This window comes from Thunnus albacares, chromosome 6 (genome assembly GCF_914725855.1).
Source record: "Thunnus albacares chromosome 6, fThuAlb1.1, whole genome shotgun sequence".
Classification (NCBI taxonomy): domain Eukaryota; kingdom Metazoa; phylum Chordata; class Actinopteri; order Scombriformes; family Scombridae; genus Thunnus; species Thunnus albacares.
The window spans coordinates 3,866,381-3,932,561 of NC_058111.1; the positions used below are offsets into that span (position 1 = coordinate 3,866,381).

Genomic DNA, 66,181 nt, shown 5'->3' on the forward strand with positions numbered 1-66,181 from the left:
AGGAAACTGACGTCCCTATTTCAGTTCTGCTTACAAAACTCTGATGGGTTTGGTTATTTTTCTGATGTGGAAACAATGTGTAAACTCAAATCTCTACCAACCAGGCCAAAAACAGAACACTGAAGTGTCTGCAGAATAGATGCATACAGTAATGTTCTCAGTAAAAGTAAAAAACCTAATAATGTTGGTTTGTGTTTAAAATGTGGTTGACTGTAACACAACTGTCTTAATCTTGAGCCTCAGTTTCTACTCTAAGAGTCAGTTTAAATTAGCTAACATGCAAGAAGCAAGCAACTGTAACAAGCTAATGTTAGCTTCTGCTAGATATAATCTTGTCTGGTAATGTTGGCCAGCAGCAGTGTTGGGCAGTAACATTACAGTAATGTCATTATTATTTCAGTAACAGTAGTGATTACAATTTGAAATCAGTAATTTCATTACAGTCACTAATCCCAGTAACACTCTGTTATTTTTACACTTGGTGGTCGGTGTACTTGCTGGAGGAGAAGAGCAGAAATGTTGTCTTATTCACATGTTGTGTGTTCTTAGCTGCCTTGCTAATGTTAGTGTTGTGGGAAATCTTCAGATGAGCCAATAAATCTTCAGGTCACCCAAAACTTAGTATTAAACTCAAAACTTATAAGAGAAAGACTTAAAGAAATATATTGGAAGCTGGTAGAATTCAATGTGAATAGGTTTACTCTGCATAAAGAGCAAGGCCTTGATCCCAGGATAAAGAACCTAATGCAAGATCATAAAACATCATATTATATACTTTTCACAACCCCTCCTAATGTGGAGCTTATTTTCTAGACTCCTCCTTGTTTGACCTTGACACTTTGGTAATAATCCAAGCATGATTCAGCTACAGAAAACAAAGGTGTCTCACACTTTTCTAATGTATGAATCAGTTATATTTAGCCTCTTCCACATTTCTCATGATACACATGACCTAATATGACATTGCTGATTCTCCCCTTCTGTATTCCCACAGAAACTATCTGCTATAGATGTTAATGTTTTCTTTGCACAATTACTGGCCTATTCATGGAAGGACAGTTTTCCACCACATTAACCACAGGTACGCCTACATTCAGGAGTCACCTGACGCCAGTTTAGTTCAGTTTGAGGGTGTGTGAATGGTGCAGCTGAGGTCAGGACTTCTGTAGTGCTGTGTGCAGTCACTGAGGCTACGCTAACGCTAGCTCTTGGATGGTCAGTAAATCCTTCCAAACTGTTTCCTGTCTGCTTGTTAAACCAGAAACCGTCTCATTTTCTATTTCTACATGTGTTAAATGGAAAAGATGCTTTTGCTGCTGAGTGATAAATTAATGCAATTACTTTTGCAATTTGTAATATGCAATCAGTAATTGATTACAATCTTCAAGTAACTTGCCCAACACCAACCAGAGAGTTAGCTGAGCGGACATTATGGCGACATGATGATCAGTTCAGACAGAAGTTCTTGTTGTTCATTTCAGCTGTAAGACAATCAGGATTTCCAACATGGCTGCCAGAAGGTGTGTTACGTCACCTGAAAATCCTTCTGTTCTTTTCAGTGTATCCCTCCCCCCTCCCCCATCCTCAGTGTATCTCCCCCGGAGTGGGCGGAGCCTCCTAACGAGATCACTGCCAGCTAATCAACAGGGAGGATTCCCATTGGCCGGGAGCCCAGGGGCTAGCCCATGGCGGGATGTTGGCAGGACAACAACACTGATTGACACTGTCAGGTCATTGCCACACATAATGGGATTATAGAGAGAGGGAATGAAGGGACGGGTAGAGAGAGGGAGCGAGAGAGGCTCTCTCAGAGCAGAGAGAGAGAGAGTGAATAGCGTTAGTGTCACTGTGTGTCGGTTCCACAGACGCTATGTGGTCATTGTTCAGTGTTAGCAACATGTTGGCTACGTTCATGTCGCTGCAGAAGAGTGACAGTCCTGAATGTTTCTCACTGCGGTGATAAGACAGCATGCTGACCTGTAATAAGTTCTGCCATTTTATATTAAACACCCTGCACACATGATTACGCAAACTTGGCGAGAGAGTCGAGAATGTGTTTGGTTTGGGAGCAAAAAAGCATAACCCCTCTTGTGTCAGACCTTAATAGAGTTTTTAAACCTGTGACCTCAAGGCCAGGGTTCCTACAAAGTGTAGTCCGACCACTTCAAAAGGTAAAAGTGTTTGTATCTGTTCTGAATGGCCACCCTTGAAGGCGGTGAGCCGTCATAGAGAGGGACAAGACCCAATGAATAGTACGAGTGGGTATAAAGGTCTAGACAGTCTGTCCTCTCAGTGCTGCACTCAGTTGCGACAGGGACAGTCACAGCAAAAAATGGATAAAAAGAGCTTGAGAAACAAGTTCAAATATTGCATACTGCCTGACCTCCACACATCTAACCGAGCACTGCGTGGAGTGGGAGTGAATGTCTGGAGTTTCAGACACTGTTCAACAACCTGACAGACATTTTGTTTGAAACATATTGAGGCCCTTCATGTCCTCTAGTGGGTTTTTATATCTTTTATATCTTATTAATGAAACACTACTTGTTAAAATCAACTCCAAAACACACTAGATGGTGTGAAATTAGCTTTGAGACCTCGACCTTAAGTTTTCTCTTTCACTTCAACAGATGTATTTTGGAGTCATTAGAGAAACTGTAGTTTGAGGCCCTGCCACACTTGCTTTAACATTTAGCCGCATTAGTTTGGTAACTGTAACACACCGTCTCTCTATATGTTCACAGAAAATACATCAAATATAGTCTCCTGTGTAACTATGTGTTCAGACAGAATGCAAAGTGAGTTTTAGAGGCAGCACAATTAGATACAAAGTCAGTAGAAAGATGCGATTAGCAGCGTTGCCAACTTAGCAACTTTCTCGCTAGATCTGGCAACTTTTAAAACCCCCTTTTTTTTTTCAAAAAGGCAGCAAGAGACAAATCTAGTGACTTTTTAAGCAGACCATAACTCTTCTCCTTGGAGGGAGTTGCAAATATTTTTCTGTGTGTACTAATCAGCGTTGCCAGATAAGCCAGAGGCTTAAAATGATCATATTTTGAGGAAAATTATCATAAATGAGTCATAATCAAGAGAACAAATAGGCGTAAATGTGTTATTTCTGAAAACATGTAACAAAATGTAAATAATTGCTGACATAGTTATGATGTGTGGAAGGGGGTAGTCTTTCAGAACTCACTCAAATAAAAATGTTCCAACACTGAAAACAAAAGCATAGCTGTTCAATATATAATAGTAAACAATAGTATACATGGAGATGAAATAAATAACATGCTTACCTTATCAGCTCAAGTTCCAGTCATCAAATAGGCTCCTGTATGTGTCCATCAGTCTGATGAGCCGACTTTGAAAACTCTTCACTCATTTTCTTCTTTTCATGCAGCAGTAAACTATCTCTTGTGCAAACTCTCGCTGGAGAACGACAGCCGTGCTCGTGAGTAACGTGCACCTGTGCCAGGAAATGAATTAAAACAAGATAGCCTAGACTAATTACAACTGCTAATACTAAGTGTCACAAAATGATCAAATTATCGTACATTATGAGATTATTATTGACATTATTGATCGTACATCGCACAGAGGGCTTGAGTTGAAAATGTTTCAACTGTATTTTACTCTTCAGCTTCATGAATTTGCTTCATTAAGTGATGAAAAAGACAAGAAATAACAGAAAGAACTGGAGTCTCTGGTGAATTCTGAGTTCAGTCAGAGGTTGAGCTATCACACAAACACACACACACAGACACACACACACACACACACACACACACAGATATGCTCTGTGCATCTGCTGATAGCTAACATACAGTTGGTAAATTGGCTGTTTGGAGCAAATAAACACGCTGTCCAGTGGTCAAATTTGTGCAAATGATGCATGGCGTTAACTCTTTAGCTGTAGCTTCTTTACAATAAAAGTATTACTGTTCAACAGTTGATATATGATATAATATCATAGGTACTGTCAGTGTGTGACGCCTGTCCAGAGGCTTTCCTGATAATGTATTAATAATATAATATTCATTAACACATCCAGCCCAGCGACCATCACTGCCAGTTTACAATGGTGAAACCAGCAACCAACAGTTATTGGTTTAGATAATCAACTAAACCTAAAGTGGCAATCTGTGATCCAAGAGTGAGCATGGAAACTTGGGGTGTGCCCGAATACAAATAAATTATTCGGCACAGCACAAATAGTGGGTTTAATATGAATATTTGTTTCATACAAATATTTTTTAAAATTATTTGTTTTTGGGAAGAAAAACATGCCAAATACCAGCACACACGTCAGGTATATCACTATCTCAGTGTCTCTCCTCTGCTCCGCTGTGACGTCTATCAGCAGGTCTCAACGAGGGGAGTCACATCCACCTGCTACATGATGCACATTTCCTAATTTGGACATTACTCCCGGAGAGTTGTGTGTGTTCCCCAGAGATAAAGATGAGCTACTGACACAAGTGAAGTGCTCCCATGGGACTCTCCATGACCTGTTGTTCCCCTTCTCCTTTCCACAAAGTTAGGTTGTAAAAAATAGGCAATAAATGAAAAGTGCAAAGCAATAATCGCCTTTGAAGTTCCTCCCTACATGTTACACGCTGTGCTGTCTCTGTGTTATGGGTGTATAAATAGGTAGAGGTCTGTCTGCAATGAGGCAATGAGTAAAGTTTTAGTTCAGTAGTCGTCTATGATCTGGGAGACTCCAGTTTGAGACTTATTACTTACTTATATACTTATTGTAACACTTTAATTTTCTACAATTAGAGGCATAATAAAGACAAAAACAAAAACAGGATTTTTAAGCCTCTTTCCACTTTTATTTGAATACAAATACAAATAATGTTGCTGTCTCAACAAATACAGATACAAATACAAATACTGGGCCCTCTTCACATCCCTAATGGAAACACACAACCAACAGCTAAATAAAAGTTATCAATATTTTCTGACGCTGTTAAAGGGTTTGTTTACATCATAACTGTTTGTAAACACAGCAGGAAAGCAACCTTATATATATATATTTTTTCCATCTCTAACTGTCCCCTCCTGGTTTGCCCTGCTGCTGCTGCTGCTGCTGCTGCTGTTTGGGGATGTGACCCTGCGAGGAGGACAGCAGACAGGGCTAGTCAGCACAGACAACAGACAACACACACACACACACACACAGACTGAGCAGCCAGCAGGACTTGTGTCTGAGTGCTACCAGACTGACTGTCATGTCAGCGCCTACAGCTCTGCCATGAATCAGCAACACAGAGAGACAGGAGGCTAGCAGCAGGATAAAGAGATACATAAAAGGACAGAGAGGTAAAGACAAAAGAGAGAAATGGAGATAAAAGAGGGACAAAAAAAAAGAGACATACAGTAAATACAGAGATGGCATCAGTGACTTTGTTTTTGTCATTTATCTTAAAAGGACAAGGTTGGCGTTTTTTTTAATATTTTTGTTATTGTCAACAAATCTTGTGCAGAGCCAAAACAACAATGAACAGATCTACTAACACACAATATTGTGTGCTAGTTGTATCCAAAGCCTGATATATCTTATTCCTCTATGTGCCACAGACCTCCGCTGTTGTCCAAAAACTATATATACAGAGGAATAAGATATATCAGGATATATAAAACTATATATACAGAGGAATAAGATATATCAGGCTTCGGATACACACACAATACTTGTTAGTAGATCAGCTTATTGTTGGTTTTGGATCCAAACATGAGATTAGAAAACCTCCAGCCTCATCCTTTAACTGTTGCAGCAGTTTTCCATTTCCAACATGCAAAATTAATCTAGAGCTGATTCTAGTTTCCTCCATTGTTACAGTCAGAGAAGACAAGGACACAAAGGTGACAACATGTATGACTGCCTCTTGATGCTAGCTCAAAGAAAACTCAGATCTATGGAAGTAACGACTTCAGTAGAATACAGTGAACTTTTCTCCAGACACATGTTGACGAAACACTTTTTCCAGCAATTTCACATCCTCTAACTTCAGCGCTTGTCAGATTGACGAATAGCGTCTGAGGTCCCCTCCATCCACACTTTCCTAGTGTTGAGGAGGGCCTGCATGCGATAAAAGACAATCCCACAATCATGCCCGTTTTACACAGCGACCGGCCAGGTGTGCAGAGATATAAAAGCACTGAGAACTTACAGATGGACTTTGCTCACATCATAGTTATTACGGCTGCTCGACACTTAAATAGATGTCGTTTTTGGGGGCATTTACATAAACAATATGTCTAGATATCTCTGTAGGGTCTTAGCCAGGATTTGAGATATACTGAGGTCAACCAAGTTACCTGCATTACAGCAGATCTTAGTGCTGTTCATGCAGGAGGTTTTGCTCGCCTAACGATAACCTAACGCCTGCAGGCTTTATTTTGTTATTTTGTTTATTTGTTTATTTCATAAAAAAAACCCCTCCTTTTATACATCATTATTGAAGAGGCATTTGTTCATCACCATCAAAGAGGCATTTGTTCATTATTATTGAAGAGGCATCTGTTTATTAAGGAGATATTTTCCATCGTGAAGAAACTCATGAGGTTGTTTCTCCAAGTAAATATTTCTTTCTTGCATTTTTTTATGTGGTTGGGAACTGGTTCTCGGGCTTCTTCCCGATCAGCTGAGGTCTGGAGAATCAGTACCACCACATGTCTTTTTTGGACAAGAAGTTTATTGCCTGAGAGTTTATTGAGTTTTATTGCCTTGTTATTTATTTATTTTTTTTGGTTAGAAAAATGACTAACTAAGACCTAAGAGGTTGTGCGTATTGATCATTTCCAGACACTTTCTTAAAAAGTGACTTTGGGTTTAAAACTTTATTGTAAATGCTACCTGTGGGAGCCAAGTTTATGTATGTTTAGTTCAGTAAATAAGTGGAGTCTATATTTTGTTAAACAGTCCATGTAAAGTGAGATTACCTATAAGTCATTGAATAAGTTAATTAATAGTAATTTGTTAAAGTTCAGCTGATAATCATTTGATTTAATTGATGTTGATGTAAGCATGATATTTTGTGAAGGCAACATTATCCTGTCTATTGTGTTAGGGTCAAATTTGACCCGTTTTCAAGTTTAGATGTGTGAAACATACTTCTAATTTTTTCTGATCAAAACAAGGCTTCATTACATCCTCTACCTACAGAATATGATAAAACATATTTTGATCTTTTTTCTTTTTTTTAAATGCCTTAAAAAAAAAGTTATATCTGTTGTGTAACGGGTCAAATTGGACCCAGTTGTAATTATGGGTTGTTTATGCAGAGAAATACATATTAAATGATGCCAAACCATCATGAATAACAAAAAATACAACAAAACAAAAATAATAGTGATAAAATCCTATAAAAAAATAGCTTAATGATATTATGTAATAATATCAAAATTATGTTTCATGAGAAAGCGCATTGACTTGAATTCAATTGCAGAGTGGCACGCAGCAAATATGATCCCAAGCACAAACATATAAAAAAAATATAAACAAGTTATTTTGGGAATCGTTTTGTTTTTCATTAGCCTCTCATGGTCTTATAATGTATTTGCCTGTTCTGTTCATCATAAGCAATAAAATACATACATTTGCCTATTTTAAACTAAAAACGATTTGTTCATTGTAAGTTAAATGTGGTCTAAGGTACATAAAATATCAAAGTAAGTACATATATTGTGGTTATGGTTGAATAACAAGTCACTTAGCAGATAAAACATGTTTCTGGATGATAATTAGGTTTTTTTTTCAGTGCTTGTTAATGAATTCAAAAACGGGTCAAATTTGACCCGCTGTTAGAAAAGGGTTTACACCTTTAGTAAACCCTTTTCTAACACATTAGAAGGATTATTTAAGCTTTCTGTTAAAACAGTGAAGTGGGTTACTGTCACTTTTTGAGGCTCAAGTAAGGACCGAGCCACACGGTTTTCTTACAGTGTGGCTGGTTGAAGCTCAACGAGGGCCTTGGCCTAACCCGTAGTACAGTTTGCTGATTAGGAGAACTTGGCTTTGAATACTTCTGTAAGAAGATACTACAAACTGTGAATAAATACTTGTTTTATCCTTTTTTACATCAGAGTCCTGTGGAAGTTTTTCCTCCTCAAGCTAACGAGTTAGGCCAAGGCCCTCGTTGAGCTTCAACCAGCGACAAATTACCTAAAATGTGTGAATGGCAGCAAAGAAAACAGATACCTGAAAACAAGGAAGACAGTGAAGTGTAAATTAATTGTATTAATGAAATACGGCACCTGTTGGCTACGGCCCTGATGGTTGTGGATCTATGACATCACCTATTGGTTTCTGATGGGATGTTTTGGACTGTGGAGTTTGGGTTTGATCACTTGCAGCACATCTTTGTCAGATGTGTGGCTGTAGATTCTTAGTCTTGTTACACCTCTCCTTCTGACATGAATAATTGAAGTCAGCACTCCCAGGATGTGGGTGTGAACAGGGCTTGGGCGCTTTAAAGAAAAGAGAGAGTGACTGAAAGACTGAAAGGATCTCAAAAAAGGAAGTGAACGGTGGAGGAAAGGGAGAAATAAAAAATCAGAGAAGCAGAAGGAGAGAGAGAAGAGGAGGAAAGGGGAGATGTGTGGAGGAGAGGATGACAGAGGAGGAGGAGAAAAGATGAGGAGGGGAAAGGAGGTACAACGAACCTCAAACCTAATTACACAGATTAATGTGGCGTGGAGAGAGCAGTTACCCAAACTGACTAAAAAGAGAGAAAGAAAGAGAGAGAGAGAGAGAGAGACTTCAAATGTTAACAGATGACTCTCCAACTCTCTCTCTCTCACTCTCTGTTTCCTATCTTTCACCCTCTCTCACTCATTCTCAGTAGATGGGATGTGTCAGCACATTACTGTCTCTCTCTCTCTCTTTCTCTCTCTCTCTCTCTCATCTATCTCTCTTTTTCCCCCAACTCTCAGTCCCGCTCTGTCATTACCTCACTCTCTCTGTCTCTCACTCTCAGTCCAATTCAGTGAGCTTCATCGAAATAAAGTACAGTTCAGTGTGTAAAGTGGTTGAACAAAATAACACCTCATGGAAAAAAGACTTTGGAACAGTCCTGAATGGACAGATTCACAGAGTGACTTTCAATCTGCAGAGATATGAAAATTATGAATATCGTTTCTTATACAAATCATTGTAGTGCCTGGAAGTGACAGCTTGTAGGCTTATAGACTAACATATCACTGTCAACACTCTTTTATTTCTTATTTTGTTTTTTCTGCCTTCATTCTATAGTTAGTTGTTCTCGTTGTCAACATAATCCATGAATACCCAAACCATCAATACGCTAGTCTGTCACTTTCCAACATCCATGTTCTTTCTTTGGCTCTCAGGCTGAAGCCTATTGGGTTCTGCTAAACTGATGCTAAACTGACACGTAGCTGTTCGTGGGCTTGTGTGTGTGTGTGTGTGTGTGTGTGTGTGTGTGTGTGTGTGTGTGTGTGTTAATACGTGGCCGCCATGCCACCCGTATAACCACAGGTGTGCCCGGATGTGCCAGTATTAATTACCATTAGATCCTGACTGATCCTGTCGGCTTATCAGGAGATTTAAGCAAATCATTGAAGCTACACTGCTGTATCTCCGTCTACGTAAATGCGCACAGCGTCTCTCTCTCAAGATGGGGAGACGCACTTTTTGTTTCTTTTCGTATGTTATGTGTTTAATAGTCAGCCCCCCCCCGCACCTCCAATTGAGATCATGTTCTCATGGGTTCACCCACCAAATTATGTGCCATTTATGAACCACATAGTCAAGAATGGAAATGGTATGGGTAGTTTTCTTGATAGAATAGAGTGTAAGGATGTAGTTTTCTGTAAAATGTGCAGATTTGGTTTTTCGTGAGCGGACCAGTACTGAAGCAACAATGGCTGCAGGCTATAATGCACCAGGGATATGTTACATTTACACCTTTGCTGTCTGGGTTTATGTTTAGTTGCCATTTTGTGCAATGAGATGTTTGTCTGTACTGTTGTGTACAGCCTGTATAGACCGATGTTCTGTTGGTTGTAGGCAGTGTTTTTCTGTTGTTGCCTTTGTGATGCAGAACATTGCAAAGTAAACTGGTGGCTTGTTTTTCAGTTTGTCTACATATGTTCTTTTTTCTTCTTCTAACTTTTCATAAGTCAGTTTTTCTGGGAAAAGATGGTTCACCTACTCTTTAGTATTGGCCCACCCAAAATACAATTCCTGCCTATGCCACTGCTTTAACCCTCCTGTTGTCCTCGGGTCAAATTTGACCCGTTTTCAAATGTTTTTATATCACAAATATGGATTTCTTTCATCTAATTGCCTGAAAATCACATGGATGGTTCCATACCAGACACTTTGCAAGTAAAAGTAATCACTACTTTCATTGAATTTTAGGTGTTTTATTAAAATTTATAGCATCTGTGGAATTTTGTCCTCCGGAGTCAAAATTGACCCAGAAGGACAAAAGTTGCATGGTCGATGGGAAGACAACAGGAGGGTTAAGGACTTAAAGCTGGATTTATAGTTGTGCATTAAAGAGGATGTAACACGCACATTTCCAGGTCTTTTTATTCTACTTGAATATCTTTGGACATGCACGAACGATTTGACGTCATCATGAGGAGGAAGTAGAGACACGTTTGCAAACTGAGTGTATAGAGCAGGTTGAAACCCTGGCTTTTGACTTGCAGGAAGCATTTTTGCATATGTTCACCTCAAGTTAGCACAATTAGTCCCCTTTAAATCAAAATTGATGACAGGACCTTAAATTTGTAAAATCAGGCCACAAATATATATAGTTCCATTTTTACCAAAGAACCAATAAACGTAAATACCAGAAGAGTTCACTAAAGCAAACCAACATCTCTGTTTATCTCCTTATGACGTTCCAGCCTCCAACTTTTCATTCTTCATTTTTTATTTTTTTTAAAGTTATTAACTCACCTCTGTGTGTGTGTGTGTGTGTGTGTGTGTGTGTGTGTGTGTGTGTGTGTGTTGTGTCATTGTCACCCTGAGCGGTCCAAACTATTCATTGGAACTAAAGACCGCCACAAAACAAAAGTATGAGTCATCACTCTCTCACACACACACACACACACGCACACACACACACACACACACACACACACACACACACACACACACACACATACACACAGCCTTTAATTCATGTGAATGGGGGGTTTGTGGGATATTTGGGGTGGGGGGGTGGGGTGGGGGGTGACGCTGACATGCATCAGAGCACAACCACTGAAAGGAGACCAGCTCCTCCTCTAACTCCTCCTCTTTCCTCTACCCTGATCCCTCTTTTTCCCCTCATCTTCTTCCCCCTCTTCCTCTTTGTTGCTTTTTTATTGTTACTTTAACTCATCCACCTCTTTCTTCTTTTGCTCTCTATTGCTGTTCTTGTCTAATTTTTCTCTTCTTTTAGCTCTCACTTCTCTTTTCTTCCTCTTCTTCTTCACCCTCCTCCCACCTGTTGTGTTCCCCTCATCTTCCTCTCCTCTTCCCCCCCCTCCTCTGCAGCTCTTCTGCCATCCTTCCACCACTTGTTACCCATCTTCTTTCTCCTCCAGCCCCTTCCTCTCCTTCCTCTCCTTCCTCCTCTTTCTTCTTCTCTTCTCTCTTCTCGTCTGCTGTATGTTTGTACCTTTCCCTCTTCTTCCTGTCTCTCTGTCTGTCTCCTCTCTCCCTCTTCCTCTACAGCTCTTCCTCTCCTCCCATCACCTCCTTTTTCTCTCCCTTTGTCTTCTCCTCCTCCTCTCCAGCTCCCCCTTTCTTCTCTCACTCCCACACCCATACTTTTCTATCCTCCATCTCCCCTCTTTTCACCCCTTCCCCCCCCTCCCCTCTAATGCACACAGTTTTCATGCCCTTTTATTTCCCTTCAAGCCTGATTTATTCCCTCTCTGTCACACACACACATTTTTTTTTTGGTCAATCACTTTCACACATTTTCCCCTCTTCTTCAGTTCCTTACATTCCTTCCCTCCTCTTGTTGCCATTTTCTTCCTCCTCCTCCTCCTCCTCCCATCTCTGTCTCTCTCTCTGTTATTCCACCAGTCAACATTGATTAGATATCTAAGTTAATCCCGGCTAAACTCCTCCACTAATAGCCCACTGGCCTCAGCCAATCACATAGCTTCTTGCTGCCGGGGGAGGATCTAAACTGCGTCCCGATTGGCCTACAGAACTGCATGCCGCCGCACGTGCACACCACACGTCCGAAAATAAGCGAGCGGGGATGAGCGAGCGGGAAATGAATTTGACAGGTAGCACTGAGAGCCTGCCATGACACACACACACACACACACACTCACACACACACACACTTACACACACACACATACCCCTCCTCTAACCCTCTAACCCTTGACATATACATAAGCTTACTCACAAGTACACACACACGCTTACTCATGTGTGTAGCTTAACATGAAGAAGTACGCACAGGCTATATGTTGTGAATGTACTGTATACACACACACACACACACACACACACACACACTGATTCAGGGAAATGCATTCAGTGTTGAAGTTCAAATGCACATAAAGTTAATATAAAAATGATGTAACAACAAAAATAAGCAAATTAAAGTTTTAAAATTGAAAATTAAATTTAAAAACTCATTATTCGGTTTCTGGTTTTTATTTGATTTCTTTGAGCTTCAACACTTCATGGGGGGATAGTCTGTTTGTCTGGAGGTTGTGAGACTGTGTCCTCCACACACCAGCCTGTTTTCAAGAAATTTAAGGTTTATATTCTACTTAAGTTCAACAGGGAGGAAATTACCAAAATTTTCAGCAGCCAGGCAGCCGACGGCCGAATGAGAGAAATGAGCGGAATAAGAGCTCAGAGGAGAAGTAGAGGGGATTTCTTCTGCTTTGAGATAAGAGCATTTATGGCTTCATAGAGGACAGAGATATGAGGGTTTGGTTCAGTATTCAGTCTTAAATATTGTACAGCAGAATCTAAAAGTTATAATCCGTAACTATTCTGGCTTCATATTAAAGCTCAGGTTATCAGGTGGCTGATTGGCTGCGCAGAGTGTCTGACTTTGACATAAGAGAGCAAGATATTTCTTTACCAAGCAGGTAACCATGACAACAATCATTCCTTAGTCTTATTGATGACAGGTCAAAAAACGCTCAAAGTTTTTATAACAGTCATATATATTGTAGTATGTATGTATTTCCTCCGTCTGAAACAGGCCGTTTTAGCTCCTGTCTCTTTAAGCCCCGCCCCCTGATGTGCCCTCTCTATTCTGATTGGTCAGCTTCAGGAAGCTGTCCCTTCGCACACTTCTGGGGGTTCCAGACAAACCCCTAGAAACAGCAATGGGCTGTGAAGCCAATTTGACATATCGGCCAAACCATGTGATTATGTCACGTGACGCTATTGGGCCTAAAAAGACTTTTTCCCATAGACTTACATTGTTAAAGAGACGTCCGTAAATCAGTGGATACATTTTTTTGAGCATCACAACCCCCATGAAATGACTCGTCTCACTGTCAGAATGTGATCCGTTCAGTTTGATCACATTTCGAAAGTCTAAAAGAGCTGCACGATTGAATTATTTTATCCCCAGTCAAGTTAGCCGTAGGGCTAACCGGACGTAGCTGGCTCGGCCAGCGGAAAGTCACTAGTGCGCATGCTCTATGGGCCCAATGATCCTGGAAGATCCGAGTAATTTTATACCCGGAAGTCAAACTTTTTTGGCTTCATGTGCCACTGAGCAACTTTCATAGGAATGAGCGGGGCTCTGCCTCTGACACTGTATCCAGTTCTCTTTATACATCCATGGTTCCAGAGGCTACACCAACAAACAGTGATAGTCAGAAATCGCCTATTTTTCCTGCTCTTTTCTTGAAATATAAACTTAAAAATATAAACTCTGATCTGAAATATGAGAGTGGACAATGCGAACAACCCACAAACGGAGCGTTCACAGCAGGTTGAAGCCCTGACTCTGGACTTGCAGGTACCATTTCTACATAAGTTCACCTCAAATTTTGGAACCATAACATCATAACAGTATAAAAAAATAGCAGAAATTACAAAAAAGCACATGTCCCCTTTAAGTAAAGTGATTTTGTTTCCTAAATACTGACAATCAGCATTAGTATTATCTGGACTTTCACAGGGTGTTTGTCATGCCTGCTAACACACACACATGCTCAGTGCTCACACACTTTCACACAAAACTCACAAGGTGTTTGGCCTAATGCGTGGTGATGTGTGGGAGGGAAAAAGTGTGTGTGTGTGTGTGTGTGTGTGTGTGTGTGTGTGTGTGTGTCCTGGTCATTCACAGCTGCCCGCTCAGTGCAGAGCTAAGATAAGACACACAGATGACTTCACTGTCAAATCCCCCTCAAATCCTCCTGCCTCTGCATGTGTGTGTAGGTACATCCATGTCTCCTTTCACATACCAACGTCCTTTCTCTCCATCATTCTCATTTTTTGTCCTCTCTTTAATTAAACCCTTTGTGGCTTCTCCTCTCATTTCTGTCTGAAAATCTTCACGTCTTCCCTTATATTTTTTAGAAAGAAATATTATTTTATCCGATATTTGGACATGTCCAGGGGACGGCTGTGGCTCAGGAGGTAGAGCGGGTCGTCCAGTAATCGGAAGATCGGCGGTTCGATTCTCGGCTCCTCCAGTCCACATGCTGATGGGCAAGATACTTAACCCCAAATTACTCCTGATGGCCATCAGTGTATGAATGGTTAGTTTCCTCTGATGGGCAGGTTGCATAGTAGCCCCTGTACCCATTCAGCGTATGAATGTGTGTGAATGGGTGAGTGTGATCTGTAGTGTAAAAAAGTGCTTTGAGTGGTGGGAAGACTAGAGAGGTGCTATACAAGTACAGTCCATTCACCATATATATGACTGAACTGAACTGAATTAACAAGTCCTACAAACACCATTTAATCTCCCCAACACAATTTACCAGTGTTACTATCTCGACATCACTTACCTTACATCATTTACTATCCCAAACCAATTACTCTTACCAGCACCATTTACCATCCCCAGCATCATTTAAGTGCCCTTATAACTCAACACCATTCATTATCCCCAACAGCATTTACCAGACCGATTGATCCAACACCATTAACGGGGACTTCAACGTCGAAAAACTTCTCTTACTTTGCCAATGAGGTGTCTATAATGTCTATAATCTTTGTTGCCATTTTGAGTAAAGAATATGAAGAAGAAGTGAAATCCTCCTACGTAGCTTCTGGCTGACCAATCAGAACAGAGAGGGCTCATCAGGAGGCGGGGCCTTAAAGAGACAGGAGCTAAAAACGGCCTGTTTCAGACAGAGGCTGAACTGAGGGGCTGCAGAAAGGGCTAATATAAGATAAATAAGGAGGTTTGAACTGTTGATAGTAGAGCCCCAGAATATAAAAATATAGACCCATAAATGTGCAGAATATGTCACCTTTAAACTCTCCCAGCATCATTTACCAGTCTCACTGATCCCAACTCGACCTGTCAACTAACAAAATCTCGCATCCCTGTTGTCGTTTAACATTTCAAAGATCACATTCAGCCTCATTTACTATTCCTAAGACCATTTGCTTTACTTACCACCACTGACCATTTTTTAATGCCATTTTCCAATCTCAACACTATTCACCATCCCTAACACCATTTACAGTCCCTGCTGAGGCAGCACATCCACCATCTATAATACTGTTTTGCATGCCTATCAAATAACTATTCCTAACCATTTATTACACTCCAATGGCCCATTCATTCCTCCATTACCAAGCCTATCACCATTTGCTATCCCTAACACTTTCCATGTCTTTCTTTCTTTCTTTCCATCTGACGGCTGTATCTATCTCTTTTTCCTCTGTCTGTCTGACAACCTAATGACTGTTATTTATTACCCAGCAGCCCCTGCTTTAGCCAGGCACACACCAAAGCTGGTTGCTCTGTCCTCAGGCAAACTCTCTCTCTCTCTCTCATTTCATTACTCTCACTATCGATGCCTCTCTCTCTCTCTCTCTCTCTCTTTATATGCGCTGTCTGGCACTTTCCCTGTCTCATTTCTTCTTCTTCTTCTGTCTTGCCTTCTGTTTGTTGTTTTTTCCCTGTCGCTCTCCATCCTCTGTTTGTTTTTTCCTCTAACCATGTCGCTGTTTATACACACAAACAAACACGCACAAACACACACACACACACACACACACACACATGCTGCTGTCACCAGAGGCAGAGGACTCTCTCTAGACACCTCTCTGTCTGGTGACATCCAGACGACATTGGACTGTGTGTGTGTGTGTGTGTGTGCATCTGAGTTTGCAGTTGTGCATGTATGAGTGTGTGTTTGTCCTTGTGTGTGTGTTTTATATCTTTATAGACAGATAGATATAGATAGATATCTGTGCACATGTCACTTCCTCCGTGCAGCAGCAGAAAAAAATAAAGGATGTTTTCACTAATCAGACTAAAGATTGAAAGGATGGAGTGATAAGAAAGGATGGAGGCAGCGGTGGAGGAGACGGGAAGGGAGGAGAGCGAGACAAGTTGTGAACGAGTTTATGAAAGGAGGATGGCGGGAATAAATGAGGAGGTGTAGATGGAGGGAGGCGAGAGGAGCAGAGGATGAAGATGAAAAAAGAGGAAAAGAGAGCAAGACTTAAGAGGGAATTAAAGATGAAACCATGTTGGCATGTTTGTCAACTTTGCCCCACAGCTATGTGTGTGTGTGTGTGTGTGTGTGTGTGTGTGTGTGCATGCGCGTGTGTGTATATGTGCAATTACAGCCACTTACAGCTGTGGAGCCTAATTAGCCTTCAACAGCACCCTCATTAGTCTGGTTTCTACTACAGGGGCCAAGTGGGATACTCTGGTTTCCACTAGCAGGTCAAAAAAAAAAAAAAAAAAAAGTCCTTGAAGTGTTCAGAAAAAATGAAAATTTAAACATCTACGGTTTCCATGACAACCGAGGGGAAACTCCATCTGCTGATGAAGATCGTGTGATACAGCAAAAAAAAACTCCAGTGCAGCTACTAAACAGACCTTCACGGTGAGATCGATTTGTAACCGTAAACTTTGTCTATCACCTGAATCATCAGTAAAGCATGCAGAGTAAAGCACTTTTAGCTTCAAACACCAGCGATTAGACCCATCGGCTGGAACGAGCAACGAACTTCAACATCACTATCTGCTAAATCCTCAAATTCTGTTTGCAGCTCAAACAGTTATTGGTCAGTTCTTCAGGTTCTGGATCAACTAATAAGTCATTTCAAGCTTCAAGGAATCTTAAAGCTCAACAGAAGTATTGACTTTATGTTGTGATGATCCTTGTTGCCCAGTCTGACCTTTGCAGCAGCTGCAATCAGTTCAATGAGTGTTGGAGGTTTGTTCAAACTGCAGAAACAACCTGTTGAATCCTGCGACGACAATAATGAACACAAATGTAACTGATCATTGCAAATACTTGCACCAGCTTGCAGGTTTTCCTGATTCCTACAACACTTCATCACTGTGTATCAACAAGTCCTACCAGTTTAAATCTCAACAAGCCCAGTTCTTCCGCTTGTTGTCAGTGCTTAAAGGGTAATTCCGGTTTATTTAAACCTGGTGTTGCGGCTCTACGGGTCATGCTAACTTCACCAGCTCTGTTATAGAGACTCAAGAGAAACGAGGACTCGTCGCCGTGATGACCGTTCCAGGCGCCTCGTTTCTGTGTTCGCCTTCCCGTCTGACTTTGAGACAAACAATTACAATGATTCATGTAAAAATCATGTTTATTGGAAAGCTGTGAGCTACAGCAGCAGCTTGTTGTGCAGAAAGTTAGAATGACACATAGAGTCACAATGCCCACATTTATGGGGAAATGAATTATCCTTTAACTGCCTGGGTAACAACTACCTGACGAGGCTTAATTCATTCCCTAAAAATGTCAACTTCCTGGCTGGTTATCTCTAATCTAAACAGACCGTCACACACTGATTATCTCAGAAAAAAATGTTACATATTGTACTGAGTTCTTGTTACAAGCATTCAGACAACCTGCTCTCAAATTTAACAATAATAATCACTGGTTTCAACTGGTTTATTTGATTTACAACTGGGTGTCAGACCCTCGGCGTGTGTGTGTGGTATATATGATTACATTTAAGAAACACAATGAGTATATATATATGTGTGTGTGTGTGTGCAGGTAGGTGTTCCTGGTCTTAAAGCCTCATTAGGTGAGCATATGGAGCGATCCGCCGACAGTCCAGCGGTGATGTGGAGCAGAAACGAGACTGACTCAGCACTGCTGCTGCTGAATTACAGCGAGAGGGTTTTTTTTTTTTTTTTTTAGTTCTTTTTAATATGATGGAGCCGACTTTGACTTGGCTTCAGATATCGGCCGGCAGAGGATTTTATGTTGTCTTTAAGAAAAAAAGGTAGAATGTCTTTAATTAGTTCTTCTTTGTCCTCTGAGTGTGAACAACCTGTTGGTTTTTTTTTTTTTTTTTTAACTGTGGGGTCAAAATGTAAAACGATCAGCTCATTAATTCTTGAAATATTCATGTTTAGAGACATCGGTAGTGTGTGGTTTAACATCAATAAATCATTACCACTGTAATGGTGTAATTACTGCGAACAAGAACACTGTCCGCCTCCAGTCTGACACTGAATCAATATTAAAGAAACATTTCATCTCTACTGTCATTTTTTAAACCAGTTCTTCAGTCAGTTGGTCGTTTAGAGAGGATGCTGCTGAGATAATCAGTCAAGTTGGTGACGTCTTACTGAACGAAAACGTGTTTCCTGGTCATTTTTGGTAAAATAAGACACACAAGCACAGAGGATGTAAACATTTTAGGTATGAAAATGTCTTCTGTCCTCCTCATCTCCTATCTGCTTCCCTTCATCCATCATCCCTCCTGTCCCTACCCCCTCTTCTTCCTCCTCCTCTTCTTCTTCTTACTTCCTTCTCCTGATTTCCTCTCCTCCGCTGAGATGGGGGTAAAAGGAGAGCAGAGGAAACAAGAGGGAGAAGGAGAAAAGGAGGCTGCTGGCTGTCATGTCAGATCGTCTTCAAAATCAGACTTCAGACTCAGCGACACGCTGAGTGACACATCTCTGTCCCGCTCCGTCTCTCTCTCTCTCTCTCTCTGCCTCGTCTTCCTCTCGCTCGATTCTGATTTACTTCTGTGTGACTTTCTATTGTTGAAGCATGAACCAGCGTGCCAGCGAGCGCTCTGTAGGACTTGCAAAAATTTTATCGCTGTTTTGCGACCGGCAATCGTACGTTCCACAGTTATTTCAGATTTGCAGATTTCCATCTTGCACCTTGCAGCCATTCTTCATGCCTCGTTGGCTGAGACGCTCAGACTTGCTAAAATTTGCTCCAGAATTACTAAAAAATGAAATTCAAATCTCGCCTGTGGCGACAGAGAGGCTGCACTGACCACAGACTCTCACTCACGGCTCTTTTCTGCACTATTTTTATCTTCCAGATCTATATATGTGTGAGCAGTTTGTGTCTCTGTGTTCACTGTCAGTCAAACATTTTATATATTTCTAATGATTTATTGCAGTTGTTGTATTCACATACAAACAATAAAACTGTATTTTTTTATTTGTTTGTGTCACTTATACAACAAAAAGTCAGATTTGCTGCATGAAACACACCCATTGATGGTTTTCATCATAATTGTAAAGACTCCAAACAATTTTTTTCCACAAAAAATTATCTTTTTTTTTTTCTTTACTACAAATAAACACAATTATTTAACAAGACACACTGCTGGAGGTTGTTTTACTTTATTAAAATCCACATCACTTCAAAGCACAGTAATAAACAGAGCAATGCAAGAACAGAATTGACTCCAAAATCATATTAAACAACAACAACAACAAAAAAATATGAATAAGTATTCTGTTGGTGTGAATTTATGATACTTCTGGCGATGTTAGATCATGATAGATACAATTTAATTTGTGTTTGTGTGTCTTCATTGTTTGTTTTGTTTACAGCAGATGTTTATTATGATGTGTTGCCATGTTGTGATGAGTAGTGTGGACGTATATATTCCTGTATTTTCATCGTGTAAACTTTTGTGGACCCCGGGAGGAACAGCTGCTGCTATGCAGTAGTGATCTCCACACCGTTACTGTCCAAATACAACTTCCTGCATGTTGCATCGTCCTGTATAGAACTTCTGTGTGAAACATGATGGAGTCACAGAGTCGTGGAGGTGCAGGTCATCCGGTGGACATGTGGGATCAGATGCATTTTGAAATTTCGCCAACTTAGTGAAGACGTGTTCTCTCCCATCTTCTTCCAGTTCACTATGAATGGTTGATATCTGAAAGGAAAGGGGGGCCTCCTCATCCTCCTCCTCCTCTCCTCCCCTCCCCATTCTCCCCCCTTTTCTTGCTCGCCCTGATGCTTTGCCCCTATTGTTCTCCTGCCTACACACACACACACACACACACACACACACACACACACACACACACACACACACTGGTACAAAACAATGCCTGAAACGTGAATGGAGCAGCCACCACAGGGAGAGTTGTAAGCTGTTGGCGCCCAGACTAGTGCTGACTGACTCTCTCTCTCCTTCTGTTTGTCTATGTCTCTCTCTCTCTCTTGCTGAATCCCGTCTTATTCCGTTTTGAGCGCGTATGAAAAGCTCGCGCGCACATCTCGTTCCGCTCTCAGCTGCCGCGCGAGCAAATTAACCCCCGAGAAGATAATTTTTCTCTAAACCCTCTTAACTGGGGGGTGAAATAAGGAGGGGTGGAAGGTGGGGGGTGAGGGGTGAGGGGGGGGGGGTCTGGTAAGGGGCGGGGCTGATGGTGGTCTTCATGGTTGCTAAGGGCAACCATAAGGGGAGTGAGCAAGGAGGTGGAAGGCGTGCGTGTGCGTGTGTGTGTGTGTGTGTGCGGCGCGTGCGTGTGGGACCTGCCAACGTCCCGCTGTGCGACCCCTCGCGCCAATTCCATCTCACACAACTGGTTGAGAGAGAGAGAGAGAGAGAGAGAGAGAGAGAGCGAGAGAGAGACCGACCAAGACGCGCAAGGGTGAGAGAGAGAGAGACATAGACGCAGACGCAGAGAGAGAGAGAGAGAGCGAGAGAGAGAGAGAGAGAGAGAGAGAGAGAGAGAGAGAGAGAGAGAGAGAGAGAGGGGATGGCTGGTAGGATTTAGCCCCGGCAGCGTCTTTTCCCGTCCAACACCGCTTATTACCTTTCTCTCCACGCGCTTGGAAACGGATTTACGCGCACGAAAGGAGGTTTGTTTGGCTCATTGATTTATCTATTCTCATGCTTTCATCATCTCCCTGCTGTTTTGCATCCATCTCTGCCTCTCATTTATTCATTGTTATTTCTCACCTCTTTAAATTAAGCGTTTTATTTTGGCCCCGTCGACCGCAGCTGAGGCTACAGGTCGCGGGAATGCGTTTAATGGCGATTAGCTGGCGGGTAATTAGGGCCGTTAACGGTCAAATTAACCTGGTAGTGGCAGCGGAGGAGGAGGAGCGGTGAGGTGATACAGGCTTGGGGGGTCTCTGTGCAAGAAGGGCTTGTTTTTGTCTTGGTTGGAGGGTCTCCGGTGTGTGCGCGAGGAGACAGCGAGTGGCGGCGGTGGTGGTGGTGGTGGTGGCGGCGGCGGAGGGGGACAATGAGCGGGGCTGTTGTTTGGCGACGCTGAGCGCGGTGCACCCCCCCCCCCCCCAAAAAAAAAAAAAAAAAAAAAAAAATCCGTTGATCCGGCTCCTTCTGGAAGCAACGGAGGGGAAATATTTGAAATGATATATATATACATGTCCAGTTAAACAGCTCGGGTCAATCACATGGCAACATGGATCAATCACAGCAGAGCCCGGATCAATCACACAGACTGGCTCCGGTCTGGTTGGTGTTTTTGTGCGCCGTTTCTTCATGATGTGATGGAGCAACAGAAGGGGGAATAATATCAATATCATATTTTATAATGTTCATGCGGGTTCAACAGGGAGCTGCGTGATATTTTTTAATCTCTTGTGGAGTCTTTTTAATAATTCCTGCAGGGATGTATAGCTGCTATATGATATTTGCTCCATACTGTTACCCATATAGGGGCGTTTGTTGCTCTCGGGGAAGGGGAGGAGGGTGGGGGGGGTGGTGGGGGGGGGGGCGGACATATACGGTCAAATGTTAAATCTGCCTCTGTGCATCTGACACGTGTGTCTGTCATCTGTTCATGTGTGTGTGTGTGTGTGTTTGTCTGTAGGTGTGTATTCAGCGTGTGTGTGTGTGCGGAGTCTGGAGAATAATAGCAAAAAATCCCGAAGGCGCATGAAGTTGTTTATGCGCCTCGACAACAATAACAACAACAACAGTGCAATAAAAACCCAAGAATATTATACAATGCGCGCGCAGAAAGAAAGAGGGAGAGAGAGAGAGAGACCGAAAGGGGGGCGGGGAGGGAGGTGGATGGATGGATAGGTTGGGGGGGGGTGGATGGATGGATGGGGGGGTGCGAGGGGTCTCAACCATTTTCGATGAAGCGCGTGTTAAAAAAAAACAGAAACGCACGCACATGACGACAGACAGACTGAAATCAGATCATAATCACATCCAGGCATGTGTCAGATGTAAATGAGGTCAACGTGAGGAAGAGAAATATATATATATATATATATTACAATCAAACCGACAATGTATTGTTATAGAGTCGATAGCCTGCGATGATGATGATGATGATTATTATTATTGATATTATTGTCTGCTGCGGTATTTTGTCTTCTACAAAGAGGTTGGAGGTTTGAAGGCAGGAGTCTTTTCTCTGTCAGCCTCTTTATCCCTCCACAATAGACAAGGGGGCTGCTTGTTGGGAATTTGGCGCTTCACTTGTTTTGCTCAATAAGGAATTCACTCTGAGCCCCTCTCACTGTTGTTGTTGTTGATGATGATGTCGAAGACCTCTACGAACCCCCCCCCCCCCCCCTCACCCTTACACTCGCTGCTCTTTTATCACCACTGATTATTACTTATCATTATTCCTGTCGATTGGCTAATTAATTGATCGTTTAACGGTGTTTTGTTTTGGGGTTTTTTTTTTGGGGGGGGGGGGGGGGGGGGGGGGGGGGGGTTGTGTGAGTTGTCTGCCCATGGCGTCACACTCAGCCGCCTTTTGTTCCCTGTGTAAATCTGCTGGGAAAGAACTCGTTTAAATCGCTTCATTAACCCAAATTAATCGCCTCACAAACATTTTCATTATGAAAAGTCAACATTATTTTTTTTCTTCTGATATTATTGTGGTGACTTAAAGTGAGGCTGTCTAGTGAACAGTGAAGTCTGGTGACCTTCTTAATGCTTCATGTGTCTGAAATATTTCAACGTGGACTTTTATTATTGCTGCGATTTCTTCTTCTTTTTTTTTTTTTTAAAAAAAGAAATCCTTTATGATCATAATATCAGCGTATAATTTGAAATCTTTCTTTGTTTTTGGAAGGAGCGTGAAGGTAGAGCTCGAATAAAAACATGTCGCCATATTAGAAGCTTTTTTTTTTTTTTTTTTGCCCCCCAAAATGGAGGGGGAGGAGGCTCAGAGGAGCTCATTAGCAATGCAAATTAGTTTTTTTTTTTCTTCAACGGGGGCTCGGGCACCTGCTGTCTCGAGCATGCGCGCGCTGCTGGATGGCTGAGTGGCTTCCTCCCTCCCCACCCCCCCCCACCTCCCACCCCTCAGCTTCGGGAGCGCGCCTCCCCCCTCCCCCCCCCCCCCCTCCTCTTCCTCCTCCTCATTAGAATTATGCTCTATTTCTACTGCGCGCTCCCGCTATTGGAGCTTTGACGGATAAAAAAAAAAAAAAAAAATGAGAAGAAGATCTCCAGCGCCGTCTCTGTGCGTCTTGTTCACAACATCCTTTAGCATCACAAAAGGAGGAGGAGGAGGACAGGAGAGGAGAAGAAGAAGAAAAGGAGGCGAGGAATGACAGGAGAGGAGCTTTTTTTAAAAAAAAGGGTGAATGAAAAGTAAGACAGAAGGAGAAGAAGTCAAGAAGGGACCAAGATGGAAGAGTTGACAAACTGTAGTGGAGACAGATGAGGAGTGTGATGGACAGAAGATGAAGGAGCAGTGCAGATGTATGATCAGCAAAATCTGATTAAAGTTAATTAAATGATTATTTTAAAGCTATATGTGATATTATTGGATGATTATTACTGATGCATTAAGATGCAAAGCTGCAATTTAATGCTGCAGCTAATTTGGACTACTTTATGTAAATATGGATGTCTTAACCTATAACAATACATCATATTTTATCAGGTGGTCATAGGTTTTTATATGTAAAGTTATAATCTGCAAAGTAACTATAGCTGTCAGATAAATGCATAAAACAGAAGAACGCTAGTAAAGCACAAGTATTCACAGCTGCTCTTTGATGACTTTTATTAATTTTATGAGATTTGCTTATAAACCAGATTTTGAACTGATGCCATGTGAGTCCATCACAAACACTGACACTTTATTTCTATTTGGTGTAAAACATGTTTTTAGTGTTTACAGCACTTTTTATGCAGCAATATTCATCCCAAATCCCAAATAAATCTAGTTGTACTCGTGTTACTGGACAGTTACATGTCTGAGTAACATCACTATTTATCCATATAACATATAAAACATCTATTATTGTTATTATCTGGTATAATAACAATGCTTTATGCTCATTATTATGTTTTATCACCTTCATCAATTGAGCCCAGTTAGTGTCAAAGAGAAGAAAGAAAGAAGAGGAAGAACACAGTCAATGCTAAAATAACACAAAGGTTAATATGCAAAAGAAGAGATGGATGAATGGAGGAGATGAGAAGACGAGGGAGGGAAGGAAAGAAGAAGAAGGAAGAAGTAAAGACAGCAGACATCAGAGACAGAAGAGACAAATGAAGGAGAAAGTGGAAAAAGTGTGAAGTGTTTGAATAATGAAAGATGAGAGGAGGGTAAAAGAAAAAAAGGACAGTACAAATTAAAAGATAAAAGAGACAAGAGGACAGAAAAGAAGATGTTAGAAGAAAAGAGCCTCGAAGAAGAGGAAAGCAGTTCAAATAAAATAAAAAGGAAAGACGGTGAAGAAAGGAAGAAAGTAGAGAAGTTGACAAGAAAGGAAAGCGGTAAGTGGACAAAATGGAGGATGAAAGGAAGGTGGACAAGTTAAAGGAGATAAGAAGAGACAAACAGGAAACTGAGAAGAGTGATGTTAGAAGAAAAGAGAAGGAGGTGAAGAGGGAGAAGGTACAAGAACAAAATGAAAGGAGATGATGAGAGGAAAAAAAAGAAACATGAAGTAAAAAGAAGAGCCGATACAGAGGAGAAGGAAGTTGGACAAGTTTCGGAGGAGATGACAGGAAATGAAAAGAGGAGACAAGATGGAGGTTAAATGGACAAACTAGAAGAGAAAAGATGAAGGCAGAAGAGAGGAGAGGAGTGTAATGAAAGGAATATGGGGGCAAAGATAGAAGATGGGAGGAGAGTGGACAATTAAAATGAAGAAATGAGGAGAGACATTAAAGGAGAACAAAGATGGCGGCCAGAAGGAGAGTGAACAATAGAAAACTGGAGGCAAATTAGAAGAGAAACAAGATGAAGTTTAGTGAACAAATAAGGGGGGGAAGTTACGGGGGGGTGGGGGGGGTGACGCCAACTAACCTCGGAAAAAAAAAAAATCAGACGAGCCGACGGAGGGAAACGGTTGTAACAGACATCAAACATGGCGTCCGCGGCGGGAGGACAAGGAGGAAATTGTTCAATGATGTACAGTTCGTTTCCTCCGCTCCTTTCACATCACATGCACATCATGAGGCTTTTGAAATTCCGTGAAACACATAAAACCAGCGTGTAGAAACAATTCTCTCCATTCCCAGTAGTCCGCTCGGCACGTGTGTGCACAGGAATGTAAAGTTTTTTTTTTTTTTCCCACCTCGTACGGCCGCATCAGGGCTACATTTGATTTTCTAGTTCTAGATGAGTGAAGATGGTGGCAAAAAACTAGTCGAATGGATTTGGAAACTACATGAAATCATTAGAAAACTAGATATCGCGTTATCTAAAATGGAGTTCGTCCATTTCTCTCCAAACATGAGTGAGATAACTCATCAGTCCGTTAACGGAGCATCCGCTGGTGTTTCTGTTCATTTATAAAGACCAAACCATTGGTTCCCACTGGTGGAAGTTGGTTAGCAGAGGTGGTAAGACATCCAGTTATCTTGTATCAAAAATAGCCACACACCTAAAAAAAATGGCGTTTGTTGAGTGAAACAGCACCTTTACTTTTCCCCTGAAGGTTAATAGCAAAGCCTCCCATCAGTTTTTACCTTTATAGACAGTTTTTTCTTCGCTGTATTCTCAGTAGCTTGAGTTATGTAATCCATCCCAGTGAGCATCATTGTCTTCATTACTGTTGTAAAAATACACCTCAGCAACATTGTGGTGAATGCAGACTGATGGTAAAAGTCTGCAATCCGTTATCGAAACAACAGGAACATTATTTCTGACAGCAAACACAGACATGATGAGCTTCACTGTGATAGATTAATATAGATCCAGCCAGTTTCACTGCAAGCTGGTTTTCATACTGCTGGGAAATGAATGAAAGAACTCATGAATGAATGAATAGAAACCATAGAAACCATTAGAAAACCATTAATAGTAATGTTGGGTGATTTGTAACAAATGGGCTAAAAACACCTGAATCCATCTCTTTTGTAAACTGAAACTGAAACCTCAGACTTCCTGTGAGTGAAGCAGAGATATATGTAGGAATCTGAGGAAACTTTGATATATTGATTATAGGCGACCATAAAATAAAAACCTGGAAGTTTGAGCAGACACATGATGGACCTGCTGAAAGCTTCAAAGAGTGGAAGAGGACACATTTTTGGATGGTTAGCGACAGTTAGCGTTTGGTGGCTACTGCATGAAAATACATCTGTCTGGAGATACACTTGATTAGTGCTGACATCATCAGTTGATTAAGTGGTTATCGATTACTGGTTTAAGTCATTCGAGAAGCAAAATTGCAGAATCGTCACTGGTTCCAGCGTCTTCAATGACAGGATTTGCTTCTTTTCTCTGCATTGCATCTTTGAACTGTTGGTCACCATGGGAAGTGGACATTCACTACTTTCTGGCATTGCAGAAATATAAAATAATACTCAACAGATTAATTGTTGATGAGAATAATAATCTGCTGCAGCTCTACAGTTGGGTTTTTGTGCATTATAGTGGTGGCTGTTTGTCACATCCAGTTGCTAACAGTCATGATCTGGTCCGTCCATGTTTTTTTTCTCCAACAACCGCAGCTTTCCCAGACAAGACAGCGAGAGAGAAAAAGACAACGCTGGAGCACAACGAGATTCCACGGTGCACAGTTTAGATGCTGCACAGCAGATATGAAGAGATTATTTGACCGGAAAATAAAATATGAAAAAAAAAAAAAAAAAAAACCTCTGCTGGAAAGACTTAGGAGATAACATCAAATCGGTATTAAGCTACACAGACAGATAGTGTGGCCATGGATAAAATATTTAGCTGGCTTTCCAAATCAGCCTTTTCCCCCCCTCTCGCTCTGCATATGTGTATGTGTGTGTATGTGTGTGTGTGTGTGTGTGTGTGTGTTTCCCCCCCAAATCCTAACCGGCATGCCTGTTCGCTGTGGAAAACAGGGTCAGGCTGGAGAAAAAAAAAAGAGAAAGACAGAAAGAGAGAGCAAGCACATGATGGGCAGATAAAGGCTTGTCTGTGTCTGAGGGAGAAGAGAGAGAGGAGGATGAGAGGAGGAGGAGGAGGAGGAGGGCAGCATGATGAAGGGGCCTCTCTGTTGAAGGAGGGAATTGCGGCTCTATAGAAGGGCTCCCATGGCGGACAGAAACAAGGCATTTAGTCTGTGAGTCGGCCTCTGTAACGCCATAATAGGCTCTTATAATGATGCCACTATGGACACGGGGAAAAGGGGGGAAAAAAAGAAAACACAGAATGTCCCTTTAAACCGCGGGCTTGTTGTGAGGAATGCCTATAGTGTCGGTGGAGGTGGTGAGCTGTTGGGTGATTGGAAGGGAACAAGAGAAAGTCAGAGCAGGGTGAGAGTTAAGAGCCTGAACGGACACGGATTTCTGTTTGAACCGGACACAAAAACCAAATCCTTGAAATCCTGAATGGGAACTGTCATCCAGAACTTGTTCAAATGTATGTGGAGTGTTTGTTTCAGATAATGGTGGGTTAGTTTTTGGAGGTCTGTGTAGTTGGATTGTTTGAGGATGAATGTATGTAAAAATGCTCCCTGCAAGTCAAAATTTAGGGGTTCAAACTGCTCTGAACGCTTCGTCTGCAAAGTTACCTGAGAGGCTGAACTGATGGGCTGCATAAAGGGCCAGAATAAGATAAATAAGGAGTTTTGTTGAGCTGTAAATCATGCAAAGATATTCCAGTAGAGCCCCATAAATGTGCATGATACGTCGTCCCCTTTAAGACTTGTATAAACTGGGTGGATGTTTAGGGTTTATGTTGGATAACAGATGGATGATCTGAAATTTCAACCCATAAATTATCAGCCAGTTAACTGGCCAGTATGTTTTGAAGGAAACATGCCATCTGGGTTATGAGGAATCGTTGTTAATTAACATATCTGGCGAGTCACAAACTGTTCACTTCAAAGCGGGATTATACTTTTTTTTTTATGGTTATGTGTAGACTTGGTTTAGCTTAGGGAAAGATCCTGGTTTTTATTAAATAAATATTGAACATTTAACCAAAAAACCACAAGCACTTTGTTCCCTTGATCTCCCTGAAATCTCAGCAGCAATTACATTTCACTCAAGCAGTAACTGGTGAAACAAATGACTCGTATACGACTGTAAATTATGGGCAACGGGATCGGAAATGTGATCGGATGTCTTGAGTTGGATGTCTTGTTAAATGGTTTCATGAATGTGAATCAACAGTTTGTAATGTGGGACAGTTGCAGCAAACTGGACCATTACAGAAAGGAAAGTGGATTGGTGGAAATGGTGGAGTATTTGGTCCATGATACATTTGCAGTCATCCAGTCGATAACAAACTGTAAATTTGTTTTTAGATTTGGAGATTTTCTTGCTGCTTCATTCAGTTTTTAGTCGTCTTGATGGCAAACAACACTGGTGCTTCTCATCTTTATCCAGCTTAAGACAAATACAAATATTCACCTACTTGGGTTTTGCTTGGGTTGTCCATGGCAGGTCCTCACAGAAGTCAGATTCCTCTGAAAGTAAAGCAAAGGCAAGGTCTTAGCAAGATACTGATGTCATCACAATGCCTCAAACAGATTTGGTATCACCACATGATTCTTCCTGCCTCAGCAGACATCTTGTACTTGCTGTAAATCTTTGGTTACTTTGGTAAATACAGTGGTTCTGTCTCAGAGAAGGTTCCTATTGGCTGCCTGTTGTTAGTGCCTGCAGGGCCGAGAGTCGACTAAAGTCTGGCCATCCAACACTTTTCTGGGTTTTGTGCAGGAGTTACTGTCACAAGTCCAACCGATAAACTGGTCCAGCTGGTATATCAGCTAATATTAGCTTCTCACAGATAAAGTGGTATTGACATGAGCGGTTTATTGGCCGATATATAACAACAAAGGGGTCAGTAGAGGTTTGAGGTAATTTGGAAACTGTGTCTCCATTTGTCTCCATCACAGAGCACTGCCAAGTTTATTTTTTAAAAAGTAAAATATCCCTCTCAGTACATGGTTTTGTGGGAAAAGGATACTCAACAATTGATGTTTGTAACAGCCTTAATGTAGAATATCTTAATAATAATAATGTTGAATATCTTTGGGTTATTCCCACTAGTCCCTCAGTCAGCAATGACAGAGCAAGTGACCAATGACGTTACACCCGTCATTGGTCAGCCTGATGAAACAGTTTGGCTCCAACATTGTTTGTTCTTTCATTGAGGAAACCAAACTCACATTCTTGGTAACATTTCTGCAAATTTGGGAAGTTTACAGTCTGTGATTAATGTTGTTGTTCAGACAGATTCTGGTCTAAATCATTCTTTCTTTTTTTTGAATTCTCATTTCGCTTGTGAGAGTTGTGCTCATGTATTTCTAAAGTCCTCTAAAGCTGCTCTACACAATGATGCAGCATCTAAGCTTCAAGTAGCCTAAAGTTACCTGATTGAAGTCATGATACTGACGGAATAATCTGCAGGCGTCAGTTTCTTATCTGAATATTTCCCTCACTTGATGCTTTAATGGAAATACATTGAAAACAGGAGGAATGACAGACTGTTTTTGGCAGGTAAAACTTTTGAGTGGGTGTTGAGAGTTCAGACTGCAGCCACGACTGATAGAGTTAAAAAAACAACCAGATTTGATGTGTTGAGCTGCTCTGTGTGTGTGTGTTTAAGTATATATCTTCCTTCACATGTAAACCTGTGTGAGAGCTTTACGTGCAGTCTCTTCCTCTGATCCCTCTGATGGATTTAACAGGCTTAAATCAAGTGTCATGTAATTTGAAACTTCATTGCTCCCTCTAGGAAAATCCTCTTTTCTCTTGACCTGCTACACTCAGAGGTCAAAGGTCAGAGGTCAGCGGTTAGAGGTGAAGGTGAGTTGCAGAGCAGGACTACAGGCTTTAAGGTTTGGGGGTTTTAGGCTCAAGAGCGCGACAGCAGGGAGGCTGGCGGCATGATAAAGGCTCAATCTGTGATTTGCATAAAACAACCACAAAAAAAAGCTTCACTGCCAAAACACACAACTAGAACCTGTCTTCACTCCAAAGATGATGTTTTAAAAACATTTTCACTAGTGTAAAGAGGAGTGATGAAGGGATCGGAGAGAGAGAGATGATGGGCAGCTGGACTTAAACTGGTTGTGGTTCAAGGTTGGTGGTTTAATCCTAAAGCAACTGGTGCACGCCACTCTCAAGATGATTGACAGGACTGCTAGATCTGAACAGTAGACTAGTGGTTCCCCAACTTTTTCAAATAGCAGTGGAGCTGAAATGTCAATTAATTGATTGGCAGAAAATTTGTCGGCAACTATTTTGATTTATCGTTTAAGTCATTTTGCAAACAAAAACTCCAAATTTGTTGAAATGTGAGTATTTGATGTTTTTTTGTGATATATGATAGTAAATGGATATCTTTGGGTTGACATAAAACAGTCCTATAGAGTAAAATGACCTCACACCATGATCACCTGGACTTAATCAAACTGAACAATGAACTGTATATAGCTGCACCCTGCAATTGAACTCACATCAAAAACACTAAAAACACAACAAACAAAAGCAGGTTGGTTGTTTAAAGTTTCAGACAGTTGACTGGAAATGACTTCACTGTCTCTTTGTATACATGTTCTGGTCTGTTTTAGGTGTTAATAGTTGTGAAAGAACCAAAAAATCCTGCATGCTGTCTATCACTTGAACTCACTTAACTAACCGCATGTCAAGAGGTCAAGTAGCTAGCAAAGCAAGAGTGGCTAGATGCTAACCAGACAAGGAGCCTGGTTCACTGGTCCTGCTGTGTCTCTGTTTGATGTTTGGTCTTTTCTTTTGGCTCATCTAAATAAAATAAAACTGCTAACACAGACAGGAGAGCTGTGCTGTGTTCACGGAGCTCTCTGCAAACTGCGATAATCACGGTAATGACGGTAATGGAAATGGTTGGAGCTATTGTCACCATCAGACTGTTTAATCACGGTATAAAGTAAAAATGGTATACCAGCACATTTCTATTATGGACAAAACAATTAATCAATTAAGAAAATAGTCTGCAGAATTACTGATAATGAAAATAATCATCAGTCGCAGTCCTAAATGACAGCTCACTTTAATATTGTTCTCTCTACTTTACTGTGTGGAACTTCCTCCGTCCAGTAGTTTAGGCTCAAGTTCGGTGACAAATCTTCATCCATCACTTGTCCTGAAAGTCACTATTCTCGTGTCAGCAAACCAGTTTCATCACTATGACAACCAGCAAACCATGAGCTGTCATGTCACCAATGTTACCTGTGGCAATACTGCAGATGTAGAGATTTTATGGCTGCAAATATGGCGATTTTTGATATTGATTCAGTATTGATATGTTTGAAACCGTCACTCTGTTTCCTTCATGTGCTGCAGCAGACAACGACTGTGGGTATGTCTGATCGGTATCAGCCTCAGATACTGGCCTTGTGAAGCTGAGGTTTAAGTCATGATGTGATTGATCCACATCAAATACAGTCGCTTTATCAAGATCAAAATACAGCATTTATACCTTTTTATTGCAGTATAGTGGGTCTTTAGTGTAATCCCTGGTGTCTGGCTTCCACACATTGAAATATACATATTTTCAGTAAGTCAGATAGGTGAGAACAACTAAATCTGTGTCTTTAATGTATAAGTAGTAAGATAAGAGTATCTATAAGTCAAGTTTGCTTATGTACCCGTAACATATATGACCAAAAAACATATACTTTGGCCTATATTTCGGCCTACAGATCCATTATCTTGATGTGGTTTTAATCGTAGTCTGTTCATTCACCTGCGAAACAGGAATTCTTAAAAAAAATGTTGCTAAAAAATGCAAAGCTGCATCTTTCTTTCTTCGCCAGAATAATCAGGGACAAACACTTTGCTGTTAACCAGCACACAGAAATCTTGCTCACCATTTTTTTTATTTTTTTTTTTTTGAGTAGAAGAAAATAAATGGACCCTAACAGCGTTGCACATGAAAGCCTTTTCAGAGCAGCCGCACCCCCCCCCAACCCAAACCCTCAGCTCCTGATGCAAAAACTACGACAGCAGGGATAATTAGGGAATTGTATTTTGAAAATATAGGTCTGCATGGTAATGAGGACACGACGTTGAATAAAAAAAATAAAAAAACCTTCAATTCAGCCCAAACTGCTTGAGAGCTGCGAGTGGCTTCAAGGCAGATACTGAGAGGAAAAAAAAAACAGATCACACACATATTGTTAAGTCTCCACTGGGCCATGACATCTGCATTAATGGAATAACAGCAAACTTTTTTAAACCACTAAAAGAAGATCACAGAGAACAACGATGTCTGTGACGTACTGGGGGTTTTGAACAATATCTGCTGATATCTGCTGATTTTCCTGATTGATTGATCTGTCAATTAATAATTCAAGTCATCAAAATGTCACAGATTTGTTGAAAATGACCATCAGAAGCTTGTTTTACTTGTACAACTGTCAAAAACCCAAAGATATTCAGTTTACTATTATAAGAAAACCAGCAAATATTCAAATGGGAAGCTGGAACCAGTGAATTTTTGGTATTTTTGCTTAAAAACCAGTCAGCAATATAGTTATTAGGTTTTTGCCAACCAATATATTGAGTTACACATCAGTGATTGTAGTTTTTATTGTATATGCATCTATACTTATTCATCATTTCACTATAATTTGAATTTGTATCTGTATAGTTTCATTTAAAACAAGAGGAAATAGTACATTTGTTGTTTGGGGACTATTTTCAGCAGCGGATGAATCCACGTTTGGTGCTCTAGTGAGTATTTCTGGCAGCATGACACAGTGTGTGTGCAGGATTGAGTCAAAATAAACTACAGTGTAGGTTCATGTTGATGAAGGAAGGTGTCACCCAGTGCAGCGTTGTGGCTTATTGATGAGTTTTCAATAGTTTTTGGACAACAGAGGTCAACAGCACAGAGGGATAATACATATCAGGCTTTAAATACACACACAATACTTGTTGGTTTTGGGTCTACACATGAGATTTGTTAACTAGAAGAAAAATATCCTCATTGAATATGTAAATATAAGGTAGGGAGGGGACATAAAAGAGCAACAAAGACATAAATTAAGGGAAAAATGTCAGTTAGCAACAGAGAAACAAAGAATAAAGACTACAGATGGAGACAGACAGAGGGAAGTGTCGTCCTATGGGCTGAATCCAGTTTAAATTGGCTGCTCTGCTCGCTCTGGATTAGACCTGGGCTTAATACCTTTACACTAAAAGGCCTGTCCGTTCCCTGCGAGGGCAATCTGCTGCAGGAACACACCAGTCTCTAATCCAGAGCAACAACAACAACAGTTTATCTGGCTTGAAGCTCGTCAGGGCAGATCACACACTACGCCAGCCTCGCTCATCCATCCATCCATCCATCCAACCAACCTCCCCCCATCCAATGTTTTCACAGTTCGGACGCCTCAGATGTGACGAAATCAGTGCATGAAAACAAAAAAATGTGTGCAAAAAGTGAGAGGAATGTGTTTCACGGGCGGTAACGGATTAGAAAGAAGAAGAAGAAGCACATGTAGAGAATATTTAGTCTCAGTTTGTATCATGTAACCAGACTAGGAAACATTCTCGGCTGCCATCTTTGTTTGGGTCAAAAAAAGGAACCAACTGCTCTGTAACAGGAGCGGGACAATTAGACGAGTTGATTAATCACTTAACGAGTGATAAATGGAATAATCAACTAATTTGATTCTTAAAATTGGAGAATTTTTTGTTTTTCACAGTTTTATATCTGTGCAAATTGCATATTATGGGATGGCGGACTGCTGGTCGGACAAAACAAGCAATTTGTAGACATTAGCTTGCACTCTGGGAACTGATAATGGGACGATTTACCAACTGCAACTAGCAATTACTTCCATTATTGATCAATCATTTGAATAGTTGTTCAGTTAAATGTTTCGCCAACAAACCGCCAGTAAAACACATCCAAACAGTCCAAAACCCAAAGATGTTTAAATTCAACGATTAAAAAAACGAGAAAAGCTGCATTACTGATCAAGTAATTGATTAACCAACAATTGTTGAAGCACTACTGGAACCACATCCTGTCGGCCATCTTTGCTCAATAAATGACTTTAATGATTAAACAATTATCAAAACTGTAAGCAAATTATTTTCTGTTGATGGAATTAATCCAAAAAATAAGCAACCTGATTATTAGATAATGAAAATAATAGTTGCAGCCTTGTAGGTGAATATTAGTCTTCAATCAATATCTACTTGAAACTGATTTATAAGCTAAACTGAAAGTAACCAGGAAGTATTTCCAGAAAAAATACACTTCTACACCAAACAAATGCACATTTTTCCACCCAAAATTTCCTCTTACCTGTTTCCAGCAGAATAAAATCAGCTTCTGTGTTCACTGAGAACCTGTTCACTCACTTCCTGGATCAATCAGAGCAGCCAATCAAGAGAAGATGTTTGATTTGATTGGCTCACAGTTAGAAAGAGAGAGAAAGTACCTGAAAGGACACATTTAACAGCAGTCACGAAGAACAAAGCTGTAATCAGACATAATCAAGTAATCAATCAGAGAGATATCATCTCTGTTCATCCTGTAAGCTTCCATTTTACCTTCATCCGGCAGTTTGGATGCTTCATCTTCTTCACTAAGGAGTCTGTTTTGCTTGCCATCCTGTCAGGAATCACTTCCTCTTTGCACCATCTTGTTAATGATAATGTTGCCTGTTAGATGAGCTGCAGGCCAACAAGCCTACAAAAAAAAAAACTCCTCCAACAAATACACACATACCCCGCTAAAGGCAGAAGGACTTGTTAAAATGCTGATTTAATGGGATCGTTTAATAGATCTTAATGTTATCACATCTACAAAATGAGCAGTTTGCTATAAAAGCAGCGACAGAGGAACGTATTTCTAGACAGCGTCAGCGACAGACAGCTGCTGTATGTGTGTGTTATACCTCTGTATGTGAGGCTCAGTCCTCTAAACTGAAACCGTGCAGCAGGTGGAGAATCTCCCCTCGTCTGACCTACAGTCAGTTTGTCCGTCTGACAGCAGGATTTGTCCAAAAAAAAAAAAACCCAACGTTTAAACAGATCTCTGTGAAATTTAGCAGACAGTTTGTCCTCATGCCAAAGAACAATTGATTAGATTTTTTTATAGCGATTTGAATCTGGAGGGTTTTGTTGTTGTGTAGCTGTGAAAGTAAAAGAGGCTTCGGGGTTTCTTCAGGAATGTTTTTCAGCATCAATAGACTCGTCTATAGGTTTGATATCTCTGTCGTTTCATTATTTATTTGTTGCCACCTGAGCTGAACTCTTCTCTGATGTTATAGCCGTCGGATTTCAGTCTTGAACCACCTCGATGGTTGTTGTTGCCAGAGTCGGGGACAGTTTGTGTAATATCTCTCCGGTCCAATCGGAAAAGGAATCTGGATTAAATCAAAGCACAGCAGCTGATCCTCACTCTATAGTTTGTTTTTGTTTTTTTATCAGAAACCTAATCGCTTACAGTGCAGCAATCAGCCATTCAGTGAGCTACATAGAAATATGATCATATTGCATCAAAAAGCACATGACTATCTGCCATACAACATACATTACTATACTAATTTATAGGATAATCCCAAAGCACTGAGCGATATAAAAACATCCACTGGATTTAAAAATGACAGAAAAAAAAGCACAGACTGATCCTAAAGGTCCGCAGGGCCTCGAATTTAAGGTTTTAAGTTTTTAAAGTGCTCTCGGACTGCCAGAAATATACATAAGTAGACATTTTCATTCAGTTATCAATCTCTGTATTGTGTCTGGAAATTTGAAATAAACACGACAGACACGACGCTGGAAATCAGCATAAAAGAAAATCAACTTTTGAGAGAAACCCATTCAAGGTTTCAAAATAAAATTCAAAACGTCAGATAAAAATGTAACAGATAATAAAAGTCAGCTTGTATTCCTGTTCTTCTGTTTGTGTCGAGGACTTTCTGTGTAAAGAATCAACAGATGAAGCTTCGTTAGAAAACCCGGCGAGCTCTTCGTTTGAAGCGCGCCGAGGCCTTTAACCCTCCTGTCGTCCTCGGGTCAAATTTGACCCGATTTCAAATGGTTTTTTTTATCACAAATATGGATTTCTTTCATCTAATTGCCTGAAAAATCACATGGATGGTTCCATACCACACACTTTGCAGCATCTTTATAGCATCTGTGGACTTTTGTCCTCTGGGGTCAAAATTGACCCGGAAGGATAAAAGTTGCACGGTCGATGGGAAGACAACAGGAGGGTTAAGATAAGCTTTAGACACACCAAGCAGGCTTTAAATAACAGGCACAGAACATACAGATATTCATATTGTAACGTATAATATGAATAATTACATTTTAAATGCATTCTGTTTTGGAAATATTTTTTATTTTCTGCACATTTTCAGCTCAGTTTCCTCTGATGTTTGACGATTAGAGTCGTCTTTTTTCATCCTATTTAGTGTGTCCTGTGTTCCTGGGAAACATATGTCATCTTCTCTCCTCACAGCGTCTCTCTCTCTCTCTCTCTCTCTCTCTCTGTGTTGTGTGTGAATCTTTCTTCTGGTCACAAGATCGATCGTTGTCCAGGTGCTGTGACCAACCCGATTACCGCCGCTCGTTTTATAAACCCGCGCAAATGAATACGACTCACTCCCGTCTCGGTTTTCGGACACGGGGTTTTTTTTTTTTCTCTCCGCTCCGCTTAAGCCTCACGTCTTGAGAGGTCACAGGTTCAATTCCCATAGCAGCTACTACTGTGCTCTCTCCGCTCGCCGCTGTTGTGTCCCGGAGCGAACAGGGGGGGGGGGGGGCTGAACAGTCTAACAGGCTCTTTATCACTGTAACTCCGTCAGCTTCGTGACTGAAATGTTAAAACGGGAGAACTGCTCTGACTGGAGTGGAGCATTTTTTTTTTTTTTTTTTTTTTTTTTTTCCTGCAGGCCAGATTTCATTTAACGTGACTGATGGTTTTTATTACAAAATGCTGCAGACTCCAAGGGTTCACGCTTCCATATTTCAAAAGTATAACTGCATATATCACTGAAATGTCACCTTCAGTGGTATTTTCATACATTAAGGCTTTTTTTTTTTTTTTTTTTTCCTGTGTCATTATCGCTACGACGCGGAAAATCTTTTTTAGAATCAAAGGCTTGAAAATCATCCAAGTGCCCTTTACAGACAAAGTTTTCAAATGAACATTTAACCCCCCCCCCCCCCCCCCCCCTCCCCCCCCCAACAAGCAGCTGAACAAACACACACAGGTTGGGAGGCGGATTTCTTACAATATATATTTGGGACGACATCCAGTTAAATCCTCACTTCACCTTGACAAACTGTATGTTGTTTGAAAGCAAAGAGCCTCACAGATTCAGCTGTGTAAACCAGTTTAAGCTCCTGATATCACAGTTGCTTATTTTTTCAGCTGAAGTGTATAAAAAAAAAACTGAAGAAAAACTAATTTACCATGTTTGTACTTCCGTAAATTTGGTTCATTATCTCTTTGAGATTAACTCAACTGACTTTCTGCGACTAGTAACTTCTAAACAGTTACCTTTTATGAAGAGAGCTGATCATTACTGCAATAAAAAAGGCTTCATTTTATTTATTTCATGTTCAGGCTTGTGGACATGCTTCTTCCTGGGCTCAATATTTAAATATTCTCTGTTCAAATAAAGTAAAATATGCTTTAAGAAAACAGCCCTGATAGCAAAACACTCCAACAGGATTGATTCTTTTTTTTTTTTAGAACAAGCTACCCTAAAAAGCTTTACATCAAAGAAAAGAAAACTGATTGATAATGTTTTCAGCTCTTTAATATTCCAACTCATTGTAGCACATCTTTCATCCCAGTGTTTCAGTGCTGTACATTTTTTTTTTTTATCCAGTGTGGGAGTTTAACATATTGCAGCAAATCCATTCTAAATATCTACCACGGTCTTAAGATATTAACATAATGCAAAAGCCTCCACACGTCAGCAGTCTGTAAGTAGGCAAGGTGAGCTTGTTTTTCTATAGAAAACCTGATGGTTCAGTGTTTCGGTACATTATGATTATGATGCTGTCTGTTGGAGCTTTGTGTGACAGCTGTCCCACCAACTCCTCTGCCTCCTAGAAATTCATATACAACTAAACTGCAACAGAGAAAACGTTTTGCTAGAAACATAATGCTGTCTGAATTGTTTTCTCTCAACATAATGAGAAAATTCACAGACAACGTACCTGCTTCTTTTTTCCTCCCATATAATAGATGTTGCAGAACAAAATCCACAAGTTGAAACTACAGTTATTGTACTTTTTATGGTTGTGATCAAACTCTGGCAGCACTTTGTTAAGGTTAAGAGAAGATTGTAGTCTTGATTTAGTGCAGAAAAAAGTCTGCAGTGACTTGTCATTAACCTGAACCAAAGTGGTTTTGTTGCCTAAACCTGAACACACGCAGGACTCAGGATGCAAAAAACGTTACCTGTGAACATCCAGGCAGCCATTATGTTTGTCAATGCAACATAATTAGGACAAAACAGTTCAGTTGTATATGAATGTAATTTCTAGGAGTCTGATCAGCTGATGTCAGTCTGGAGAAATGAATGAAACTGTCTCCTGCTTGTGAGCAGCTGTAGATGTGACTTGTAGTTGTTTTCAGTTTGTCGCTCCTCAGGCTGCACTCAAACAGAGGAAGATGAACATGAGGAACATAATTAACTGTAACTTTGTTATAAAGGATGTTTTTTTTTTTTACAACAACAACAACAACAACATCAGTAGGTGAAGCCAAAGAGAAATCTTCAGAGGTCAGCTGCAGAGGACGAGGACTTTGAAACAACCTCATGAATGAAATGTTGTTGTGTATAAAACAAGCGCGCCTGCTTACAGAGAGCTGATGTGTGAAGGCTTTAACAAAATGTGAATGGATTTGCTGCACTTCTTTAAATGCTAAACTGTCAACTTGCATTTGTCTATATTTACTAAGAGTTTAAATGTTGACAACTACCAAAAAATCTCCTATAGTGAGGTCTTTTTAAATCCAGTCACCCCCTTTTTATTTAACTTTAACTGTCTCTTGTAGGAAAAATGTACGATTGTAGTTCCAAATGTGTCTTCTCTTTAACTGGTGTCTCAAGTTAAACTGCAGGGAACGCTATCATTTACCCTCCATTGCTTCTCAGACATGAGCCACTCGCATCTTAAACAGCCCATCAGGTTTTATTTAGCAGCACTTCATGCAAAAATCCTCCGGCAGGTAACGCTGGGTAAAAACTTTTATGAATTATTGTCTCAAATTAGTGATTTGTGTGCTTAACACATGCATATTTGCTTAAATTGAGAATTTACACCTTCAGATTACAAAATTTTGCTCTCAAATGACTTATTTGTGTTGTTGTTTCTCCTACTCAGCCCCTGAAACAAACACATCTGCACCACTAAGAGGTTAAAAATGAGGAAACCTGAGCTGTGTGTGTTTGCGTGTGAACGCAGCAGTCAAGGGTTTTTTTTTGAGTCCATGTTGTTGATAGCAGTGAAGGTGTGAAGATGAGGACTATTATCGCAGTGTGAAGTGAGAAACAGTGATTGGCCACTCTCGTTGCTTCCCCGTTGACCCCCATTACAGCTGCATTAACGGGCGTCCTGAGGGGATTAGACTGTCATCAGAGAGAGTGAAAACACATGCAGCTGGAAAACGCACTGAAGAGGCACTTAAGGTCCTCACGTAATGACAACTAATGAAAGTTATCTGCTGTTTGCCTCCAAAACTTTGAAACTTTCTAATTTGAACAGAGACAGGTGATTGACCAGATGTGATTATCTGGTTAATGTGGAGAAACGTTTGATTGTGACGGGAAGATTTGTCCTGATTCTCCTTGAGTTTTAGATGTGAAGCGCTGGGAATGAAGTGAAAAACAGCAGCAGCAGTGTAAACCTTCAGTACTAGACCATAGATTGTGAAAAATATGGATGTAGTCACGGTGACGTCACCCATTGGTTTGCGATTCGACCATCGCCATCTTGGATTTTGTTGTCACCATGTTTGATTTTTGGAGCCAAAAGGGACCATATTTGGACGAGAGGGTGGAGCTGCGCTGCATAGTGCTAGCTGCTAGCTTGGTTAGCACGGTGCATTTACAGTCTATGGTTAACAGTGATAATGCTAATGCTAATTTTCGCTAGCAAAAAACTCATTGATGAGTCTTTTATTACAACCAAACACTAAACAAGATTTTATTTAGGTGATCACAATGTTACAACTAACAGTAGCAGCTACGCTTATACGCAATGGTTACGTTACGTAAGCAACGTTGTCGCTATGGTAGCGACTTGTCAATCACAACGTAGCTACGTCCTAAAGCATACGCTGCTTTATCATCTATTTTACTCTAAATGGGACCATAATTTACAAAATGAATATCATGCTGTATTGAAGAAGACTTGAAACTAGCGATTGAGACCATAAACTCATCAGGAAACAGTTTACTGAGGTAATAAAGAGAGAAGTTTTCTCATAGACTTCCATACAATCCGACTTTGCAGCCAATGGAGTCGCCCCCTGTTGGCCATTAGATAGGATGCAGATTTTTGGCACTTCCGCATTGGCTTCATTTTTCAGCCCTTGCACTAGACACAAGCATGTTGCCACCTACAGGGGAAGAAGATAACTGCTGTCATTTAAATTCTTGCCCCAAATGCAGGCTATGATAGTTCCAGCTCCAATTATTTATAGTAGCGTATCGCTGCCACCATGACAAAAACATTTTTTGCCCAGTTTCTTGTTATAACAAGAAACTTTTTAACACAATCCTTTTCATGTTATTAACCCTTTCATGCACAGTGGTCACAATGGACAGTTTTCTTATATATGCATGGGGTTTTAATGGTATTGTTGCACATCAACCAACACTGTGGACTCTAGTGTGTCGTCCCATACGCTGCCATCCATTGGCCAGCCTTTCTAAGTGCAACACAAATTTCTCAAAACCAAGATGGCCGCCTGCCGGCCGGAAATACTCCGCAGCTCAGGAATATTTTGCCAATCCTTCTATAGTAATAGACCCTTGTAGGTAAATAAAATGTTGTAACATCAAGTAACAACTAAGGAGTGATACAATTGTTAACATTTCCAAGTATTGATTTTATGTTGGGAGAAAATGACAATTAATCATCTGTCCACTAAGTTGGACAAACTCCTTGAAAAATGTGTGTATAAAAAAATGTTCAGAGTATGTTTTTCATGCCTAAAGAGGAATAAAAACACTGACTGAGGTTATTATAATTCATGCATGAAAGGGTCGGTTGGTTGTAACAAGAAACTTCCATATGTTGTTAGATCTAGTCAGTGCCTAAAGAGATGACTTTAAATGACTGGTTTATAGTGTTTAAGAATAGTTTGACATGTCAGTTTGTGGTTGTAACTTCTCTGCAGTCTGAATGATGATACTGGGTGATTCTGCAAAATCCTGGAGTTCATGTCCTGTGTGTGTTTGTGTCAGAGCAGACTGACTGAGCTTTTTCCTCACAGCGTCCATGTGTGTCTGAATTGAACAAATAGTTAAATGTTCAGCAGTGGAAACGGCATCATTTAAACTTCTAGATGCTACTTTCTGTTAGTTCCAATTTCAGTCTGACTTTGGACGGAATAGTTTGAATCTCTCTCGTTATGTGTAATTATCTCTCCCTTCACACAGCGGTTACTGTCCATGTCTTGCAGTCTTTTTTTTGTCGTGCACATGCGCACTTGTAAAAGAGCCAATTAGTTCCTCTTACACATGAAGTCCAAGAAGTCAGTGCTCTCAAAAATCAAACTAGGGAAATCAGGTTTCTCCAACCTGATTACCGTAACCAGGTTTTTGTGCACATGACATTTAAGAAATCAGCTTACTGGAGAAAGCTGACTGTAACTCAGTCACTAATGTGCAAGTTAATGCACTGCTTGTGTAGCAGGACCTCCGCGGAAAATGACTGACATCCTGTTGCTTCTTGCTCCTTTATAGATGCATGTCTCATATATCCAGACTGACCAAACATCAACAGACATTTATATATAACATTCAAAGTTTGTTGCTCAAATATTCAGGATGAAAGACAGATATTAGTATCTAACAGACGGGTTATGACAGCTTCCTCTCGATGTTCCAGTTGATAAACCTGGCATTTTACAGGTTAAACTGGTAAAGTATGAATTCTCACACACACACACACACGTAGCTGCAGCTGTAACACTCATTAACTGCAGATGGCGCAGGTTGGTTGGATAGAAACTGCAGATCTGCATCTGGATGATTTTGGCTGAACCTGGTTTCAATTGTTTCACATCAATGACACAGTTTCAATGATCTAGTTTTTTCCTTTTCGGCTTTATAATGAGGTTATGGGAGTGGTTGATCGGTCTCCTGTTATAACGATTTAAAAAATGAATGAAACATTAATTTTGGACTGAAGAGACGGTCAGACACACACAGACAGACAGACAGACAGACAGACAGAAAGGTCATAAACTGACAAAAAAGAGAGATAAAGACTGACAGACTGGTAGGAAGAAACAGATCGAGACAGAGATGGAGAGACACAGATGGGGGAGATAGAGGAAGATAGATGGAGGAGGAAGATGTGCGAGACAGAAGATATAGAGAGAGGTAGTAAACAGCGTGAGAGACATTAACACATAAAAGAGGGCAAGACAGACAGTAATTACGAAAAAGGAGAGAAGAGATGTAAGGAGCGACAGAAAAAGGGGGGAAGTGAAGAGCAGAGTAAATGCGACACAGAGTCAGAAGGAAGAGGAAGGTGAAGGAGATAATTAAAGCGAAAAGGGAGAGACAGAAAGAGGGAGGTAAACAACTCTGAAGGAAAGAGATGCAGACACACGCAAAAAAAAAAGGCAAAGAGGAAAGGAAAAGGGAGAGAGACAGAGGGATGGAAAGACGACGAGAAGAAGAAATAGGGAATGAGGAAGAAAAAAGGTAAAGGTGCCAGATAAAGAGAGGAGAAAAGAGCAAGAGAAAGACAGATGGAAAGAAGAGAGAGATAGACGAAGGAGGAGAAACCAGACAGTGACACAGTCAGACAGACGGATGGAGGTGAAGAATGAAAGTCAGAGACATACAAACAGAAACAGAGAGGCGATTTGCAACGAGCCCATGTCTGCACCACTCCTCCTCCTCCTCCTCTTCCTCCCTCCATCCTCTCTCTCCCTCCCTCCCTCCCCCTCCCTCCATTTTGTCGTCCTCTTCTTCTGTCTGATGCTGTTCCAACACCTCGGGGGCTTCAAGCCTCTCACATCCACCATCCAACTCGTTAATGCTCATCTACTGCTGCAGCGTAATCACCTGCCAAGGAGACACACACACACACACACACACACAAAACAAAAAATCTACCCAAGATAATAAAGAGAAACTGAAACAAAGACGACCACGGGGGGAAAAAGCTGTCTCGTGTGGCTGAACGTGTCATTCATACCGTTATATTTGTTTAAAACTGCCATGCTGAGGATTTTTATTCATCAGTGATTCATTGTTGAATTTCTATACACATATATAATCCTGGTTTATTGACTGAAAAGCAACAAGTCCACAGTCGAGATGAAGGGTGACACGTTGCTTCTTGTGCCACCAGTCTTGGATTTAACAGGCACGTTAATGGGAAGTTTGTGATCCTCTAAATCCGAGTCCGAGTTCCAGCGAGTCCGCTCGGCGTGGGTTAAGAACACATCCATGAAAACGATAGATTATCTCTCCCCTCCCCTTAGACTTTACGTGATGACAGTGACCGTTTCAGACACATCATTATACGTAAGAAGGTCCAGAGGGTAAACATCTGGATTCAGCCTCTCGCTCTTTTGCATTGGAAGAACATTTCCCTCAATCTGGTTCGTGCCATAAAGCTGAATAGATTTACCTGCAAATGCAAAAGAATACAAAGCTGATACAGAGGCTAATTTATCTAATCTAATCAGGTAAAATCTGTGAATTTGTTATAGCGCCTTTAAATCCTCCAGTTTCCACTCAGCTCACTTGTTGATGCTTTAAACTAGAAATTGTGAATTGTGTTGAGTTTGAAGCATAAAATATGTCTCACAGCGGAAACACGTGCAGATAAACAAGAGCCGAAAATCTCAGAAACAAGAGCAACGATGCAATTAAACAGTAAGGAAGAGGAAAATAAAGTTAAATAGAATAAGTCAGAGTCAAGTGCACCAAGAAATGACGCCATTTTTAACTGTAATTTTAGAAAATGTCAGATATTTTCAGTGTCTTGCAGACATCCTGGATAACATAGAAAAGAATAAAAATGAAATAAAATAGAGCTGAGCAGAAAAGTGCAGAATCAAGAGATCAGATTGTTACTGTTGCATCCGAAGTATTTTGATAAATACGACAATCAACAGCTGAATTATTGATAAGCAGAATATTAGATTAAGAGCTTCATAATCTCTGTCCAAATTTCAGCTGCTAATGTGATTCTCCAAACAGTCTGAGCAAATGTGTCGCCGGACAAAATGAAAGCTGTTCATCGCCTGTTGTAACTGCAAACAGGAACTAATTAGTCGAATATGCAGAGTCGAAGAGTCCGCCCGAGATAAACCACTCACTGATGAGCTCCTATAAACTCTAGAAGATAAATCATTGTGTTCCAGCAGAAACCGAAGGGACTCTTGTAGAAGGCTGAAAGTATGTGGTGTGAACGTTGTTGCTGCTAGCCTCTACACCGATGTCAATGAGACTAATCTGTGTGCTTGTGTTTTGCAGCAGCTGATTAACACTGTGATTCTAACACTGGCTGATAGTAAAAGTGTGTAGCTGTTTCTGTGTGTGTGTGTGTGTGCGTGCAAGGTGTAGGTGTCCGTTTCTATCTTTAGGCTACTAGCAAGGGCAGAGTAAATGAGCTATGTGCGTCAGCGCTAACAGGCTACCGGTGATTTAAAGCTCTGAGTAGTAAACAAGAGTCAGAGCAGCGCTGACTGGCCGCAGGAAACTCCACGTGGTCAGGAAGCAGCCGGCAAAGTCACCAGTCAGTCAACCAGTTAGCGAACAAGCTAATTAAACCAGTAGACAGATGTTTGAACTGCTAGCCATTCAGGGCAACAGCTGGGCGGTTTGGAGAGTTTTGTCAGGTGACGTTCAGACAATGAAACAAATGTCTGCCATTCAGACTACGTTCCCACTAAGCTGGTTACATTTGTAGACTTTTCCTCTGCTTTTTTCCTCCATCCAAACTAAAATGTTGGTGTATAAATCTTAAAGTGTGTTGTCTACTGGGGAAAACAGAACTTTAGTAAAACGATGACATTAACTGCCGGTCGGGGGCTGTGTGGCGGTAAAGTAACTCTAACTTTCTGTGCTCACTTATTGTAAATATATCATATCATAAAATAATGAGTTTATCACCAGTGCAGCAGTGGGAATGACTGCTTGTTAACATGTATGAGCTGCGATTGAATCATTGTTCCGTTGACTGACAACAGAAAAAAGAAAATGTATGTAAATGAGAGCTTCTCAATCCTGAATTTGACTGTATTAAAAAACACAGTATAGGTGAGACTGAACTACCTGTATTTATGTTTATTTTGTCAGATGATGTGGTGATGATAGAATAATGATTTAGTCAGCTGGGATGTTTGCTGTGATGCAGTTTTTGTTGGTTGAAAAAAAAAAGAGGACAAAGAAGAAGAGATTTAGCAGTTTGTGTCCAGGTGTTTTCACTGTGCGAGGCTGCAGGTCATTTTCACATGTAAACATACAGAGAGACACTGCTGTGCCTTTTTAAAGCTTGTGAATGCAATGCGTTATGCTGAAATGTGTCCAAACAGCAGGAGAATACGATCACACGTTGCAAATACCAGCTCGCCTCACAGACATCCAGATAGGTCGTTTTACTGATTAAAAAGTGACTAATCAGTAAAACAGCTAGCCGGTTAGCTAACTAGTACTCATCAACAGATAACATAGGTGAGTTATTCAGTCAGTAACTCAGCGAGTCAGTCAGCCATCTCGTCTCCCGGGCAACCATATCCAGCAAGCCAATATGGCAGCCAGTCAACCAAGTCATCCAGTTGGTCAGTCAGTCAGTCAGTTGTGGCAACAACATAGTGAGATTATCTGGAGCATGTGATGTATGTGCTTACACCTCGCTCCCTCTCTCACTCTCTCTCTCTCTCTCTCCGTCTGTGTTTTCTTCCCTCGCTCGTCCCTCCATCTCCCCTGTGTGACTGTCTCTCCACCTGAGTGCTTCTCTGCCTGCGTCCCCCTCTGCCTCCTCCTTCAGTCTGACTCATTTTTTTTTTTTTTTTTTTTTTTTTAACCAGCTTCTCCTCTGAGAGCGTCTGACTGTGCTCGCTAAACGTCCCGACTCTCCACAGTTTCTCACAGCCGAATGTCGGTTACTCTACATCAGTATGTGTGACTCACACGTTCATTGATCCGCACATTCATTCATTAAATTCTTCAAAAGGTACAACAAAGCAGTGTTTTAAAGGATAGGTCTGGTGATGTGTTTCTTATTGTCAACATAATTCCATGAAAAGACCCAAACCAACAATGAATTCATCTGCCAACAAGCGTCGTGTGTGTGTATCTATCTCTTATTCATCTGTGCTGCAGAGCGCCGTCGTTCTAAAACTGTTAAAACACATCAGTGACATGTTCCTACATTACCATGAGCACACACACACACACACACACACCGTCCTGCTGCCAGAAATACTCACTAGAGCACCAAATGTGGATTAATCCGCTGCTGAAAATAGTCCCCAAGAAATGCACTATTTCCTCCTGTGTGTTGGAATCTGTTTTAGGATATTAATAATTTTGTTTTATATTATTGACCTGTTAAAAAGTGTTGGCTACAGGTGCAAACAGAGGCTCTGAATATTCAAAATTTCACGATAGTGGCTTTAAAATGTTCTGACCTGCGAGGTTTTTGTCAATGTGAACAGTGAGCAGGCTACACACTGCAAGATAAGTGTAACCTATTTGTTCACATGGCTGTTTGCCCGACAAAAAGACCTTGGAAGTTAAAACGTTGCATCATTACATCATTTTTCAGTGTGCGGACCACCTCTCCTTTTTTCCTTTGTATGCTGCTTTCGTCCTGCACCTGCACCAAAGCGAGGATCAGTGGGATCGAGGCTGAATGCCACAGACAGGATAGAGAAGGAAGAGAGTAGCTAAAACATTATTGGTTTTTGGTCTTTTCACAGGACACAAATGTCCTTAAAGCTACTTTTGTGGTTTGTGGACTGCATGACAAGAAAACAGAAAGTAAAGTGTATGAAGTTGTGTTCATGCAAAGACTGCTTCTTAAAAACACTGAGCTAGTTTAGTGAGTTGTGATCTTTTTACATCTAGAGTTCATTCCACTTTGCAGCAGTGTGAACACATTAGTCCACATTTGCAAATTAAAACAAATTTCCTCTTAGATTTTTGTGATTTTAACAACATTGTGCAAAAAAGACATTTGAGTGTTGAAAATATCAAAACTATGCAATTTCCAAACACTTAATGGTTCATATTTCAGACCCAACGGCCAAAGAAAACTACTCAGCCTCTGAAAACAGTCATATAATGTCTTCTTTGGCTCTCGAGGATCTTTGGGAAAATAAAACTGATGATGATGACTTCAAATATTTAACCGAATGCTTACGAGCTCGAGGCTTGTATGAGTTTGAAAGATGTGGGTCTTTATGAGGTAACGGAGGGTCTAACAACAGATGCTAGCCTAAATTAGCATATTTAGAATCGTAGGATCCAATGTTTTTTGAGTTTGACCCGTACAAGGGACCAACAGTCAATTTGTAATCTTCAGGAATATCGCTGATGTTTCCCTTTAAGGAGTTTAATGGCATTTGGATACAACATTCAACATGCGTCACCGTGTTGCTTGAGTCTGAGCTGAATGGGACAGACAACGATTGAAAACACCTTAACATCCAACTCAGAACGCTTGAAAGGAATCTGTGGGTTTGAAACCAGTTCAAGTGGCAAAATCTCAACAGAATAAACACGCAGCTTTTTTTTTTTATTGCTGCTGTCTGATGCAAGTCAAGTCTCTGAAAGTCTCCGGCTTCAGTCATTTCATCTGGAAAGATAAAGGAAACGTGTGTGTGTGTGTGTGTGTGTGTGTGTGTGTGTGTGAATTTTGGAAGTGTGTCTGATTAGGAAAACATCATAATTGCATTGCACTTCCCGTTGAGATTCTATATTATGTTACACTTCATTCCCCATTCAATGCACAGTCTAGACCAGACTAATTGAGGGTCTACGGTGTTGATTTAGACTATTAACCATCTGTTCCTCTTCCTCTCTCTCTCTCTCTCTCTCATCCCTCTCTCCTTACCTCTCCAACCTTTCCTCCTCCCTTTTCTCTTCCTTTTCCTCTGCAGGAGTTTGGAGGACTAGTAGGATGCTGAGTATCTTTCCTCCTCGCAACTGTTCTCCACCCTGCTCTCCATGACCTGAGAGCGCCACCACAGCGGGAGGAACGAAACACCAGAGAGAGAGAGAGAGAGAGAGAGAGAGAGAGAGAGAGAGAGGAAGAGGAGGGCAGAAGGCCAGGGAAGGAAAGAAGGAACACACTTTTTTTTTTTTGTTGTTATTGTTTGTTTTTCCCCCCTTTTCCGTAAATGGCGGCGACGGAGGCCAGTGCGGCGCCGGTGGTCCAGGAAGACGGGAAAACCCCCGAGAGCAAGCCGACGGAGGCGGAGCAACCGGCTAAAACCGCCAATGCAAACTCAGAGACTGTCAACAGCGAAGTTGTCGAGAAAGACGGCACGGCTGTCAACAGCGAGGTTGTCGATAAAGATGGCACAGCTGTCAACAGTGAAGTTGTCGATAACAAAGAGACTGTGAATAACGATGCAGCGGGAGCGGAAGACGGAGCCGGAGCAGCGAGCGGGGAGGCGGCACCTCCTCAGAGCTCAGAAAACGCCTCCTCCGCCGAGCCCAAGACCTCGTTCCTGGACTCCTTCCTCAACAAGAGCGGTCTGGGGAAGGTGATGGGAGGAAGGAAGAAGAAAGAGCAGAGCACAGCCGGAGGAGAGGAGAACGCGGCCGAAGGAGGGGAGAAAGAGGGAGAAAAAGGAGGAGAGGAGGCCGCGGCGGCTGAAGGAGGAGCAGAGGGAGGTGCAGAAGGAGAGGCGGCGATAGAGAAAACCCCAGAAAATGGAGAGAAGGAGGAGGAGAAGAAGGGGGAGAAGGGCAAACCGGCAGAGGCTAAATCCACAGTCCGGGATCTGATCAGGAAGCCGGTGGCGAGGATCTTCTCCCATCGTAGCACCGAAAAGAAGGACGGCGCCGCCGCCGCCGCCGCAGAACCCCAGAAAAAAGTCAAGGTCCGATCCAAGTCCCTGGACCGGCTGGAAGATCCTGAAGCACTTAACACCACTGCAGACTCCACCATAGAAGAAGGAGGAGCGGCAGGAGGAGCAGAGGGAGGCGCAGAGGGCGAGCAGAAAGCCTCGTCCTCCTCGGCGACCACCAAGCACATGAAGCGCTGGCACTCCTTCAAGAAGCTCATGGCTCAGAAGGCGCACAAGAAGAGCGGAGGAGGAGGAGAGGACGGGAAGGAAGACGGAGTGGAGGGAGAAGGAGGCGGCGGAGACTCCTCCACGCTGGACTCCAAGGAGTCGGGGCAGAAGAGGTGGAAGCTGAAACGCTCCTGGACCTTCCAGGGCCTGAAGAGGGACCCGTCCATGGTCGGCATCAGCGGGAAGGCCAAGACCTCCGACAAAGACTCCGCCGACAACCAGAAGCCAGAGGAGGCGGCGGCGGCGGCGGCGGCAGGAGAAGCGGAGGGAGGAGAGGAGGCTAAGGCAGAGGGAGAAGCAGAGGAGGCTAAGACGGAGGGAGGGGAGGAGAAGGAGAAAGCCGAGGGAGGCGAGGCGGCGGCGGCGGCAGGAGGCGGGACGGTGACGCATCACGCCAACGAGATCTGGACCTCCTTTAAGAAACGAGTCATCCCCAAGTCCAAGCGCGCCAACACGGAGTGCCCCCCCACCGGGGAGGAGGACGCAACTGCAGCCACCACCTCAGGTAAGATGACACAAACATCAACAAGTCTGACAAATAAACCACAAAACTGAACTTTTGTTGGAGTGACGTTGGAGTGATGATGATGATGATGTTCAAATCCAGATTCTTCTCACATCTTTTTTTTTGTAGTGGTGAGACTTTTTAAACTTTTAAATCAGGTAGGGATGCACGATATTATCGGCACGTCATCGGTATTGGCCGATATATAAGCTCTTAAATGCCGATTATGAGAGGCTGCTTCTTCTAGCGGAGGCTAGCTGGCTGTGCTTCCCTCCGGCCGTGCTGCTGCTAACGCTCCGCTAGCCTCTCAGCTAACGTTAGCCCCGGTTCTCCGTGTGGATCCAACCGGAGCACCGAGCCCCCTTTTGTTATTCAGGTTAAAGTGGGAAGAAGCAGCAGGTCTGACGGGTAGCTTGAGTGAAGCGAAGCCTGCGGAGGAAACACCGGGACCGTCAGGGTAAAATAGTCCGCGGAGGAGCTGCTATGTTCGGCTGCACAGACAGGAAACACCTTGGCTGACAGGATGTACCACTCTGTTTGGTTTATAACAGCAGTTGGCAACCAGCGTATTAGTTGCATTATCACCACCTTCTGCTCTGGAGTGTGGACCAGAGATTAAATCCTACACATTAATCCTGTCTATCTAACGAACTCAAAGAAAACTCTACTGCTCCTCCCACTTAGCAGGTTCATTAAAGTTTTAATGCTGAGCTCCTGAACTCCAGTCTTCCTCAGTTCTTCTTTCATATATTGTCTTTCTTGATCATACTTAGTACAATCTATGATTACATGCATAATAGTCTCCTCAGCCATCTGGAAAGAAATATGTGCATATATCAGTATCGGCATCGGCCACAGTGAGTTGGAAATATCGTCATATTGGATATCGGCAAAAAATCCAATATCGTGCATCCCTAGAATCAGGGTTTTCTTTAAACTATGAGATTAAGCGGTGAGTATAGGATGTTCTCTCCTAAAGAATTTTATTATACTCTTCAGTGGTTCCCAAACCTTTTGGGCTTGTGACCCTTTACAAAATAAAGCTGTGTCTAGTTGGGGTCACTTGGTACATTGGAGATGCTTGATTTCCTTCTTAAACTTCTCAGATGGTTTCATTTACATAAAGGCCCAAAGAGGTCAAATTATCTAATGTCTCATAAAAAATGCACATATCAGAGAAAATTGAATACATATTTGTGGAGCAGAACTTTGCTTTTTCTTCTATCCTGACAAACATTCATGTCTAATTTCATGTATTTGTTTAAGAAGCAGTGTTGCAGTTTTTAATTGAGCTAAATAACAGGTGGAACAAAGCCTTATATATGTAGTCAAGACTCCAGGATTTAAAAGAGTGAGCTTTGTGTTTGATATTATCCTCCAAAGTGGTTGAAAATGGACACCATTAAAAAATTCAGACTCTGAAGCTGACAGCGTGTTCACACTCATTTCGTGTCTGTCTGTTCTCCCCGGACAGGGAAGTTAGTGCCTTGCTAACTCTGGGGGAGGTAATGTAATTGAACATTCTCCCAAATAAAATATTCAACGTCTGATATGAAATTTAAATCACGCTGTAGCTTCAGTCAACAGTAAAGACTAAATTTAGCTCGCTCCTGGCTGTGTCAAGAAAATGGTCCAAAAATACAGAACCCAGGGCGAAATAGTATATATTAAGCTCAGTCTTTTTGGTTTTTACTGATTTTTTAAGTGGAGAATAGCTGGAGGAAATCAGTTTAAACTGATTTTCACCTTGATTTTCTTTTGCAAAGCTCAGAAAAACTTGCAGTAATGCATGCAAAGTGAAAAAAAAAACAAATGAGATGCTGATTATACACCAGAGTCGAAGTGGATAAAAAACATGAGTTGTTTCATTGCAAATGGTTTTTTTTTCGAATCTGATTTCCATCTTTGTTTTTATGTTGATTTTTTTTTTGGATTCGATTCAAATTCAAATAATTCAGTTTGACTCACTCTCAGTTATTCAGGCAGCACCCAGGCGACCTCGTCCCTCGTCACAACATCGCTATAAAATTGTTTACTTTAGCGTAAAAATCATAAAGCCAGGTCAACACCACCAGGAAGAAGACAGCTGTCTGCTTTTTCAGCATTTCATACATGGCACATATATGAAAAGTCATTCACAGTGAAGAACGTGGAACATCTAAAGAGACAGATATGTTTCTCAGGAACATGTAGAGACCAGAATATTGGACTTACAAACTGTTTTTTTTGTTTTTGGAGACACACTTGATCATTAAAAAATCTCATTATTCATAAAGAAGCTTTAATTGTCTTCTTCCTTCTTTCAGGTGAGGAAGGAGCAGCAGAGGAAGGCAAAGACGGCAAGTCAGCCAAGGCCAAGCGCTCGCACTTCGGCCGAGCAGTTTCCCTGAAGAACTTCATCCTGCGAAAGGGCAAGTCCACCAGCGTGGACCAGGGCGAAGGTACCAAGGAGGAGGAGGAGGCCGCGGAGGGAGGAGAGGGAGGAGAAGCGGCGGAGGAAGCGGACGCTGATGGCGAAGCCGCCACAGCGAACGAGGAGACCAATGACAAAGATGCGGCGGCGGCGGCCGAGAAGACGCCGGCGGCGGAGAACGCCGGCGAGGCCGCGAAGGAGGCGGAGAAGACGCCGGTGGAAGCTCCGGTGACCAACGGGCAGAGCGACTGCGCCAACGGCACAGCGGAGGAGAACGCCACACACAATCACCAGGGGGAGGAGGAGAAGACGACAACGGGGAGCAGCCCCGTGAAGAAGAGCAAGGAGGCAGGAGGAGCGAAAGAGGAGGCCAACTCCAAGATCATCAACGCCACGGCAGCTGTGAACAGCGGTGAGTTAGAGCACGCCGACTGGGACTCTGCCGAGCCACAAAACAGCAGCAACAGCAAAGAAGGAGATACTAACAACAGACTACCAGCACTAACAGACGATAGCAGTAAACAAACTAAAACCAGCCGTCAAGAAACTGAGCTAGCGCTAGTGGTAAGCAGGGAGGAGGAAGAGGAGGAGGAGGAGGAGGAGGAGGAGGAGGGGGAGGGAGGGAAGGCAGAGTCTCCACAAAACGGAGGTTGTCACGAGTCATGTGACCAGGGAGAGAGAGCAGGGGAGGAGGAGGAGGAGGAGGAGGAGGAGATGAGAAAGAGAGATCTTCGAGATGCGGCGGTGGCCATCGTTCAGAACGTGATGTCAGCAGCGACCGACCAATTAGAGCGGGAGCTGTGCGTCGACAATGGTCTAAACGGGTGTCACGACGCCGACGTTAGATACTAAGAACACGGAGAAACGCACATTTATGCACATAAATAAACACATATATATGTGGAAATAAATACTCACTTCACTTAAATGTGCCAAATACACTTATTAGCACAGCCTAGTACACACGTACGCATGCAAAAACACACGTTACCACCAACCGATGCTGTGTGTTAAGTACAGAACTGGAGTCTATGCGTGGTTAGCCTAGCTTAGCATAAAGACTGGAAACAGAGGGAAACAGCTAGCCTCGCTCTGTCCAAAGTTGAGCTCTACACTCATTTCCAATAAACAAAAATATTAAAAAATGACTATTTAAGGAGTTTTTTTTTTTTTTAGCAGTCATGTCCTGGAAATATTTCTTGACAGACAACAGCTGGACTTTAAAATCCTTGTCAAATCTGCGCAGTTGTAGAGCTGAAACGATTAGTCAATTAATCAATTACTAAAGTCATTTTCCAGTTCCATCTCCTCAAATGTGAAGAATTGCTGGTTTTCTGAGTCTTCTAAACTCTTTTGGTTATGGTCGTACAAAAAACAACTCCAGCTCTGTACTTAACAAACAGACATGAAATTACAACTGAATAAGAGGATTTCCCGAAAAATGTCGAACTATTTCCTTAAGTTATACACATGCATATGCAGGACCTACGTATACATAGGCATGCAAGCTTTCCTTCTGTTATGTTGGGTGATTGATTGCATGATAAAAAAAATAATAATAATGCAGTGGTTGTTCCCAAAATCCCTTTAAAGAAACTGTAATGTAGTTATTTAATAAGTGTCTATTCACATATACATAACCTGCGAGTATTTGTTAGAAGAGAGATGAAGAGAGAGAGAGAGAGAAGTGTCCCTTCCCTTATTTACCTCTCTGTTAAGAGGACTATTTTAATGTCAAGTTCATGAACAGTCCAACAGCAAAACCATTTAACCAGGGCTGCCAAGTCTCACACTTTTGACTGGCGAGAATCACGTTATTCAGAGGTCCCCGACCTTTTTTTGCGCCACGGACCGATTTAATGTCAGACAGTATTTTCACGGACCGGCCTTTGAGGTTTCGGCGGATAAATACAACAAACTAAAATGATACGACCGGCATAAAAACTGTGGTATTTTCTAAATATAATAATAAACCTGAATCCACTGTGTACTCGTATGCAACTTTATTAGCAACATTGTGCCAACAACATAACATGAGTAACATCCTCTCTGCCCCCCTAACGCTCTCTGGTCGCTATGGTAACGTTTAAACATGCCTTCAAAATAAGATACACCACAAAAACAAATATAAAGTGCATGACAACTCGACATAACGAATCCGGTCATTTTTCAAAATAAAACATCGTTCAGACTTAGATAATAAATAAAACGGAAATAATGTCAGTTATTTATTCATTCTGTGCAGCCTGGTGCCAAATGACCTATGGACCGGTACCGGTCCGGGGCCCAGGGGTTGGGGACCACACATGCCTTTTCTCACACTAACTTTTTGTCTTCACTTCCTCTGATGTAAAATTTGTGATTTTTAAGTGGATTTTTAAGGGAGTTTTTATTTTCAAGTTTAATGAAAATAAAGCACAGAGTGTAACAAGGTTAAGACAGCACTTTTCACGCACTGTCCCTGAACGCACCAATCGTCTGTTTTGAACCGAAAGCATGCAACAAATAATTATCGGAGCTGATGATTTATTCAGATATTACTTATATTTGGATAGACCTGAGAGACTAAAGCTGAAGTGAAAACTTGGCAGCCCTGATTTAACAGTAACAGGGACTCAGGTGGTGAGCAGGCTACAGATTTCCAGGGCAGCTACGGTTGAAAGCTGACTGTTCATGAGTTTGTATAAAAAAAATAGAAAATATCAGATTAACCGCTACATGGCCTGTCACTGTGCAAGCTTATATAAAGGAGCTGTAGCGTTAACATGTTAGATTTGATCTTTTTCTGGTGCAGTTTTGGTCCATTTCGACCCGTCGAGATGAATAAATCGAGCAACTGATGTGAGGAAATCTGACAATGGAGATAAAAATTTTTTTTACATCTGACATTTTAAGCTTTTCGTTATCTCGAAGCGGTTTTTTGCTGAGTTTTTTTTTTTTTTCTCCCAGCAACGCTTCCCCTTCTTGTTTGTACCGTTTCACACGTTCCCACCTGGGACGCCGCTCAGAGCTGCTGGACACTGAGCAACAGGAGGTGAAATGCCTGTGAACCAGAAGGTGCCCTGTTCCCTCCTCCATTATTTATCAGTCCCATCCCTCCTTTCCATTCAAGTGCTTGTGTGTGTGTGTGAGGCTCGGTGTCCAGCGACCGCCTCACTTTGATCTCACACAGCACCAACAGATGCTCGTAGAGAGAGAGAGAGCATCACGGCTGCTGCTGCTGCTGCTGCTGCTGCTGCTGTGAGATTTACTGGAAGCCTCTTTGAAGCTAAAACTCTTTTTGCTAAAATTGAACTCTGTTTAACACCTAGTGTTTGGCACACTGAGGCCTGAAACGGCGCCAAGCTCTCCGCAGTGTCAGATAGAAGCACCGGCAGCTGCTTTTTCAAAACATTCAAGCAACTGACACCATTAAATGTACATTTCTTTTAAGAGATGCACATAAATGCACTAGCTAGGATCACGTTTAATAGCTTTTGCAGAAAAAAAAATGGCGTTTTTTTTTTGTGTTATGGATCCATAAAACTGGGTCACAACTGCCACGTTCATGTCATGTAGGATGGTCGTTTAAAAAAATACTGTGCAATGACAATAGAAAGCTTTATTCATTATCTTAGATGACAGTGTTTTCTCAGGCACTTCTGTATTGTTAAGCTCTGTGTCTAATATATTGGAGCTTTCAGAAAGTTGTCCTCGTTACAACTTGGACCTGAACGGCATGATTTACTAGTTGGAAAAGTGATAATGACATGAACATGGCTTACATACCGTCTCTCCACCTTTCAGATATTAGTTAAACTTCAACTTCACCAGTATAGAAAAAGCACAAAAACGTACTTTCAACTGAAACACCTGTGAATCTGACACCCCCTCCGCTGCTGTTTTAACACGTTATTTGTACAGTTAGTCAGCAATCAAGAGACTATGTAGGTCACAACACCTTGACAGAGCTCAGAGCCCAATATTCAATCACTGTATCGCACCTGAAACAGAAGAAAATACACTTGATGCTTCACTATTATGCAGGTGAAACACGGTGCAGACAGCTGTATTGATTAACACATAGAAGTGTATCTTAACTGTCAGACTGACAACAGGCGCTGTCAATCAAATCTGACTATCTGACATCATCGGCTCAAACTTTGACTTTCTTTTCAAATGCAACTAGTAAAAGAGTAAAAGTCACATCCATTTTTTTTTTGCACCTTCACATTCTCCTCCTCTATGCAGGCAAGTCTTCCATCCAATATTAAAAGTCACTGCAGTGTTCAGTAATAATTTCACCAGGAATTCATTCATTGCTGATGCAGCTCAGTTACAGAATGAGATTTCAGGGGTTTTTTCTTTTAGTCTTTCTTTCTTTCCGTTGCATCTTTCCGTCTTCCATGTCGATGCTGAATTGGCCCGAGCTGCTGCTGCTGCTGTGACACCAAAATAATAATAATAATAATAATAATAATAATCTCAGGTAAATTTTGCTAGATTAAGTTGTTGTCAAGGAAACTTTTAGATTACAAACCTTGCAGTCAGATCGAATTTGTGATTGTTCGTTTTCAGTGGAAAGTACATGTTATTCTCAGTATTCAGATGGTTAAAAAAGCGTCATCTTTGTTCTTTTTTTTTATAAAATTATGGGTAATGGACAACGGCCGAACCAACACGTGAGATTAGACACATTAAAGCCACCGAAAGCTTCATCTCGGAGTCTCGACCTTCGTGTTTCGGCCTCCCTCCTCGATCACCCGGCTGACTCTGCCGCGCCGCGCCGCGTAGGCAGCTGGCCCGCTAGCTCTAACTAGCTGTAGCTTAGATAGTTAGCTCTCTGTTTGCTGCGGAGAGAAAAGCTGGTTTTAGCAGACATCAATAGAGTTGAGTCCATCAACGGATTAGTGAGCAAAATCAAAGTGTCACGGAGCCTCTTCAACGAGCCAGATTAACTAGCCTTCTCTCTATCTCTCTCTCTCTCTCTCTCTGCCATCTCTCTCCCTGTTTTTTTTTCTGTCTATCTCGGGGGGGGAATCAAACAGAAATACAGACAGGCAGGCGATATACGAGTGGACGGTCAGGTTATTTGATTTCAGGGAAAAATCCTCTTCTTCAAGGTCAAGAGTCTCTTGAGCACAAAGGACAGTTAAAACCCAGAAAAAAAGGCACAAATACAGATACCTGCCACTGTAGGGACAGACAGGTAGACAGACAGACTGAACGTCTTCCTGTTTTGGTTATCGTGATGATGATGATGATGATGATCCTTCGTTATAATGTGACGACACTTTGTCATATTCTCCTCATGAAACTGTGTTGTGTTGTTGTTGTTTGCTTTGTGTACGTCCTTAAAAAATAACTAACTCAACACTAGAGAGACCAACATCTGTACTAAACCACTAAACACACATACAACATATAACCCTTTTTATATGACTGTTTATTATTATTATTATTATTATTATTATTATTATTATTATTATTCTTTTTTCCAAGACCTATTTTTTAATACATTTTTTCAATCTCTTCTGTTATCATTTACCAGACAAAAAGGCGGGAAACGTGTGAGGCCACACAAAGAGGATTAGAACTGCCCGGGATTCGCTGAGCAAGGAGCTCTGAGCCCCGCCCCCTCCCCCCCCCCCTCCCCCCCCATCCTAACTCCCTCCTCCCTCACCTCCTCCTCTCTCCCTTCATCCCTCCTCCTCTTTCCTCCTCCTCCTCCTCCACCTCCTTCCTCCTCCTTCCTCCCGAATAAACGGAGTAATCACGTGTTAACAGATCACCATGGTGAGAAGAGAGAGAGAGAGAATGAGAGAGAGAGATGCAATTCATGTAGATGAGAAGTGAAAAATAATACTTACTCAGAAAGCAATAATTCAAGCCCTTCTTTTCGCCTCCCATCCATCCATCCATCCATCCTTCATCCATCCATCCATCCATCTCTTCATCCATCCATCCATCATCCCCTCCGTCCGACACATGCAGACATACAAACAAACAAACATGTACATCCAGTGTTTTTATTTTTTTTTCTTTGCTTGTCTGTGGGATTTTATATTGTCTACGAGAGAAAAGAAAATGCAGAAATGTTAAAAAAAAAATGAAAATCGAGACATTCCACCCCCCCCCCCCCCCCCCCCTATCCCCTACCCCCCCCCCTCCTCCTCCTCCTCCTCCTTCCTCCTTCTCCCGCCGCCCTCCTTATAAACTCCGCTCTCTGTCTCTGCCGACTCCTGATTGGTGGATTTAAAGAACAACAACAACAACAGAAAAAAAAAGAACAAAAAAAAAAGACTGTTAGTTTTATATTGACGGCCATTTTGGTTTGTAGTCACCCTCACCCCCCCACCCACCCCCCTTAAACCCCCCCCCCCTTTGACCCCCCCCCCCCCATCCTCCTCCCCCATCCGTCCCAGTAGATATTTGACAGTACAGCAGGACCATGTTGCTACAGTATATAAACTGCCCTGAGGACTGCCACTTCCCAACCAACACTGCAATGTCTTCAGCTCTGTGTGTTTAATGTTTTTAGACTGTTATATTGTGTACATGAATTTAAAAAAAAAAAAAAAAAAAAAGAAGAAGAAGAAGAAGAAAAATCACCACCGAATATTAAAAGTCAAAATGTTTTTTTCTTTTTTTTTTTTTTTTTTTTTCCTGTTTTGGTTTTGGATTCTCTCTTTTTTTTTTGTTTCTTTCTTGTTTTATTTTTTAAAAAACACATCTTCTCACTGTTACTGCAGTCTGACGATATGCTGTAATTAAAAAAATAATAATAATAATAATAATAATGATGATGATGATGATGTTTTTGTTGGTCCAAGTTTTCACATGTCCGCTAGCAAATTGTCAAGAAAAAAAAATAGTACAATAAAGACTAAAATCTAACAACTAAACTGCAAAGTCATTGTGGGGTTTTCTATTTTTATCTGGATGATTGAAGTGTTGTGTGCAGACGGGCGGGTGGAGGAGGAGGAGGAGGAGGAGGAGGGGAGGAAGAGGGGGAGGAAGAGGGAGGAGGGCGGGGCGTTGTGCTGGAACACCATTGGGCGCTTATTAATCTGTGTATCGATAATCTCATCCTTTTACGTAATGGGTGGAATAATACGAGATTTCTTTGTATTAAAGAAGACCTGTATGTATTATCTGGCAGCAGGCTGGCAGGGTTTCATATATAGACAGGCGGGGGGGGGACGTCCATATGCCAGCCTCAGGCCTTTCACACCGCCGCTTTTACACTATATTTATGTTTCACACGTTCGGATAAAACTCTAAAAAGGACCTTTGACATCCTTGTTATACCATTTTGTAACATTGAATTTTATGGGTTTTTTTAGCTGAGACTAAATTCTTTCTTTCAAATTACAAATACAAAATCTTATGTGTGAAATGAAGCACTGAAAGTTATCAAAAGTGTAATTTAATGTACCTCAGACAACGGTGGAACAAGTAAAAGTATCAATAACACACTAAAAAGAAAGAATCTTGCATTTAAAATCCTAATTAATTAAAAGTATAGAAGTATTTACCAGCTAAATATACTTAAAGTACTCAAGTTAAAAGTATTTGTTTTGCAGAAAATCAGGTTGTGACTGATTTATTGAATAAATGTAACATTTTATTGCTACAGCTGGTTGAGGTGAAGCTGCTTTCAATTGCTTTTTAAGGGTCACGAGATAAATCTGAGGGGTCATGATGACAGATTGGGAAGGAAAGAGGAAAATATTTGGATTCACTTTTCAGAACTTTTTTCTTTAATCTTTGTGTGTTTTTGTGGAAATATCGGAGAGTTTCACCTCTGTGGACCTCAAACAGTGATTTATTGGATACTGTGTGAGTGCAAACAACTCAAAGACGTCTGAAACTACACATTGATTTTTTATAAGAGGCCACACTGCCAAAAAGTTTAAGAACCACTAGTTTAATCTTTAAAATAACAATAAAATAATTTATTGTTATTATTTTATGTAAAAATTTAATCTGTAGTAGAATAAAAAGTACAATATATTCCTCTGAAATGTAGTGGAGTAAAATGAAAATACTAAAGTAAAGTACAAGTACAGTTAAGTACAGTATTTGAGTAAATGTACTTCTACTGGTAAAATTCCTCCGAGGCAACAACACTCAGTACAAAAGGAAAGTAAAAAGATGAAATAATAAGTCTTTAACAGCCCATCAGGCCAATTTCTCCTCACAATTCTTCACATTTCATGTTTTTAAACCATTTCAAATAATCTCAGCTTCTACATTTATATATTTTTCAGGAAGCTTTTATTATCTCCCACCAGCGACTTTACACTGTTTCCTGTACAGGGATTGTCATCCTGTGCCTTTAGTATCACCTTATAAGCATAAAAAAATTACACATTTCGATGACTGACTGGTTTGTAAGTATGAATAGAAATACTTGGTTCCTATTTTCTCTCATCTGAAGCTCAGATTTCTGATACCTGAAGCTGTTTCTGCATTTTTTTTTTTTTAAACATGTTCAGTATTTACTGCTCAGACTTTGAACAGATTTTGAGCGAAAGCCAAAGCACGAGTATCGAGATCAAGTGAAGTGCTCGATGGGGGGAAATATCCAGTCAAAGTGTCCTTGAGCCAAAAAAACTGACCCCGCTCGCTCAGTGTAAGCAGATTTGAACGTGAGCTGCTGACACACCTTTAAAACCAACAAAGGAAACTGCAAGACATGTCAGACAAATGTTAGATGTTCAGGCACAACGTGAAGGACTGCGAGATATCATACAGAGGTCAGACGTTTTGTAAATGCAATATGTGGAGGGAAAAAAACTGTGATTCGTTAAAAACCAGTAAACCTGACCTTCCATGACCTTCCTCCTGACCCGGCTGAGTGTGGTGGGTTGGATGCTGCCTGGCGTTCCAGTTGAAATTTAATCTGACGTTTAGTTTATAAAATTAAGTTTTAAGTCCTCTAAGGAGCGTGTGTGCAGAGAGGACACGGGCAGAACTGAACTGAGTCTGTATTTGGTAATTATCTCATCTGTTTCGGAGTATATGTGATGCATATGGAACCAGATTTGCAATTTGTCTGAGCGATGCATTTAGGGGTTTGGAAATGCTCATGTTTAAGAGTATTGAATTTAAAAAATAAACAAAACTTAATTAGCAAAATTGAATTAATTTCTCAGATTTAAAAATTAATTGTTTAGTGTATAAAATGTTATAAAATAATTTTAAAAAAGATGGATTGTTTTGTCCCATCAACAGTCCAAAATGTTGAAGTTACCATGATGTAAAACAGAGAAAAACAGCAAATTCTCACATTTGAGAAGCTGTAAGCAGATTTTAAATGATTAAAGGTTAAGTTAGCAGTTTTTTTAAGTCTGTCTTAAAACAACAGTCACATGTTTTTCTTGCTGTAATCAATCAGAAGATCCCTTCATAATTAACTTACAATATAAGTGATGATAAAATCCACAGTCCTTCTTACACTTCCTGTATAAAAATGTATTAAAAAGTTTATCTGAAGCTAAAATGAGTCAAATCAAGTAGATATCTTTCAATGTTACAGTCTTTTTAGTGCCAAAGTCCCTCTTTTTGTTACTATACTTCCACCGCAACTCAACAGGGAAACACTGTCTGAGGAAACACAAAGAGGGAATTATTTTAATGCTAAAAAGACTGTAAATGTGTCAGATATCCACTTGATATGACTCATCATAACTAGCCTCATATTATCTTCACATACACTTTTGTAAGTTTAGAAGGGGATCTTCTAACAGCAGATATTAGCAGGAGGAATGATTACAGAAAGAAAAACCTGTTTCAATGTTCATTTGAGCTGCTGACTGTTGTTTTAAGACAGACATGAAAAACTGTGAACTCGTCCTTTAATCAATTATCAAAAATGTTTAATTTTCTGTCTTGCTCTTTAAACTTTTGGAGCAAATTTGAACTTTTTCATTTGCACAGCAGCAACATGTGTAAAGGTGAAAGGCAACGCTGATCATGTTCTTAATAATATTTACTTCATATCAGTGATTTATTTACAGGGTGGTTATGTAATGTGGAGCATTTAGCATTTAGATGTTAGAAAGGGTTAAACAGACGACTAACTTCTAAATCACTCTAAACTTCAATCTCTAATAAACTTAAAACTCATCAGTGTCCCTCGAGAGGTCCACGGACCGCACGTTTAGACTCTCCGCGGCAATAATAACACATGTCTGGCCGTCTGTAAAGTGCACGGTGACGATAATTCCCTACTGTCAGTTGAAATCGGCAGCATACTGTCTTGCTGTCGGGCCAAATCTGTGGGATTATCTTATTACAGCCGTAATGCCAGAGTACAGTAGCAGCACACACACACACACACACACACACACACACACACACACACACACACACACACACACTGAAACAACCTCAGGAAAACTGATGCTTTGTGGGTTAAAGGCGTTTTAATAGACAAATCAGGGTAATAATCGTGTCAGTTCTGATGATGTGCTTGAGTATAAATGAACAGCGATGAAATCCAGACGAACGCGGAGCTTCTTCATCAAACTGGAAACAGATTTGAAGAGCAGATGGAGAACACGTCGGGATAATGATAATGTCTGAGTTGTTACAGTCGTCTTTAGATTTGTCTTTCATTGGGTTGCGGTTAAGGTCAAACACATAAAGAGGCAGAGAACAGATGGATTACATGTCAGGATTACAACGTAAAGACACCAGCTGCTAAATAAAGACTTTACACCTACATGTACGAGGAGGGGGGGGGGGGGCTGAAACATAACTTTATCTTTATCATTAGACGAAATTAAATGATTTGATTTGAAGATGTGAAGATTTAGAAAAGTATAAAAAGGCTGACGGAGGCTGACATTTAGGCTACAGCTGCTATCATTAGATCAAATTAAAGATGGAGGATTCGGGGTCAAGTTTAAAGACATTTTAAGCACACACAGAGAGAGAGAGAGAGAGAGAGAGATAAGGGTTGAGATAGTGAACAGAATTTCGAACATTAACTGGTACATGCTGCTATGAGAGATAGTCCACAGTAGTGTCTTTAGAAGTGGGCACATTACAGTTAATTAATCTAGTGTTAGTGCAGTGGGCTCTTAAGTACCTCGCTGCTTTTAAGAACTTGTCAGTGCACGTATACCGTAGATGTACTGACTACACAAAGCAGCTTAGTGACGGTATATTCTGCCCAGAGCCCCAGAAACCAACCAGAAACCCTTTGCTAGATTATCTGACCCCAGGTCGATTTATCCACTAATTAATTGTTTGTTCCATAAAAGTATCAGAAAACCATCAGAAGATCCCAGAGTCCACGGTAACACCTACCAACTCTTGTTTTCTGCGACCACCAGTCCAAAGCCCAAAGATATTCAACATACAATGATGCAAATATAGAGAACAACAGCAAATCTTCACATTTGAGAAGCTGAGAACCTTTGAAGCTGCAGTGTTTCGTTACTCTGCACAATATTTTTATTAGTGTTGAACAGAACAGACAACAGAGAGAATATAGTGATAATATACTGTAGTACACTGCTTTCCTCAAATACAATCCAATCAGCGTTGACCTTTATGTGGTGTCACACATCCAAACTCTACCCTAAACACGCCCCCTGATGAACTTATTATGTAGCTAATAATATTGCAAAATAATTATATTAATACTGATTATATATAGAAGAATAAAAATGGTTTACATCTTATGATCATGGGGTGAACACAAGAGCGACCCTGACTCTACATTGATCCGGACAGGCCGGGGTCAAGTCGATCAATAAATAGCCGTGAGGATTCCAGGCGGCATCGTCATAACTCTCCATAAAAAATGATTTCTGCCTGGGAAATATCTGATGAGCTAAGACGTTCGTCTATAACTTGTCTCATGGATTTTTACACAGAATGAGATAATGAGATAAACAATGAGATGTTTAAAGGATACGGCGAGTGATTTAATTGTTCCTTCGTTACAAAGATCACGTTAGTTTGTTTAGAAACGGCTCCAAAGACTAATAACAGCATCACATTTTCAGTCTCCAGAGAGTAGTTCTGTGTAAGACAGACGCTACTGAGCATGTGCGGGAATGAAGTTCTGTTTACAGCTTTTCGCTAGCTTGTTGTGCTACAAATCAAAACCTCTTGACTTTGTACTACACTGTAAATTTCTCAAAGAACTTCAGTACAAAGTCAAGAGGTCGTGATATGTTGATGGAAAGCACATGATTGTCTGTGTTATGAAGGATGTAAAGAAAGTTTGCTTTAATATTTCACACTTCATAACGCCTGCTGGGTTTCTCACAATCTGAACGACCAATTCTGAAGACACGTCCATGAGTATTTCTAAATTAGACGGCACCAATCTGTCTAGAACTTGGTGAAATTCTTCCTAATTCCCTGCACCTTCATGTCTTATCATGGACAGCTTGCTCCTCTTATTACTAACTGTATTATATTGCGAGGGTGGACAAATTTACTGCTCTCTCACATCACTGTGAAATGAAGCATATTTTGTTTTTTTTCCTCTAGAAGTGGTAAATTAAGAACTTGTCTGATTTCGGTGTTAAACACTTCCCTTCTTCTCACACCGTCCTCCACCTCCACAATTTCCATTTCTTGGTCTTCTTTTTCATTTTCTGCTTTTTCATTTTCTGATTCTAACCCTGACGGATTTTAACTCCTCGCTCAGGCTGCACACTTTCATCATAAACTCGCTTTTTTTGTGGCTCTGCTTTTAATTCACGTCTGGATTGTTGGGGTTTATCTTTAACTTCCTCACTTTCTCTGGAATCCTCATCTGCGTCTACTTTTTCTACAATTTTTTATTTTCTGTCTCCCTGCAGTTGTGCATATATGTGTGATTACATCAAGTATTAAAACAGACTGCAGAGTACAAGTACATTATTCGGCAAAGCACAAATAGTGGGTTTAATACGAATATTTGTTTCATACAAATATTTTTAAAATTATTTGTTTTCGGGGGGAGATGTTATGTCTATCAGCAGGTCTCAACGAGGGGAGTCACATCCACCTGCTACA

General features: G+C 41.1%; 1 protein-coding gene across 1 annotated transcript; it reads left to right on the forward strand.

Annotated features, from left to right (window-relative positions):
* Nucleotides 1–21,084: 21,084 nt before the first annotated feature.
* On the forward strand, nt 21,085–58,731 carry si:ch211-137a8.4 (neurofilament heavy polypeptide). The gene is made up of 4 exons (XM_044355229.1): nt 21,085–21,258; nt 49,113–50,760; nt 53,067–53,585; nt 58,704–58,731. Exons 2-4 carry the CDS (start codon nt 49,353–49,355, stop codon nt 58,724–58,726), a joined length of 1,950 nt encoding a protein of 649 aa, XP_044211164.1. The 5' UTR covers nt 21,085–21,258; nt 49,113–49,352; the 3' UTR covers nt 58,727–58,731.
* The last annotated feature ends 7,450 nt before the right edge of the window (nt 58,732–66,181 follow it).

Excerpts from the sequence above, each read along its gene's own strand:
- si:ch211-137a8.4 (XM_044355229.1), top strand. The coding sequence starts at position 49,353 with ATGGCGGCGACGGAGGCCAGTGCGGCGCCGGTGGTCCAGGAAGACGGG. Across the intron at positions 50,761-53,066 it reads AACTGCAGCCACCACCTCAG|GTGAGGAAGGAGCAGCAGAG; the intron begins GTAAGATGACAC and ends TCCTTCTTTCAG. Across the intron at positions 53,586-58,703 it reads CACGGCAGCTGTGAACAGCG|ACAAAAAGGCGGGAAACGTG; the intron begins GTGAGTTAGAGC and ends ATCATTTACCAG.